Source organism: Mastigoproctus giganteus, chromosome 1 (assembly GCF_048544385.1).
Source record: "Mastigoproctus giganteus isolate SK-2022 chromosome 1, ASM4854438v1, whole genome shotgun sequence".
NCBI lineage: Eukaryota > Metazoa > Arthropoda > Arachnida > Uropygi > Thelyphonidae > Mastigoproctus > Mastigoproctus giganteus.
Window position 1 is genome coordinate 252,026,759 of NC_143575.1, and position 56,135 is coordinate 252,082,893.

At 35.9% G+C, this 56,135-nt stretch overlaps 1 protein-coding gene across 1 annotated transcript; it reads left to right on the top strand.

Moving 5' to 3' along the window:
- Nucleotides 1-356: 356 nt before the first annotated feature.
- LOC150091758 (uncharacterized) lies at nucleotides 357-50,916 on the top strand. The gene is made up of 6 exons (XM_090385591.1): nucleotides 357-676; nucleotides 15,671-15,825; nucleotides 28,518-28,656; nucleotides 32,346-32,717; nucleotides 38,679-38,735; nucleotides 50,602-50,916. Exons 1-6 carry the CDS (start codon nucleotides 643-645, stop codon nucleotides 50,808-50,810), a joined length of 966 nt encoding a protein of 321 aa, XP_090241717.1. The 5' UTR covers nucleotides 357-642; the 3' UTR covers nucleotides 50,811-50,916.
- Nucleotides 50,917-56,135: the final 5,219 nt, after the last annotated feature.

Sequence of the window (56,135 nt, forward strand, 5' to 3'; positions counted from 1 at the left end):
CTGGAAAATAAGCAAATCAACTGTAGAATACATTAAATTATTGTTATCGCATCCTGATGCCTCATTGTCTTAGTTGCCTGGGTACTTCATTTAAACAACTCAGCCAATAGTTTATTTGTTACAAGTTAAGATGGAGAATTTCAGGTTTGCAAATTTACATAATTCGAAAGTCTGCCCTTATCATCACCAAAAGTTTATACGCACGCCTCTTTGGGTACAAACCCACAGAGTACTCTGTGTACAAACCATCTCTCGATTTCTGCTGTAAAGCTGCTCACCGAACTTCGTGGTTTTAGTGAGAGCTGCAGCTGATATATGCCGAAAATGTTAACCGAAATTCCTAATTATTTTAAAGCATATTTTCTTTATTTATAAAATTTGATGACTTAACGTTGCATTTATAACTCCATCAATTCAGATGCGTACAAATTTGGGGTAATCATCTCTGTGAAATAAGCAAACTATGAACTACGTACGCTGGAACTGAAATCCATATTTCTATTTTCCAGCAGTGGACAAGAAATTCATTTTCGTAATAGTTTCTTAGTATCCGCATGTCAGGTTAATATGTCAATAGAGTAATTGTCAAATGTAGTGGATCTTTTAGCATACCAGATGTACTTTAACAAAAAAGTTTTATAAATGAAGACATTACTACTAGGGTTGATATGTATGTGTAAGTAATTCTTCAATTTTATAAATGTTCCTTCACTTGTTTTAGAGTACCTCACATTACGTCTTATGTGCTATCAACTTGTATTGATTACTCTTCAATGACACTGCTTTTTCTTGAAATTTGTGTAGAGATATCCAGTCCTTTGGATCGTTGAAAATTCGATTCTTATTGTCTACCGGCATTAAAATTGAAGCGTACAAAAAAAACTTTTTTTTCTCTCTCTCTCTCTCTCTTCCCCCCACCCTATACAAAACACATTACAGGCCGGTGATTTTGTCCGTTCATGATAAGCGTATAGTTTTCAAAAAAACAGGGTTGATAGAGTATAGTTTTTAATTCAATACTGCACCGAATCTTTTCTTTCTCTTTTATATCTTATATAAATAAGTTTTTGTTTTTTTTTTTTAACTTGGGCCTGAGTGATGTAAATACCTTGCATGCATTTATTGATGTGGATATTACTGCATAGCACATCATAATTCAGAAATGAATGTATGAAACTCCACCTGACGTATTATAATTTAGTGGGTGTTGATGCTTTTAATTTATTTTAAATTAGAGATATGTATGCAGTAATATATTCATTATGCAACGTGCTGATAAAACTGAATTGGAACTGTTATTGACGTAAAAATAAAGAAATGAAAGGTATATACATATTTGGAAATCTTATTAATTGATGGGAACATTACTGAACAGGGAAATCAGAGGTGACCCATTAACACCTCTCCAAAATCTATTTAGTAATGTACCTTGGACGTACATTAAGTAATGTAACTTAATGTACATCCAAGTGAAATTCATGTATTTATTTTTGAATTCTTATATGTTTGTTACTCCATAAATGGTATTATATCATAGAAGAAATAAATTTTCTTCTATTTATACTCTAGGACAACCACACGGTCAGAAGAGTTCACAAGAAACAGTACTGTATTTAGCAGTCATGGGCTTGAACCCTGATCACTCAAAGCACATGCATTTGACCACTTGGCTACAGCAGCTTTTGTATTTTTATGTATATTGTAACAAATGCGGAAAACTGTCTCATTCCACGGGTTGTCTGATAGGTGGGTGGGTGAGTGTGTATAATTTTTTTAAGAGGTATATGATTGAGTCGGCACCTAAAGGTAGGAAGGGTATTGAAAAAAATCTAAAATAAATGACATTGTGGAAAATTAACACAGTAGAGATGATCACTGTTCTCTTGTGCTCTGTGGAAAAGTTCTGTATTCAGTCCCTGTTTGTATGGACCAGTTTGTCAATCTCAAGCATGGGACTTTTTCTTCTGGAAACTTGTTTTATATCCAGCAAAACAGGCAAACTAACTAAGGAAAACATGCAATTTACAAACACTTTATGCTGATGCTTTGATTATTATTATTATTAGCTATATGGTACAAGGAAGCCTGAGGCATATGCTGCACCAGCCAAAAAAAAAATTCCCGAGCTACCCTCTGAGAGAGAGAGAGAGAGTGTCAAAAGTAGAAGGGAATCACCAAGAAAGAGAAGAATTATGATATCCAGCTCAGGACCCTGGGTGTTAGTTAGTTAGTTGGTTTTTAGAAGCATTAGCAACTAAGGCCATATTGCTCCGGGATATGTGGTGGTCATTCCTGACCTTTCCGCATCCTCCGTATTTGGTGGTGACGGACTCGAACCCCAGTCTAATCAAGAAGCGTGTGCTATGCACTGCTGCTCCTTCCCACCTGGCTACGGAGGTGCCCCCTGGGTGTGCCCAGCCCATACTCACCAGATGTGAGCCCCTGTGGTGAAGTTATTTCTCTCTTTGAGATATTGTTATTTATGGATTGATTTAAATGCTGCTTCATTCTTGGGGTTGAAAAATATAGTAAAGACAACGATGTTCCTTTCAAGATTTTGCTTTTATTAGATAATGCTCTTGGACATCCTACGCATCTAGATGATTTCAATTCGAATGTGAGAGTCATATTTCTGCCGCCAAACACGAATTCACTCATCCAACCTATGGATCAGGGTGTTATTTCTAATTTAAATGCATGCTATTTATGCACACCATTTGCTCAGGCATTGTCTGCAGTAAACAGTGAGAAAAATTTTACATTAAGAGACTTTTGGAAATCTTACAATATTTACCACGCCATCTTAAACATTAATAAGGCCTGGGTGGAAATTACTAAAAGTTGTTTAAATTCAAATGGAAGAAAATATTTCCACGGCACATAAAAGTCTTTAAAGAGTTTGAAAAAGATGAATCACATGAAGAGGTTACAGATGAGATTGTAAATGTTGCAGAACTATTTCGGTTGTATGTTGTTGCCAAAGATGTGGAGGAGTTAATAGAGGAAGAAGAAAAGGAATTATCTAACGAAGACCTTATTGATTTGCAGGCAGCGATAATGAAAGAAGAAAATGTTGACGAAGCTCAAGATGAACCAAATGAAGAGCCGAGATGCTTCATCACCACAGAGATGGCAGTAGCATTTCGTGAAATTGCATTGGCAATGGCTAGGTTTGAGAAGATGGATCCCGACTTTTAAGAATCGTTCACTGATGATTAAAGAATCATCAGTGAATGATTCTTAAAAGTTAACAGAGGGGTGAATGATACGCTTGCTTGCTATAAAGAAATCTACCATGAAAAGAAAAAAGTTACCGTTCAGTCATCCATTAATATGTTCTTTCGTAAGGTTGAGTGGCCAACCCCTTCTAAATCTCAACATCCGCTGTGGCTTACTTTTCAGCTGAAGACGTCAATTCTGGCAACGATGCTCGAGAGGTAAAACTTACTGACGTTATGCCTGTCTCCTCTCTTTTTTTGTAATTTTATAATTTTAAAATTTTTTAAATTGCACGCTTTTGTAATTTTTCCTGTGCATCAGCTAAAAAATTGAATAAATACAATAAATAATTCTGTTCACATGTTCGTCGAACATTTCTTTTTTGATTCAATGAATTCAGCGAGCACAGTTGCGAGTGCTGCACAAGCATGGGGGAAATTCCAACTTATGTAGAGTTCCATGGAACACAATCCTTACGTTTATCAGGGAGTGGCTGTATATATCAAAATTATTCTTTGCATCCAGTTCCTTTGTGACTACATCATAGTACCAATCAAATTGGTTAGACAAGACTTCCCCTTAACAGACCCATGCTATGTCTGAACTATAACTGGAATCTTGTCTAGATGATCCTGCAGTGCTTCTTTAACCAGTGCCTCTATTAATTTCCTTAGAACACAAGTTAAACTAACAGGTCTGTAATTACTCGTGTCACCCTTTGATCCCCCTTTGTGAATTGGGGACACATTTGCACATCTCCAGTCAATGGGGACCTCCCCTAAGTCCAAGAAAGCTTTCATAATTATGGCTAAGGGATTGCTAACTTCCTTCACTGCTTCCTTTAATATAACCGGATAGATCCCATCCACCCCAGGAGCCTTGCTTATGTTCAATTTCAACAATTTCTCCTCCACTTTGTTCTGTTATTACAAAATCATTTAGCTCCCTGGCAGAGTTTCATAAACTTCTGGCATTCACCTCCCTGATCTCGTGTGAATTTAGATGTAAAATACTCATTCAATATCAAGTGGATCAATCTGATTCATCCCCTTCATTTTAGAGTTTCTGTAAGTAAAGGAGTCTTTACTGTTTTTATTTGCATCATTTGCTGAAGATTTCTCGTAATCTGCCTTTGCTTTCCTAACGTCCTTTGTGACTTGCTTACAGACTATCTTGTATCTACCATAGGTATGTGTCTCCTGATAATTTATATGCTTCCCATGCATTTTTCTTCTCTGCCACGAGTCAGATGGTAGTTATATCTTTAAGTAAATCCCACATTAATATGCTGTGATCACTGCCACCTAGTGGTTCCTTTATCTGCAGATTCTTAATGCATGAAGAATCACTGCTGATAATTAGATCAAGAGTATTACTCCGTCTGGTTGCCTCTTGAACATGCTGACTTGGAGTGGGTATGGACATTGGACATTAAGTCACATCAGGCTTAGTGTCCAAGTTTGCAGTGATACAAAGGTAATGACAGTATGCTACTGCAACAGGATCTAGAAAAGTTAGGCAAATTGGCTGAGAAATGGCAACTGAATTTTAATATTGACAAATGCAAAGTACTGCATATGAGCAGCAGTAATCTCAGATTAACGTACCAACTGTGTTGATACTACACTCAGGGTAGTGAAAAAGTAAAATGATCTGGGGGTAATTGTGCGGTCAGATATGTAGTTTTCTGAGCACTGCAGACTGGCTGCCAGGACAGCTCATGGGGTTTAGTTGATGGGAATTTTGCTAGCATGGATAAGGAGGTGATAATACCATTGTATAATGCAATGGTCAGGCCACACCTTGAGTACTGCATACAGGTCTGGAGGCCTCATTTTAGGAAGGATGTAGAGCTGCTGGAACGAGTACAGAGAAGGGTAATGAGACTAGTGAGGGGAACAATTGGGTGCTGTTACCAAGAAAGGCTTCATTTCTGCAAATTGCAGCATCTGGAGACTAGGCACCTGCAAGGTAATCTGTTTGATGTGTTTAAGGCTTTGAATTGTTTGAGCAAGTTCAGTGCTGATGTGATTTTTCCTCTTGCTCAGATTATGCACACGAGGGGGCATAAATTCAAATTGATAATGATGGTTGCAAAATAGATGTGCAGAAGTTTGCCTTTAGCCAGCGAGTGGATGATTGCTGGAACAAACATCCATCTATTGTTGTGGAAGTTGATAGCTTAAATAAATTCAAGGAAGAACTAGACAAACTATTGGAGGGAATGGATAGATGAAATGGGAAATTTTTTTTTTTGGCTGATGTTTTATAAGCTTGCTATCTTGCATCATATGCCACTGCTGATGCTTAATGCTAATCTTGTCTGATCAATCTGATTGGAAACTACAATGTAGTAACATAGGACCTGGATTAAAAAAGTAATTTTGACATTATATACTTAGATTTCAGAAAAGATTTTGATACTGTTCCACATGAAAGATTGCATTGTAGTACAAATTGTAGCAATATGGCATTAGGGGCAAGTTACTGCAGTGGATAAAGGTATGGTCGGGTGTGAAAAGATAATGTAGCTATTAATAGGCACTACTCTTCTTATACTGATTACACAGAATAGATGGAATGCCTCAGAATTCAGAGTTGGACCTATTGTTTTTTTCCTTTATTTATTAATGATATTGAACAATTCATATTAGGTTTAATGTCTAAGTTTGCAGACGATATAAAAGTTGGCTGTGTAGTTAATAACGGTAATCAAGATATGCTACTGCAACAAGATCTGCAAAAAAATTAGAGGTAATTGTGGAGAAGTACCACTTGAAGTTTAACATTGACAAATGCAAGGTACTGCATATGGGTAATCCAAAATTAATATAATGTGTGGTACTACACTCAGGGTAGTGGAGAAGGAAAAAGAATAAGGGGTAATTCTACAGTCCCATGAAGTTCTCTGAGCAGTGCAGACAGGCTGTTAGGTCAGCTCATGGGGTTTTGTCAGTGATATACAGGAACTTTTCCAGCAGGGATAAGAAGTTAATTATTTGGATGCATAAATCAATGGTAAGTCCACATCTTTGAGTGGTGCATACAGGTCTAGAAGCCACATTTTAGGACGAATGTGGATCTGTTACAGTGGGTACAAAAAAGAGCAACAAGATTGTTGAGGAGAACGAAAGGGTGCTCTTACTAAGAAAGGCTTCAATTCTGCAAATCACAGCCTGGAAACTAGCTACAGGCAAGGAAGTCTGATTTAGGTTAAAGGTTAAAAATGGATTGAGTAAGCTAAATGCTGATGGCATCCTTACTCTTGCTCAGACAACACAAATAAGGTAACACAAATTTAAATTGAGGGATGATGATACTAACAGATTAGAAAGAATACTTGATGAGAATCAACCGAAAGAGCAAGCTGGCTTTAGGACAGGATTCTCAGCTATGGATCACCTTTATGTAATATCACAGCTAATGGAGAAAGCAAATGAATATAAAACAAACCATTGTGCCTGGCATTTGTGGATTATGAAAAGGCATTTGACTCCATACAGCATAAGACTATGTTTCGGGCACTGGAAAGACAAGTCATAGATACCCCATATATTATGATTTTGGAGAAAATATAATAGAATGCTACCTCCTTTATTAGACTAGACAAAGACAGTAGGAAATTTAAAATCAAGAAAGGAGTTCGACAAGGAGGCAATATCTCCGAAGCTGTTTACTGCTGCCCTTGAGGAAGCTTTCAGAAGATTAGACTGGTTGCAGAAAGGAGTCAATATGAATGGAGAGCACTTAAACCATTTACGATTTGCAGATGACATTGTGGTCATAAGCCACGATCCCAAAGAATTAGAGGAAAATCTTAATCAGTTATGCACAGTTAGTAAAGATTTTGGACTAAAGATGAATATGGCTAAAACAAAAGTAATGATGAACAAGTATGCCATAGAAAGGGATATAATGATTGAAGGAGCAGTAATTGAAAAGGTGGAGTCATATACTTATCTGGGACAAGTTATTAGCTGTAATAATGATAAATGGTTGGAAGTCAAGAGAAGAATAAATTTCGGATGGATAGTATTCAGGAAATATAGTCACATACTGAAGAGCAATATCCCAGTTTGTCTGAAACGTAAAATAATGAACCAATGTATACTCCCCACCATGACTTATGGAAGTGAAACTTGGGCACTCACCAAAAGAATGGAAGAGAAGCTGAGAACTACACAGCAAAGAATGGAATGAATTATATTGGGAATCAGACTTAGATAAGAAGAGAAACACATGGATTAGGCAGAAAACTCAAGTAAAGGACATTCTTATCAAAACTAAAGAACTAAAATGGTCTTGGGTTGGACAGATAGCTCGAAGACATGATGAGAGATGGACTAAGAAAATAACATAATGGTACCCAAGAGGAGCTAGAAGAAAACCTGGAAGACAATGGCAGAGATGGATGGATGAAATTTGGATGGATGGACTCGATTTGTGAGATGAGTTACATAGCATTGCCACAGTCCTTAAATCTGTACTAGTTATTAAATTTTGCTTTTTTCTCAAACTGTAGGGTTTTGTTTCTTCTAGTGTTCTAATACACCTTGGAAGGTAGTGTGCATATATGTTTGTCATGGTGAGAAAGCAAAACAAAAAATGGCGATTTTGTTTGTTTTCAGTTTTTTATTCATTTACATGCACATGATATATGAGAGCTTAAAAATCAAAATAATAAATTAAAAATCTCACGGAACTTCAATAGCTCTCACAGACCCCTAGAGTTCCTCGGAATTCAGTTTGTAAACCTATGGAATATGGTTTATAGTTATGGAATATAGTTGTAAACCTATGGAATATGGTTTACAACTATAACAATAACAAACTGAGTTGTTATTGTTATAGTAAACAGAGTTACAGAAGATTTTAATTCTGGGTAATTCCAGCTAGCTAATGATGAGACCAGGTATTTTGTTTTCTTGGGGTTGAGATGAAGTAAAATGAGGAAGTTGACAAAATTTGCAGTCATATATCTCTGGCTTGAGCTGTAGCCATGGTTATTGCATCATGGGAACTAGCAACTTGCAATAATAAGAGTGTATCATCAGTATAAGAAATAAAGCACTGAAGACTGATAACAAAGAAAATGAATATTTCTGAGAAAAATAGGGATGATCTTGTACTATCATGTAGAATTCCAACTTGCGCATTCTTGATAGTGGCTCTGTCATTGTGGGAAAAGTGAAGAAACTGTTTCCATAAGATTTTGTCAAGGATGCCTAATAGATCACTGTTGATGGGAAATGCAGAGTTGGGGGAGACCCCTGTTGCCACCAGACAAAAAACACTGGGCGGCTCCGTAGCTTGGTGGGCAGGAGCAGCAGTGCGTAGCACACGCTTCTTGATTAGACCGGGGGTCGAGCCCGTGACCATCAAATACGGAGGGTGTGGAAATGTCAGAGAATGACCACCACATATCCCTGGAGCAATATGGCCTTAGTTGCTAAAGCTGCTAAAAAAAAACAAACAAACAAAAAACACTGTTGATGGGAAGGAGGTTATGAAAAAGTGTAGAAGTAGGTGGATCCACACCGAACTGAAGGCAGCACTTAACCTATTATCTACCATTGTCACATTTTTGGAATTCATGTTATTTTTTTATTTATATATACTACGGGGGCTTTGCCCCCTGCTCGCTTTGCTCGCCAACTCCTGCACATGCTTTTCTACATAAAATGTAGAGGTATGATGGAGTAAATCAAATCTTTTCTACGTAAAAGACAACTTTGAAATGCACTGATCGATATCTAATCAGGAAATGACCTATGTAATTATTTACTTGTGCACTTGTAGTGACGTAAATTCCCGTGCACTTGTACCATGTGACCTGCATCACTCTTCTCCCATTGGCTACCCCACCATGCGGCATTCTCAAGGTTGAATAAATATCACTATATAATTATTTGCCTGTGTTCACATAGGTTACTTAGGAAAAGGTTTTTTGCTTCAGGTTCCATAATGGGAATATTGTTGCTTCCGAAAGAGCATGACTAAAATATTTACAAACTATACAAATATTTAAACTATTTACAAATATACAAACTATATTGGGAAGTCGGGTCCCTTTATCAGCTGACATTAATATACTAAAAACGTTACAATGGAACATCAAATGATGCTGGGCATGGTCATGTTTTAGACAGTAAAGCACGTGCACGAGGTTGATGAACGTTATGGAGGCAGTTGTCTTGCAGTGCGACGAACGTTGCCATGCCTCCCATGTAAGCGCTCTACATTGTCAACAGCAAGTGTCTGATTCTGCCCAGTAATCCATTTAACGTTTTTTGTATATTAATATAAGCTGATGATGGGACCCATCGTCCTGATATAGCAGAGATATGGTTGTAAATTGTTTAGTATTTTGTAAATATTTTAGTTTTTTGTAAATATTTGTATAGTTTTGTTATTATTTGTATAATAATAACATTATACTAACATTACAAGACACTGATCAAAATCTAATCAGGAAATGACCTGTGTAATTATTTACCTACACATTTGTAGTGACGTAATTTCTCTGCCCTCTACTCCCATTGGCTCGAATAAGTGACATAATTGCCCTGTTTCTCCCATTGGCCCAAATAAGTATCACTAGGAGGAAAATGTTTTTAATGTGTGTGTGTGTATATATATATATATATATATATATATATATATATTTTTTTTTTTTTTTAATTAGAATATTTTTGGTGGTCAATGTTAGCAATGTACAGGAAGACTATGGAAGCTCTGGTAGCTGTTATATATAGTTTTTAATTTCAAAATTTACCATCTCAGAAACCTGTTTCAAATAATTGTTTGGTGAGTATGACGTTAACTGTTCCCTGCAGTTGTGAGAGGGTTGGGAATGCAACAACTTTCCATTTGAAACATTTAGATGGGCATAACATCTTTTTCATCACTGTCCCTCTACTGGGACTCCAAAATAATTGTAGTTTTTTCAATGCTGCAACACATTTTGATGTTGATCAAAATACTTCACGTTATTCTAGCTTCTGAGTTTTGTGTTAGCTATATTTGTATTATTCATATAGATTATCTTCTGTTATCAATTTACATATGTGGATTATGTAGAAATAATTATTCTATCTGACATTGATAAGGTTAAACTTGAATCAAGTTTATTTACAAGGTGTAATGTCTTTGTAGGTCTTATAAATACCTATACAATTTTTTAACCTTATTCTAGGAAAACATAACAAAGAATGGCTGCTTGGACCATGAGTGATTTCAGAACTGATTTGTGTAATTCCATCATAATCACAAAATTATAAACTCTTCTTTGACATCTGTCGGTAGACATACACTATGCATAAAAAAATATATCCAAATACCCCTGTTTTTCATAACCCATTGGACTTTCAGATAAACAAGTGACCTAGACCAGTATATAAGGAAGGCGTAAGAGTCTATGATGAGAACAAGTAACCCAAGTTACTTGTTCTTGTCATAGTATATAGGTCCGAGCTGGCTAATTTTGAGAGGAGTTTTATTGTTGGATGTCACACTGCTGGCCATTCATACATTTATTGGCAGCCTACACCATCTCAAGTCAACCATTGGTGACATTATCATGATATCAAAGTGTAATGCTACTACTGTTGTTCAGCAATGTAGAGGAAGGCTATGGGAAGCTCTCACCCTGTACCCTGATGGTACGGTACTTGGAAAGATAGTATGACAGTCTTGTCAGATGTACCTGCAACTCCTCAACAGGAGTTGAGCTCTGTACGAATGTACTACACACAAAGTTCCACATCTCAGTTTTCACGGAAGAGCAGTGGCACATAAGCCAGACCTTGCCAACCACAGTTGGTGGTCTCTCACCTTATCTGAAGCAATGAACATAAGAGTAGGTAATGGAAATCAGTTTTACAGATTGTCAGATCTTGCTTTACCCTGTTTCAATCAGATGGGTAGGTGTGAAGGATGTCTAGGGAGCTTGTGCTGTTGGAGTGCATTATGCCAATTGGGCAGATGTGGGGGTGTTTTTCATGGTATTGCATTATGACCCTTGTTGGTTGTGTGGGGAACCGTGAATGCTGATGCCTGTCTTAACATTTTTACAGTTCCATTCACCTTACAGTGTGATGTTTCTTTGGTAAACAAACAGACCCATGTTTGTTTCAACCGGATAATGCCCCATGGCTTAAATATCACCACTGGCACTGTTTAAGAATGGTTCATAGACATGAATGTATAAAAGTTGGAATTGCTGGCACAGTTCCCCAATTTGAATCCTATGGAACACCTATAGAAATGAAGGACTCTACCTGTTACAGTCTATTTCTTGTTATTGGAAAGCCTACCTGTGAGGGTGAAGTGTGTCGTAACAGCCGGGATGGAGAGGGACTGACACCTATTGGAGTGGTGGTGATAGCCGTAGGAAACCAATGTGTCCAGATACTTTTATGGAGGGTATTGTACATACTATGCTGAAAAGGAGAGGTTCTTAAGACTAGGTACTGTCGGTGGGTGACTTGTACAAGACAGTGTTTTCTCACGCCTCTCATTCCAAAGATAGAGAAAAACAAAAAGAGGATTGTTGCTTTGACAAATTAATTCTGTGACTGTCATTTTGACGAATTAAATGAAATTCCTATTGTGAAATGGCAAGATAATAAAGTTGTAACTGTTGCTACCAATTTCAATACAGTTAATTCTATGTCTGAAGATGTTCTCAGAAAAACAAATTCAGATGCCAAAAGTAATTCAGGTGTGTAATTCTCATATGAGAAGCATTGATCCGTCGAATAAACAGATTTCATACTATCACATGAGAATCGGGTAAAAAAGATGGTAGTGGCTACTAGCCACTCAGATGCTGGAAGTAGCAGTTATGAATACATGACAGAATACCAAACTGCAAACAAAGAAAAGAGTGTGTCGTTACTTGATATACGAAGAAAGATAGTGTTTGTATGCTTGAGTAGAAAAACTGAGTCAACGCCTAAACATAGAGAACCCCCAAGGTAGCTGCTGGGTAGTAGCAGTAACAAGATAAAGTTTGATCCAGGAAATCATCTCATTATGCCAATCCCTACATAATGAAGATGTTCACAGTACAGGAAAGAGACGAGGATCTGCAGATTATGTGGTGTCCTGCTTGTTATTTGGTTTTTTAGGAGCATTAGCAACTAAGGCCATATTACTCAGGGGATATGCGGTGGTCATTCCCTGACCTTTCTGCATCCTCTGTATTTGGTGGTCACGGGCTAGAACCCCAGTCTAATCAAGAAGCATGTGCTATGCACGCTGCTCCTGCCCACCTGGCTACGGAGGTGCCGTGTTCTGCTTCTCGCAATACATGTGTTTTGCGAGAAGCAGGAGTGTGAAATACATTTGCTGTATTTCACACTCCATAATACTTCTGATAAGTGATAAATATTACTTCAGATAGTTATTTTGTGGTGATGATCTTGGTAAAATTATATAACTGTATTATTAAATGATAAATATGCAAAATTATTCAAGACACTATGTTTAAGTAATTCATGTACCATGTTGAATTTTTTGCAGTTATGACCTGTCAATTTTCAAAAAATGGAATGCTTTTTTATTAAAAAAACTACAAATTGAACAAAAAATTGGAAATGCTGTTTTTATAATCTAAATCATGTTAAAGCCAATTATTGTCTAAAAAAATTAGCTGTAAATAATTTTGGCAGGTAATAGATTGAGTAAAAAAAAAAATACTGCATTGGGATTTTTGTTCTCCCTGTACTGTATGCTACATACGAGGCAGTTCCGACAGCTAAAGGAGTAGTAGTAATCTTTGACTCCATTGTTGACTTCCAATTGCCGGAACTCATTTCCTGAGTTCCTGCAATTGGATGTGCCTGTGTTGTTATTGTGATCCACTTAAAATGATGAATCTTGTTTTGGACTCTGAAATGAAAATATCACTGTGAAATGGAAATATTAGAAACAACATTTAGAACTTATAGAGCTGCATAGTAAAATTCAAGTGAAAACATATCATTGCTATGCACTCAGAATATACTTAATAAATCTTTGAGGGAATCACAATTAAATTGTTTCATTTATTGAAAAAGAACAATAAAGCTTCATTGTGTCAAACTAAAGTGCCTGTTCACACCCATAACTTAAAAAATGCTGCATATACACTTATTTGTTTAATCTAAAGGCACCTTATTTAGAAAATTAGTCTTTATACTGTGGTAGGGCATTCAAATTGTGCCGAGTAGTATTTTTCAATGTATTTTTAATACAGTTACACCATTCCTGTGTACTCCAGTGACAGTATATGGTTTGTCACTTGTCACTCATTTGGAGAACTCTGGGTCACTGAAGCTAGTCTCAGGCAGATGGAGTACAGTATCAGAGTTATTCTGGGTTTTTCAGCCCACAAAACATGTAAATTGGCCTGTGCAATCTTTACACTTATACAGACATAGTATGGCATAAGATGCTGATGCATTATAAAACCAATACAACTACCACTCAAGCTGCACTACCCATATAGATTGTTTCATGAACAGACTTTTATAGATGTAATACAGCAAAACTCGAACTAGAGTTAGAGTATTGTGAGAAGTGACATACACAGGCTTGAGTAGCTAATGCAAGAGAAATTGGCACCTCCGTAGCCAGGTGGGCAGGAGCAGCAGCAGTGTGTAGCACATGCTTCTTGATTAGACCGAGGTTCGAGCCCGTGACCACCAAATACAGAGGATGCGGAAAGGTCAGGGAATGACCACCGCATATCCCCGGAGCAATATGTCCTTAGTTGCTAATGCTCCTAAAAAAAAAACCAAATAACAATAGCAAGAGAAATTTCTGCAAGTAAGCAACCATCTTTTGAGACAGTTGCTTACTTGCTTAATAATGTTTTTTTAAAAAACATGCTGAAGTAAATTTTTTTCTTTACACAACCATGCTAATTTTGTTTGATTAGAAACTACCATGTAATGAGCCCTGCATATGATAAATCTGTGAATGAAAAGTGAAAGTTTATTTTCAACTTATAAATGTTCAAAACGAGTTTCTTTAGTCATTCTGTAGCAGTCCAGTCAATATTCAGATCTCAGTTATGCTTTGTCAGAATTCCAGTATTGATCTGTTGTTAGGGCTAGTAAGAAAAGTGCAGTGTTTCAGGTTGTCTTTTAAGTTTGCCAGCAGAAGTGTAAACCAGATTTTAAAATTTTAAACTTGCAGAAGCCACTGCTTTATCATAATAAGGATAAACTTTGTATGATAATATTTCCATGCAAGTTTCACTTTCTGCTTCATTTATTTAGTTGTCATGTGGGTGAACTGAAATGTGTACTACTGTATCCACCATATTGACCACTTGCCTTTGTCAGGCCTTTAATGGTAGAAGAAAAGTATGAAATAAGTATTGCATGAAAAGATGAGGAGGCATTTTGATTGAATGAGTTTATGCTCATATTTTGTAGATATCATACGGAGAGAATAATTCTTTAAATTCTTCACCTCTAAAGAGATGATAGTAACCATTGAAATGACTGTGAGGGTGGTAGCATTATATTAAAAATAAATAATAATTATACACCCCTGAAAGGGAGTCTCTGTTTGGTTTTTTTTTGATTATGCATAACTGGAGATAACTCATAGTGATAGCATTTATGTTTGAGAGAGAAATCTGTCATATTGCACCAGTTTTATTCTTTCCTTGCCTGGCGCCTCTGTAGCCAGGTGGGTAGGAGCAGCAGTGTGTAGCACATGCTTCTTGATTAGACCGGGGTTCAAGCCCGTGACCACCAAATACGGAGGATGCGGAAAGGTCAGGGAATGACCACTGCATATCCCCGGAGCAATATGGCCTTAGTTGCTAATGCTCCTAAAAACCAAATAACAACAACAACATAACTTTCCTTTCCCTAGTTGTAAAACTTAAGTGGTAAATCTTTTCACTTAAAAAGTTTTAAGCAAGTGCTGAACTTTTTAAATTTCTTTTCTTTTGGATAGAAATATTTAACTGACATTTGGTATCCCTCATCTTGTGATTTAATTTATTGGGCTTTATGTGCTGCACCTGATGAAGTGTTTTTTATTAACTGATATGTGTAATAAATCAAGATTTCATAGTTTAACTTGCACATATTTTATATGAAAAAAAAAATTGCATTACATTGAAATTAAAAAGAACATTTGTATCCTCATAAATGTCATCCTGATATCTTTTTTGATTTCAGTGTAGTGTAATACATACGTAAAGTAGTGTAATATACATGCATTTGTAATAGTGTAATATACATGCATATTTCATCACAGTTTATCTATATAGCCGAACTGGTAATTATATCTAACTTAAAATTTCTTAAATTTTTTGTAAATAAAAAATCTTTGTCAAGTATATAAAAACTGTATAATATAAAAGTCACATATTTAAAATTTGACTGTTAATATATTATTTGGAAGTATCTTTGTATATAAATAATAACTTTCATTTTAATTTTAGGTTTCCAGGGGAATTTTATCTCTAGTGAGGGTATAGAATCTCCGGAATGTGCTACATGGTCACTTGTTGAGAGAGAATTAAGACACAGAAATGATTATGTTTCTTGTGTCAAAAATAGTCTCTGCACAGGAGTCAACTGTTCTGGTAAATTAGGAGTAAGTGTTAAAATTACCACTTTTCTTAAATAGTTAAGATATTTTATGAACATAGGCATATTTTAGAATAATTAATATTAAAAAATTGCTATCTACTACATATGAAATTGCTGAAAATTTCATTTAAATTTACATACAAGTTATAACTATAAAGTAATGAGACTGAATTTCATGTGTGGTTTTTGGAAATGGAGGCGTGATCTTAGCAGGGACATATTACCATATTTACATTTGCTGTTGTAGTACTTTCAAGAACCAGCCAGTCATATGTACTGTCAACTACCTGCACCTTTCTATATTCTAGGAGACTAACAATACTGTCCATTATATGGCTTATTTCACCTTGATAAATGATTGACAAATGCAAAGTACTTCATATGGGTAGCAGAAACCCAAGAGAAATGTACAAACTGTGTGGTACTACACTCAGGGAGGTAGAGAATGAAAAAGACCTGGTGGTAATTGTGCAGTCAGATATGAAGTTCTCTGAGCAGTGCAGACGGGCTGCCAGAGCAGGTCATGGAGTTTTGTTAGTGATATATAGCAATTTTGCTAGCAGAGACAAGGAGGTGATTATCCCTTTGTATAAGGCAATGGTCAGGTCACACCTTGAGTACTGTATACAGATCTGGAGGTCTCATTTTAGGAAGGATGTAGAGTTGCTAGAACAAGTCTGCTGAACAAGTTGCTAGAACGAGTCTGCTGACGAGGCTACTAGAGACGGTTGTGTTCCAAGCCGCTAAGTGGATTTTTCTTATTTATTGATTTGAAATTATTGTTTTTCTAAAACTTTTGATTTAAATTTAGTAGTATAACATTATTTTGTGATTTTCTGATTAACTTGGTGTATTTATTCTTTACTCGGCCTTGTAATTGCATAAAAGTATCGGTAAAGGTTTCCACGTGTTTCAACTCCGCTAGCGTTCGTAATTTTGCCGCCATTGTGATACGATAGTTGTATGCCGTACTAGATAGCTTTAGTTGAACTTCGTTAGCAGTTAAATTGTACGTTTAAATAAATACATATAACGACTTAGATTACAAACGTAATATAATTAATTATATTTAACATAATTAATAACATAACATAATTATAATTAATTAATAAATTAATAGAATCATGACTCAGACCAGAGCAGCAAAGCAAAAGGCTCAAGCTAATGGAAGCGCTGTGGCTCAGAGCAGAACTGAGGGGGGCAGTTGTCCTCTGACTCACAGCCTTATAAAATGCACTGTTTGCTTGATGTTTGCAGAGCAATCGGGTACGGGACATGATACTGCCAAGGGGGATGTCTTTGTGTGCGCGCGATGCAAGGAGTGTATCGATATCAGGCAACAACTCAGCGTTCTTGTGGGCCTATATGAGAGCTTGAAGGACAGGGTGGATGCCCTCGAAGAAACTAAATTGAGGGGCCCATCAAGCTCTCAGCTGCCCACATCAAGGCCAGAGCTTGCACTTGGGCATCGCGTGACACAGAGACAACCCCCAAGGCAGAATGCGCTGGTCCCGAAGGAACTAGTAGTTGTTGGTGACTCTATTGTCAGGGAAACGGGGAACATGCTTTGTAAAAAAGATAGGTGGAACAGGACCAGGGTATGTCTGCCAGGGGCAAAGGTTGATGACGTTGTAGAGCGAATATCATCTTTTAAGGGCACAAAAGGTGATATAGTTGTACACGTTGGCACTAATAATATTAAGAGTAGGAGACCGGCAGAATTACTTAACAAGTACAGGTCACTGTTGAACAAAAGCCGAGAATTAGGGTTGAATTTGAAAGTGTCTGCAATTCTGCCCAGACACGATAGGAGGGAGTATATGATGAGAGCCTTGTCGATCAATTCGGCCCTGGAAAGATTGTGCAAGGCTCAAGGGGTAGAATTTTTTTCAGCCTGGACTGTACTTGTTAACAGGAGAGATTGCTTCTACAGGGATGGGATACACTTAAATAGAAAGGGTGCAAGAATATTTGCTGATGCTATCGAGGCAGTGTTAGGTGGGTCGGAAAACTGCTAGCTTGGGGGGAGACAAAGACCAATAGATTGACAGTAGCCACTGGCAGAGGTGAAAGAGATTCTTGCACTGCTTCTATTAGAATGAGCAGAAGCCTGAAAAACAAGATGCATGGTATTTCAGAGACTGCTGGGAGCCATTGCGGTACAAATAAACACATGGGTTGTGTTAGGGTAGCTAAGAATAGAAACAGGTGCAGGTATACTTGCGTGTACACCAATGCTAGGAGTTTAGTAAATAAATTTGATGAATTTGAGGTATTGCTCAAAACATCAAAGGCAGATATTGTTGGGATATCAGAGACGTGGTGTCACACATATATAAGGGATGCAGAACTGCAATTTGGGGAGTACAACGTCTACAGAAAGGATAGACAGGATAGGAAGGGGAGAGGGGTTATGCTATTAGTTAAGAAACACATAAAAACCAAGGAAGTGAAGCCAGTCGACATCGCTGGACAGTGCAGTGTTGAGTCAGTTTGGTGTGACATAAGCATTGGGAGATCAAAATTGAGAGTAGGAGTGTGCTATAGGCCTAATGACTCTGATGAGTATAATAAGGAACTGTACAGGGAAATAGAGTGGGCCAGTAAATCAGAGAGTCTTATAATGGGAGATTTTAATTTCCCAGATATTGACTGGAATTTGGGGGCTGGTTACTCACACACTAGCAGGGCTTTTGTGGATTTATTGGATGATTGTTTTCTACATCAGCATGTTCAGGAGGCAACTAGAGGGAGTAATACTCTTGATTTGATTATCAGCAGTGATTCTTCATGCATTAAGAATCTGCAGATAAATGAACCACTAGGTGGCAGTGATCACAGTGTGCTGAAGTGGGATTTACTGAAAGAGGTAACTACCATTAGGGGTAAAGGGAAGGGTTATTGCTTCCGTAAAGGCGACTACGATGGACTGAGACAGTATTTAAATTCTATACAGTGGGACCAACTGATGATGTTACCAACAGCAAATTCAAAATGGGAAGCATTCAAAGAACGTATCTTGGAAGCTACTAGGCTTTACATACCAACTAAGAAATATTGTTCAAGGTATAGGCCTAAATGGATGTCAGATGAACTAATGAGGCATATAGCAGAGAAGAAAAATGCATGGGATACGTACAAATTAACACATGACACAGAAGCCTATGATAGATACAAGTTGATATGCAACCAAGTTACAAAGGAGGTTAGGCAGGCGAAGGCAGATTACGAGAAATCCTTGGCAAGGGATGCAAAGAAAAACAGCAAAGAGTTCTTTACTTATGTAAACTCTAGAAGGAAGGGGATGAATCAGATTGGTCCACTTGATATTGATGGGTCAACTGTTGATGATCCTGCTCAGGTAGCTAACAAACTAAATGAATATTTTGCATCGACATTCACACATGAGAAGTTATTCAGCAAGGGGAATGCCAGAGGTGCATTCAACTCTAGCAGTAAGCTACAGAATCTTGAAATAACTGGGAGTAAAGTGGAGGAGAAACTGTTGAAGATAAACACAAGAAAGGCACCTGGGGTGGATGGGATCTGTCCAGTTATATTAAAGGAGGTAGCAAAGGAAGTAAGCAAACCCTTAGCCATAATTATGAGAGCTTCCTTGGACTCAGGGGAGGTACCCATAGACTGGAAATGTGCAAATGTGACCCCAATTCACAAAGGAGGATCAAAGGCTGACACAAGTAACTATAGACCTGTGAGCTTAACTTTTGTTCCAGGAAAATTAATGGAGGCACTGGTTAAAGAAGCACTGCAGGATCATTTAGACAAGACTTCAGTTATAGCTCAGACACAGCATGGTTTTGTTAAGGGGAAGTCTTGCCTGACCAACTTGATTGGATACTATGATGCAGTCACAAAAGAACTGGATGCAGGGAATAACTTTGATATTATATACTTGGATCTTAGAAAGGCTTTTGATACTGTTGCACATGGAAGACTGCTACACAAATTGGAGCAGTGTGACATTGGAGGCAAATTGCTGCTATGGATAAAGGGGTGGTTGAGGGGGAGAAGACAGAGAGTGGTAATCAATGGACACTGCTCATCGTGGACTAATGTTATTAGTGGAGTCCCTCAGGGCTCAGTGTTGGGTCCATTATTGTTTTCTGTATTTATAAATGATATTGATGATGGTATATCAAGCTTAATGTCCAAGTTTGCAGATGATACAAAGGTTGGCAGGGTTGTCAAGGACACTACTGACACTATGCTGCTGCAACAGGATCTGGAAAGGATGGGCTGAGAGGTGGCAAATGAAGTTTAACATTGACAAATGTAAAGTACTACACATGGGAAACAGCAACCCCAGAGCAACGTATCAACTCTGTGGTACTACACTGACAGTGGTAGAGAATGAAAGGGACTTGGGGGTGATTGTGCAGGCAGATATGAAGTTCTCTGAGCAGTGCAGACAGGCTGCAAGAGTAGCTCATGGAGTATTGTCAATGATATACAGGAATTTTTCCAGCAGGGATAAGGAGGTGATTATTCCATTGTATAAGGCAATGGTCAGGCCACACCTAGAGTACTGTATACAGGTCTGGGATCTGTATACAGTACTGTATACAGGAAGGATGTAGAGCTGCTGGAACGAGTACAGAGAAGGGCAACAAGATTAGTGAATGGAACAAAGGGGTGCTCTTACGAAGAAAGGCTTAAGTTTTGCAAATTACAGTGTCTGGAGACGAGGCACCAGCGAGGTGATCTGATAGAGGTGTATAAAGCCTTGAATGGTTTAAGCATGCTCAATGCTGATGGGATTCTTCCTCTAGCTCAGAAAAATCACCTGAGAGGGCATAAATTCAAATTGAGGAAAGACAGATGTAGGATAGACGTGCGGAAATTTGCCTTTAGCCAGCGGGTGGTTGGTTGGTGGAACAGACTGCCATCCCTTGTGGTGGAGGTTGATAGCCTAAATAAGTTTAAGGCTCAGCTGGACAGGTATTTTGAACGAACAGAGGGGTGAAGTGGAAGTGGGTTTTTTTTTTTTTTTTTGGCTGATGCTGCATAAGCTTGCTTTCTTGCATCAAATGCCTCTACTAATGCTAATGCTAAAGTACAGAGAAAGGCAACGAGATTGGTGAGAGGAACAAAGGGGGTGCACCTACAAAGAAAGGCTTAATTTCTGCAATTTGCAGAATCTGGAGACTAGGCACCTGATTGAGTTGTATAAGGCCTTGAATGGTTTGAGCAGGCTCAATTGCTGACAGGATACTTCAGCTTGCTCAGATTAAGAACGTGAGGGGGCATAGATTCAAATTGAGGAAAGACAGTTGTAGAATAGATGTGCAGAAGTTTGCCTTTAGCCAGCAAATGGCTGTTTGCTCAAAAAAAAACTTCCATCTGTTGTTATGGAAATTGATAGCATAAATAAATTTAAGGCTGAACTAGACAAACATTTGGAGTGACCGGATGGGTAAAATGGGAAGGTTTTTTTATTTGGCTGATGCTGTATAATCTTGTTTCTTACATCATATGCTTCAACTAATTCTAATGCTAAATTAATAATGAGGCCAACTAAAGACTTCTGGATAAATAAAATTTTATACTTCTCATTATTGGAGTCTCTACCTGTGTGTACCTCCCATAGAAATAAGCTTAGCAGTTGAACTTGCCATATCCTTTCTGATTTGTATCATGCCAAGACTTTCTTGTGGCCAAATGATTTCCATGAAAAAAAGATTTTTTTTACTTAGAAATTAGTAAGTAAAAGCACAGAAAGGAAAAAGCCTTTCTTTTCCTTTTTTTTTTTTTTTTTTTTTTGTGCTGCTACCCCAATTAACTTTAACTTCTATTTGATTATTGACATTGCTCCTGCCACCATGTGAGAAGATTGATTACGTGGAAGATAAAACCAGAAGAGGACAGAAGTTCATTAAAACCAGCCACACTAAAGAATGTCTAATGCCATCACCACCCAAAAACATTAATTTGCAGTAATCCAAACATACTACAGTTCCTCCAAAACATATCAGTGATTGAATAGGCCTTAACTTTGGTGCAAAATTTAATTGAAGCCAACAACATATGAATTACTAACCCACCTAGTGCATCTTCTATTCCTCAGAAGAGGAATAGAAGATGCACCAGTCAGAAAGAAATGAACTAAGACCTCCATGGATGTCAGAAGAAGCCTGTGGCAAAGAAGCCTATGGTAGGTGTACACTAACATAGGTCAATCAAGTCACAAAAGAGATTAGGCAAGCTAAGACAGATTACAAAACATCTCTGGCAAAGAAAAACAGCAGAGACTTCTTTATTTATACTAATAGTAGAAGGAAGGGGTTGAATCACTTGTTTAACTTGATGTTGATGGTTTAACTGTTGATAATCCTGCTCAGGTTGCTGACAAACTGAATAAATATTTTGCATTTACATTCACGCATGGGGAATTCTTTAGGGGACTGGATGCCAAAAATTTATCAAATTCTCGAAGCCTGTTCAAGTCATTATGAAGAATCATTGCTTGGCACCGATCACTAAAGATTCTCCCAATCTTTGTCATCTTAAAATTTTGACACTATCTTGTATCCCTTCGTTGATGTCATTTATGAAAATCAGAAACAACAGTGGTCCAAGACCAGATCCTTGGCAAACCCCACTTCTGACTTTACACCAATCTGAAGAATATCCATTAATCACAACACTCTGCCTTCTGACTTGCAGCCACTCTGCAATTCATCTTAGAATCTTTCCAGCAATCGCAACCTGTTCCAGCTTATACAGTAACACCTCATGAGGGATCGAGTCAAATCCTTTGCTAAAATCCAAATAAACTATGTTGAAAATGTTCCATACATCCAGCTCATGAGTAACTGTGTCAAAATAACTTACTAGATTACGGTAGTTAAACACGATTTTCCCCTTAACAAAACCATGTTATGTTCTTAAAAATGGTATTTCTATTTAAATGTCCCTGAATTGCACTTTTAATTATTGTCTCTAAGGTTTTCCCGACCACTAAAGTCAAATTAACCGGTCTGTAGTTACCGACCACTCTTAGAACCATCTTTATGTATTGGCGATATACTGGCACCTTTCCAATCCAAAGGAATCTCTCCCAAGTCCAACGATGCCCTCATAATTAAACTCAGTGGTCCAACACACACTCTGGCCACCTCCCTCAAAATTGCTGGCATATGCCATTAACTCCAGGAGCTTTACTTGCCTTTAGGCATGAAAGTTTTTCTAATAAACAGTTGATGGTTTAACTGTTGAAAGCCATATAAAATTAGTAATTTTGAAAACTAATTTTATATGGCCCAACCTCACTTGCACAGCCTCTCCTCAGCATGGAGGGTCTTTCGTTAGTAGAGACCAATAGGAAATACCCATTCAATTCATCAGCAACATCAGCTGGGTTATCTAAGACTTTCCACACACACAGTACTCAAGGATTCAATCTGGTTTGTTTTCTTCTTTGTATTTGCATATATGAAAAACTCCTCATTCCCATTCTTTGCTCTCTTAGCCAGTGCTTTCTCATACTCATCCTTGGCCTCCCTAACCTTATATGTGGTACTATTACAAATCAATTTGTACCTGTTGAGGCTTCAGTACTCTTCCTCACTCTGTAACTTTCCCATGTTACCCTTTTTTTTTGCTCAATTAGACTGGCCAGCTCCACATTCATCTACCTCCGCATCCTACTGTGCTATGTTTTCTTAATGGTATTTATGTATTCATGGCTTCTGTGATTATTGCTTTAAAGGTATTCTATAATTCTAATGTAAGCTCTGTAATCTCTCTGCAGTTTGCCCAAATGGAAGATGCCATGTAAAGCTTTAAATTGTTATAGTCCACTTTTTTGAAATTTCTGAAGTAATCTAAGCTGTTATTTTTATTTTATGTATTAAATGTTGTAATTAGCAAGTAAATTAATTTAATTTGCCATTAGCCACTAACGAAAGCTCCAAGATAGGAGCCAGATTGCTTAGTATGCTTTAATATGTATGAGTATATATCAATTTTCTATTAAATGCTTTCAAAATACCTTACTTGTGCAGTGAAGTATATCTTAACTGTTATCTTTTCCTGGATATGTATAATAACAACATAGAAAATATAGCATATAGTTGTTACCAACTAATAACACTACATATACAGTAGACTCAATTTTCCGGGATAGATGGTAAAAAAAAAAAAAAAAAAAAATTCATGGATAATTGATTTCCTGGTTAATCCAAAAATACAGCAAGTTCCTGACATACATAAGAGATACATTCCAGGACTTCTTGCATAAGACGAGTTTTATTTAACTCAGGAATGACTAATAAAATACTGCTACTATATATTTTTTTTTGGCTGATGCTGCGCAAGCTTGCTTTCTTGCATTATATGCCTCTACTAATGCTAATATCCCTGATATGCCAAAATTACAAAAACCACATAATATCCTCAGAAGAATGAAGAAAAATAGTTATATATTTTTAATTAGTTCAATTAAAAACTTTATCTGGGGACAGCAGTGAAGTAGCCAAAGTGGCACATAAGAAAAGAAAACATAAAAGGAAGGAAAACTGCATGTTAGTACTGTAAAAACTGATATGTATTTTGTAGCCTTGGTTATTATAGTTGACTTCATTGGTGTTGATCCCTTCAATGCTTCTCGTATTCTGTCTTTCTCTTTTATTATCGTGTTCACCGTTGCCACTGACAAATTTCAATTCCGCACGATACTTGTTAATGTTTCTGCGACAGGTTTGACAGATCAGCAGCTTAAATTTATTGCCTTTAATAGAAAAAGAAGCCTCAAAACTAATTAGCCTGGACATGGTGGTATCTGAAACCAACAAGATCAGCTGATGACAACATATATTAAACTAGCCACACTTAATATTATGATATTGTCAGGAAAAATTGAGGAGTGTGTGGACATCCTAAAGGAAAGAAAAATAAGCATACTTGGATTGAGTGAATCAAAATGGAAAGGAAATGGGTGTAGAGAGTTACGAGGAGGCTATTACCTATATTGGTTTGGGGGTGATGTAGCGAGGAAGGGTGTAGTCATCATTATAGGTCACAGGATTAAAGAAAGGCTAATGGGGGTGAACAATATTAGCGACAGACTCGTGTCAATTAAACTGCAAATGAACATCAGCGAAACATTGAAGATAGTACAATATTACGCACTGCAAACCGGTTGCGAATAAATGGACAAGCTCGAAGAGAACATCACAGGTGGAGATATAGTCATCATGGGTGACCTGAAAGCAAAAGTTGGAGTGGAGAGACAAGGACGAGAATACGTTATGGGTCCACATGGCTGGGGATCTAGGAATGACGATGGTGACAGGCTGTTGGATTTCTGTTCAAAGGAAACACCTGGTTCAAGAAGAGAAAGAGTCACAAAGTGACAAGATATGGTTGGGACAGTCAACAGGAATCCCTCCTTGACTATATACTCGTGGATAAAGAGCGACACAGAAGATTAGTGGACATCAAGGTCTTCTTGATGTCCACTAGTCTTCTTGGGTAGTGATCACAGGTTAGTTGTTGGAGTTGTAAGATTCCCTAAATTGAAGAGGATCAAAATAACAAGAGAGAGAGAGAGAAAACTATGGGTGTGGAAGTTGAAAGAAGAGGGAAAAGGGGCAATGTTCAGAGAAGAGTTCAGGAAGGTTGTACCTAAGACAGTGGTGAATGTGGAATCAGAATGGAAAGCATTCAAAGACTGTACAGTAGAACTGACAGAACAGATTTGTGGAAGGACAAGCAATAGAAGGAGATGGAAAGCAACCCCATGGTGGAATGATAGGACGAGAGAGAGAGAGGCTGTGAAAATCGAGAATAATGCATTCAGGATCTACTTTCAGAACAGAAATGACGAGAATAAAGAGAGATATGAAACCATGAAGAGAGAGGCCAAAAGGATAGTTAACGAGGAAAGAAGACTGGTTGGAAGAATGGAGTGAAACTCTACGACAAGATATCGACTGTAATAAAAAGACGCTGTATGGTATGGTGAGGAAAAGGAGAAGAGATGGTGAACAGAGCAAATTCTTGATGGATGAGAATGAGAACCTAATAACCAAGGACGAAGAGATAAGAGGAACATGGAAGAAGTATTTTGAAAATCTGTTGAACATGCAGGACAGCCAGCGAAAGGGACAAAGGCAGGTTGATCATAAAAGAGAGGATGAAAGCAAAGATATGGAGAGAGAGCAGACAGACTTGACTTGGAATGAAGTAGTGCAGGCATCAAGACAGGTAAGTCTGCTGGTATGGATGAGATAAATGGAGAAATGCTAAAGGCTACAGGCGAATCAGGGATAGCATGGACATACAGACTGTTCCGTAAGATCTGGAATGAGAGACAGATGCCAAAGGACTGGAAAGAAGGTTTGATCATCCTGTTGTTCAAGAAGGGGAACAGGAAAAAGGATGGCCTGGCAGATCAACGGTGGATCTAATTTTCTGCATCAGGCAACTGATGGAAAAGTGTTATGAACACAAAGAATTATGGATGGCATTTTTAGATATAAAGAAAGTGTTTGATGCCGTAAGAGAGAGAAAGTGTGGGAGATTTTGAGAAACTTGGGGATAGAGGAACATCTTGTGGAAAGAATTGAGAATATGTGCACCAATACAGTGAGCAAAGTAAGAATAGTGGTGGAGTTGATGGAGAGCTTTGAAATAACATCAGGTTTGAGGCAAGGAGGCGTCCTGTCACCACTGCTGTTCATAGCTGTCATGAATGATATGCAATGTAGAGTAGTGGAACAATTTGGACAGGACCAGATGAAAGTCATGCTCTTCGCAGATGACCTCTGCATATGGGGAGAGAGCAGGGAACAAGTGCAATGGCAAGTCGATATAGGGGCTAGTATGGCCAATGAATTTGGACTGGTTTTCAGTCAGGAGAAGAGTGAAGCAATGGTTCTAAAGAGAAGTGGCGAGCTTGACAGATACATTACAATGGAAGGGAAATAGCTAAAAATGATTAACAACTTCTTCAAGTATCTAGGAAACACCATTACAAGGATTGGAGTAATAGACGAAGAAATAAGTAGAAGGATACAAGCGGGTGGGAATTTCTATAGGCAGACAAGAGATCTGATCTGGAACAAGAACATACCACTGAAGTGTAAGAAGGCTATATATCAGACCTATTACATACCAATTCTGACATATGCATCTGAAACTTGGACCATGAGGAAAAAGGATGAAAGCAGAATTCAGGGGGCAGAAATGAGATTTGTGAGGAGCATAGCTGGAAAGACAAGACGTGACAAAATCAGGAATGATGTGATTAGGAAAGAATTCAGGTTGAAAAACTCCAGAATAGATTGAAAGGTTCTGTTTGAAATGGTTTGGACATGTCAAGAGGATGAATGAGAGGCATTTGCCAAGAAGAATGTTTGATTTACAGTCAAGGGACAAAAGACCAAGGGGGAGACTAAGAATGAGATGGCAGGACATGATAAAGACCAATGTCATTAAGAGAGGAGGAAATTAGGGTGAAATTAACGATGGAGAGAAGTACATGGACAGGGCATGGTGGCGAGGCTTCATATGTCAATCCGTGGAATAGCATAACGATGATAGATGATGATGATGACTTGTTAATGTTTGGCCATTTTCATATATCCTTATTATTTTAATTTTCTGATCCAACTCGATCGCTTTCCTTTTCTTGATAGATTTACTAGTACCGCTGTCACTTATTCTCTTAGTCGGCACCATGATAACAGTTAAAATTAAATTTTCTGAAAAGAACTTCATAGGATTAAGGCAAAAACTAACTATTATCACCCCATGCGAGCTCATATTTTACTAAAGCACATTTCTGGAGGTCACTACCATAAAACAAAAAAAACAATTTGCACTGTCCAGGTTACTGAGCTTTTCTGTTACTGCAATTCATTATACACGGGTAGTAAACTCGATCTTATTGCATTTGCGATAATACTGATAGCTGGAATTCTGTGGGTTTTTAAGTTACAGTATTATAGTGAAATGTGTGTCCCCTTCACTGAAATCTTCAGTCATATAAAAAAAATATAATGTTACATATGTCGGGGACTTACTGTATAGAAAAATGTTCAGCAACCTACATAAAAAGTATGGCGATAGATAAAAAAATGAAAAAACTTACCACGTACTACTCCTGTGTCCAATACGATGCTTCTCTTTATTTTTTACAATGCCGATTTTAAATCTAATAGCTTCCCTTTATTTTTTACAGTGTCACGTATGGTGTGGTCACCAACATTATAATGGTTCTTTAGAGATTTAACGGATGTACCGTTTTCAAACTTTTGATTAATTTCAAGTTTTTGTTTAATTGAAAGAAAAACTTGGATTTGCCCATCATTTTCGCGATTTCTAAAAAAAAATAATAATAATAAAAATTCCGATATCCCTGAGATAAATAACGAAACAAATTTGCCTTTTGTTGTGCTGACTGAACACAACAATCGAAGCGATGCACTAAAACAAACATTTGATCTCTCTCTCTTTTTTTTTTTTTTTTGAGCTGCAGATGTGAAGACAGCGGGGGGTTGCAAGGTAATAGGTACGCTAATCTCCCAATGATGACTTATAATGCTGTTTCTTGTTGCTTATTTACGACTTTCAAAACATCTGTTTATATCTATTCTAGTTATTACTTGAATTTTATGATTTCTGGTTGATTTTTAGAGTTTTAAGTTATGCTTTTTTTTCTCTATATCCCAGATATATAGTTTTCATACTGGAATGCAAGTAAATCCATGTTCAGATCCATTATCAGTTGAGTTATTTGCTAATATCCCACAACTTGGTATACAGAACTGGAGACAGTCATTTATTCATGGCAGCAAATTTGATATTCCAGGTAAGTGAATCAGATACATGAAAATTACAGAATGAATCTGAAAATTTTTAAAGCATCTACTAGAAGTAAATGTGATTGGGAATAATATTACATAGATTCCTGATTGGAAAAAAATTGATTTTTATGATTTAAATGTAAATAGACAAAAGCAGAATCAGATTTGTGTAGTATCCAATTTTTACGTAAGGAGAAAATAATTTGTTCCTTTGTTATGAAGTTTTAATCTCAGAAATAAACTTGTTGCATTTTGGTTTATGATTTCAGAAATATACAGAGTGGCTCAATAACAAAAACCACATTATGTACAGAAAAAATTCTTATAAATAATGTGTGCATGTTATTTTTTATATGTATTATATTCATTTTGTTAGGGGAATTTCAATAAAATCAAATATTTGTTAGCACATAGCAGTTGCTCATTTGTTAGATAATATAATTATTTTCAAGAGAAGCCTTTGTCTGACATCATTATCTGTCATCGTTCTGCTATTCCACTGGTCGATGTATGAAGCCTTGCCACCATGCCCTGGCCTTGTACTTCTCTTTGTCATTGATTTCACTCCAGTTTCCTCTCTTAATGACATCAGTCTTTATCATGTCCTGCCACCTCATTCTTGGTCTCCCCCTTGATCTTTTGTCCCTTAATTGTAAATCAAACATTCTTCTTGGCAAAGGCTTTTGTTCATCCTCTTGACATGTCCAAACCATTTCAAACGGGACCTTTCAGTCCTATTCTCGAGTTCTTCAACCTGAATTATCTCCCTAATCACATCATTCCTGATTTTGTTGCATCTTGTCTTTCTGGCTATGCTCCTCACAAATCTCATTTCTGCCCCCTGCATTCTGCTTTCTTCCTTTTTCCTCATAGTCCAAGTTTCAGATGCATACGTCAGAATTGGTCTGACAGTTTTATACTATATGTATATATAGTACATATAATGCATAGGCCAGAGAATCAAATCCCAGTGTTGTGGAATACCTTAATTAAAGAAGTTTTGTCATGATTGCCATTCTGATTGGCAGATTGAGTGCAAAAACTACTCAGGAGGTCTTTTGACCACATATGTGTCCTTGAGTCATACCCCCCCCACTATCTACACTGTTTTTGAAAATTTGTGATTACCTGATAGTAGAAAAATAAATATTTTATATCTAATGTGGTTATTTATACAGCCTAATAACATTTAATATAGATTAACTGCAAAAAAAACCACTTTGCTTAATTATTTATTATAGAATATTAAATAATAAGAGCTAAGTTTAATTTCAAATTACTACAGAAAATTAAAATCTCAACTGTGCTTAGATTAATGCTCAGATAAGTTGATGCAAAAGGAAAATGAACTTCACAATGTAATTTTTAGCTTTCCAATTAATTTTTAGCAGCTGGGTAATAATGATTTAAATGTTAGCAAAAGTGATGGAAGAGAGCAAACGGACCTGAGTGAATAGGATTTTCAATGAGACCTGCCCTATTCTGGAGAGGATGAGCCATCATATGTAAGGAATATCTTATAAATTAATCACCAGTCATTCAAGTTCAGTCTATTGTGTGGAACCTACTACTCCATTTAAAAAATAATCATTTATGCAGATCTCAATTGAAAACTTATTGTGGAGGAATACTAAAATATAACTTAAATAAGTGTGATAGACATTTTGATTTTTAAGTTTATTTTTATTTTATTTTATTTATTTATTTATTATTTTTTTCTTTTGTTGCACAGGGTCAACTAGTGTGCCCACTAAGGGATTAAATTTTGCCTGAGACATGTTAAAATTTCCCAAAAATGATTGTTTTTTGTTGTTGTTTTGTTATTTGGTTTTTAGGAGCATTAGCAACTAAGGCCATGTTGCTCCGGGGATATGCAGTAGTCATTCTCTGACCTTTCCGCATCCTCCGTATTTGGTAGTCAAGGGCTCGAACCCCAGTCTAATCAAGAAGCGTGTGCTATTCACTGCTTGCGTAGCACACGCTCCTTGATTAGACTGGGGTTCGAGCCCGTCACCACAAAATACGGTGGATGCGGAAAGGTCAGGGAATGACCACTGCATATTCCCGGAGCAATATGGCCTTAGTTGCTAATGCTCTTAAAAACCAAAACCAACCAACCAACCAACCAGCTACGCACTGCTGCTCCTGCCCACCTGGCTACGAAGGCACCTACCCAAAAATGATGAGTTGCTCAAGAATGATACACTTCCAGTTTATAACACTGTCTATGAAAAAATTCAGTTTGATTAGCATTGCATTTTTTAGGAATTAATTTGTAACATTAATTGAAGCCACCTGTATATATAATTATATATTAATGTTCAATTATAATTCATTTTAATTTATTTTTGTTTTAGTGTGTTTTGTAATAATTTGCAATAATTTTATACTGAGAGGTCTAAGAGAAAGGCAGTACAGTCAGTCCTCGTATAACACGTGTTTACATTACACGAATTCAATCATACACGATTTATAAATAGGGGAACGATATCTTATATAACACGAACCGAATTCGCTTATGCACGATTCGCCTTTGTGTTTACAAGAAATGGCAGTCGAACGCGGAATCACCCCAAACCGAATGCAACACGATAGGAATGAAGAGAAGATTCTGAAAATGTATTTATGTGTTTTATATCAGTGAAGGGGAAACACATTTCACCATAATAACGTAAAAACCAACACAATTCCAACTATCGGTATAATTGCAAATGCAATTAGATCGAGTTTACTACCAGTTTATAACTGATTCCACTAGCAGAAACGCAACTGGAAATTGTTTTTATTGTTTTATGGTAGTAACCCTTAGAAATGTGCTTTAGTAAAATGTGAGGTGTTAATAGTTGCCTTTACGGTGTTGTTTATTCAGTTGCTACACGTGCGCAGCTTTGTTTATGTGTATCAAGCGTGCCTCCTCGTTTTGTAATTGTGCTTTATTCCATAAAAATGAATAAAATACTTAAAAGGTGTGAAAAGGAAGCGTCCTGGTGAAGACACTGCAGATTCAGAGAGAAAAAGAAAAGCAATATCGATAAACAGAGGCGGACTGGGTCAAAAATTCTTACCCGGGAAAATTTGTAGTGGCCTCATATACTAGTGTTTATGGCCAAAATCACACTGGCCACCGGGGTTTCCCCTGTAAGGCTTATGGCCAGTCCGCCACTGTCGATAGCGAAAAAATATGAACTGTGAAACGCTTTGAGCGAAATGAAAGACCATGTGATATTGCACGTGCTACAGACCTAAATGAGGCAACGCCGAGAATTACAAAGAATGCAGAGAAAATAAAAACAACTTTCGTAGCAGTAACAACTCAAAGTGTAATTAAAATCCATTAGATTAAGACACAAAGAATTGGAAGAGATGGAATGGCTGTCATCTGTTTGGATAGAAAATCAAACAAAAAACAAGTTTGCTTACGATAGAAGCAAAAGCATTAGCAATATTTTATTACGTAATAGTCGTAATAAAATACGTAAGTATTTTATTATGATTATTTATTGTGTTTGGTAATGTATTGGTTACAAATGTGTGTTCATTTGTGGGTGGTCGGCACCTAACCCCATTTTTCCCATAGGGCCTGTTGTTCATATTGCACGAGGGTTTCTAGGAACACAACTATCGTGCTATATGAGGACTGACTGTATTGTAATTTCTCCAAAATGATGTTTCATTATTTATTATTTATTTATAGGATCTCAGTTTAATGTTTCTCACAGTCCCTTACAAGGGGAACTTCATCTAGAACAGAAGAAAAATGCCATTACTCTAGGATTGAGAGTCAGAATCCAAATTAATGGAGGTGATAAAATTCATTCTCTGTTTAGTCCTCTTCAGTGGCCCTTAATACATGATGTCACTATCCCTGTTCCATTTTGTGACACAAACGTGTCTGTTACTACTGAAGAGTCTCATGTGATTACTACAGAAGATACTGAGACCACAACAGCAATTCCTTCCACCACTCTCACTGTATCTACAACTGTGGTTTCTCTTGTAATGATAAACCCTACAGACTTTGGGACTGTTGCTTCTTCAGAAAGTGTTTCCAACAAATCTGTGATAGGTAAGTTTATGAAGGATAAAATTCCAGTTTCTTAAAAATCTTTTTCCATCAAAGAACCTATAACTGTTATAATTATTAAAATAATTTTTATTTTAATAATTACACTTTTTTTATCTCTAAAAAATAAGAGGGATCAATTTTGAACATTAGGTTTATCAGTTGCGTAACCAATTTATTGATGAACTGAAAGTTGAAGTTAGTTTAGTCTCGCTTATACGACTTGTACATGAGCTATAAAAGGTGTCCCACAAATTTAGATAATTATCGTTATATCTCAAACAGTTTTACATTTTATTTACTAATTGGGACCTTGATTTGGAGTGATGACGTAGTGTTTTAGTATCAGACCATATAAAAATCCAGTACTCCACAATGCAATAAAGGTCTGTCCTTGCCTCTACTTATCCTACTAGACTAAAAGGTTTTAGTCTAGTAGGATAAGTAGAGGTAAGGTTGAAGCACAATAAGAAGTTGTGGTATGATGAAAAGATTATTTCTTGTCACTTTAGGGTCAGAAACATAGCAGGGTTTCATATTCCCAAAAGATCTCAGTACCTTTAGTTGCATATAGTGAACAATGAATGGAAAGTTAATTTTCAACCAGGGAGAACTCTGAGGAATTGAAAAGAATTAATAATGTGAGAAAACAGTATATTTTATTTCCTAAATGTTTAAAGATAGACCAAATTGTTTGATATATTTGGTAAAGTAAGCTAAAAAATTTTTTAAATTGTAATGGAATACTGAGAGAAATTCAGCTCATGAAGTATATTTTATTTCCTAAATGTTACAGGGGGCTAAATTATTTTGTAATAACTGAGAACAAATGTGCAGGAGAAATTGCTGAAGTTAAACATAAGAAAGGCACCTGGGGTGGATGGGACCTATCCAGTTATATTAACGGAGGTGGCAAGGGAAGTATGCAAACCTTTAGCCATAATTATGAGAGCATCCTTGAACTCAGAGGAGGTCCCCACAGACTGCAGATGTGCAAATGTATTCCCAATTCACAAAGGAGAATCAAAGGGTGACACAAGTAATTACAGACCTGTTAGTTTAACTTTTGTTCTGGGAAAAATAATGGAGTCACTGGTTAAAGAAGTAATGCTGGATCATCTAGACAAGGCTGTAGTTATAGTTCAGACACAGCATGGGTTTGTTAAGGGGAAGTCTTGTCTGACAAATTCGATTGGATACTATGATATAATCACAAAGGAACTGGATGTAAAAAATAATTTTGATATCATATACAGTAGGCCCACAATTTAACAGACTTCAGATTTAAGGGACAAAAAATTTCTCTCCTAAAGGAAAAATTAAAGTACCTATTTATGTCTGATAGCGTCGCACATCTGTCTGATGTTCGATGCTATCAGACAGATGTGCTGAAAATTTCTTCTCATGAAATAAAGACTGTTTTACTGCTAGATAATGCACCTTCTCACCTACTGCTGAGAGGTTAGTTAGCAGGGATGGGAGAATTAAATGTGTTTTTTTGCCTCTTAACACTACTTCACTGATACAGCCGATGGATCAGGGTGTAATTGTTGCATGTAAGAGGTTGTATAAGAAGAAGTTTTTGGAAAAGGTGATGGAGTGTTTTAGAAGATGCAGAAGAAGATACAAGAGGCACCAGGACGCTGCAAAATTTACATGCATACAACATCAGATCTGCTATCTTCAACTTAGCAGCTGCATAGAAAGATATGCACCCCACAACAACAACAACAATAGAAAGATATGAAAATTACTACCTTGGCCAATGCTTGGAAGAAGTTGTATGATGTGGACCCTGAAGTGGACTTTGAGGGAGTTGAGGCATCTAATTTTCAGGACACTCTTCTGAGGGCCGGCAACAAAAATGAAACTGAGAATGATGTGGAACAGTGGCTCAAAAATGATGAAGGTGATCCAGGCTATCAAATTTTTTCTGAGGGAGAGATTGCGAAAAATGTTCTTCATGGAGAACAAGAGGATAATGGTGATGACAAAGACGAAGAATCAGTTGCACCTCATCCTAAATTGTCTGTTATAAGACAACATATGGATGACACCATATATTATATTGAATCATTGTCAGACCCTGATTTGCTTCCTTATTATGTACATTTTAGAGAATTTCAATCTACAGTGATAAGGAAGCAGCACCAAGGTGTAAAGCAACTGAAGTTTGATGATTTCTTCAAGACCATTTCATCAACTGGACCTGTTTCACCAGAACTCTCTACCAGCAAGGAATTAACACCTCTCCCTCCATATGACAGTTGTTTCTGACTGAAAATTGTGATTCTTTCAATTAAGTTAATATTGAATATTATGTATCTTTTTTTGATGTTTTTTTGTGCGTTTTTTATTCAACAGAGTTTAAGAATTTTAAAGTATTTTCCTCTTTAAAATGGATTTAAATAAAAAAAACTGATGTTCACATTGAAAACAACTTTGTGTGAGCTCTACGAAAAAAAAAAAAAAAAAAAGGGTGAAAACACTCCATTAGTTACATTGCATAGTTTTTGACATGTTTAATTAAAATAAAGTTTGCTTCCTGTCGTAAATTTATTTTTATATTTTTAACAGATGTTTTAGAGGCATGTATAAATTACATAATGTACATTGTAATAATATTTTATTCACACTTATACATTGTAATAATATTTCATTCACACTTATACATTGTAATAACATTTTAATACATCCTATACATTGTAAGCTTGTTATTAATATATGTTTTTGAAATACATTCAATTTAATGGACTTTCGGCAATAGCAGACACCCCTTTCCCCAATTAGTCCATTAAATTAAGGCCCACTGTACTTGGATTTCAGGAAAGCTTTTGATACTGTTGCACATGGAAGACTACTGTACAAATTGGAGCAGTATGGCATTAAGGGCAAGTTGCTACAATGAATAAAAGGATGGTTGATTGGAAGAAGACAGAGTGGTAATCAATGGACACTGCTCTTTGTGGACTAATGTTATTGGTGGAGTCACCTAGGGTTCAGTGTTGGGCCCATTATTGTTTTGTATATTTATCAGTGATATTGATGAAGGTATATCTGGCTTAATGACAAAGGTTGGCAGGGTTGTTAATGATCGTAATGACAGTATGCTACTGCAACAGGATCTAGAAAAGTTGGGCTGAGAAGTGGCAATTGAAGTTTAGCATTGACAAATACAAAGTACTGCATATGGGTATCGGTAACTGCTGAGAAATATGCCAATTGTTTGGTATTACACTCAGGGTGGTAGAGAATGAAAAAGGCCTGGGGGTAATTGTGCAGTCAGATATGAAGTTTTCTGACAGTGCAGACAGGCTGCCAGAGCAGGCCATGGGGTCTTGTCAATGATATACAGGAATTTTGCTAATAGGGATAAGGAGGTGATTATCCTTTTGTATAAGGCAATGGTCAGGCCAAACCTTGAGTACATCATACAGATCTGGAGGCTTCATTTTAAGAAAGATGTAGAGTTGCTAGAACGAGTACAGAGAAAGGCAACAAGATTTTTGAGGGGACCAAGAGGGTGATCCTCTTACTAAGAAAAGCTTAGGTTCTGCAAATTACAGTGTCTGGAGAATAGGCACCTGCACAGTGATCTGATTGAGGTGTATAAGGCCTTGCATGTGCAGGCTCAATGCTGATGGGATTCTTCCTCTTGCTCAGATTACGAACTTGAAGCAGCATAAATTTAAATTGAGGAAAGACTGTTGTAGAAAAAGATCTGCAGAAATTTGCCTTTAGCCAGCTGGTAGTTGATTGCTGGAACAAACTTCCATCTGTTGTTGTGGAAGATGGTAGCTTAACTAAATTCAAGGAAGAACTAGACAGTTTTGGAGTGAATGGTGGGTGAAATGGGAATGGTTTTTTTTTTTTTTTTGGTTGATGCTGTATAAGCTTGCTTTCTTGCATCTCATATGCATCTACTAATGCTAATGTTTGTGTCATCAGTATCAGAAAAAAAATAGAATTTTGTTCAAAGAAAACAACAAGTAGAATAAAAAAATCAAATGCAGCGTAGAGTCCATACTCTTGTAGGATACCAGGTGTAGAGGACCTAGTAGAAGAAAAATTGATTAAAAAATAATAATAACAATATACCTTTATTTGAAAATATGATCAACATTTTATAAAATATACAGAAAGAATATTTGTACTTCAAGACGGCCAAGGCAAGATGGATTTACAAGGGAAAAAAATTGCAGTTAGCCAATGTACCATATATTGCAGGGTTTTTTTTTTTTTTTTAATTTACACTCTAAAATGTTTACCTTATGAGTATAATTTACACAGTAACATTTACATGGTATTAAGGGTAAGTTGCTACAATGGATAAAAGGATGGTTAAGTGGGAGAAGACAGAGGGTGGTAATCAATGGGTGCTGCTCTTCGTGGACTAATGTTATTAGTGGAGTCCCACAGGGTTCGGTGTTGGGTCCACTGTTGTTTTGTATATTTATCAATGATATTGATGAAGGTTTATCAGGCTTAATGTCGAAGTTTGCAGATGATACAAAGGTCGGCAGGGTTGTTAATGACAGTAATGGCAGTGTGCTACTGCAACAGGATCTAGATAATTTGGATAGATGGGCTAAGAAGTGGCAACTGAAGTTTAACCTTGACAAATGCAAAGTACTGCATATGGGTAGAAGTAACCCCAGAAAAACGTACCAACTGTGTGGTACTACACTTAAGGTGGTAGAAAATGAAAAAGACCTGGGAGTAATTGTGCAAACAGATATGAAGTTTTCTGAGCAATGCAGACGAGCGGCCAGGGCAGGTCATGGGGTTTTGTCAATGATATATAGGAATTTTGCTAGCAGGGAAAAGGAGGTGATTATCTCTCTGTATAAGGCAATGGTCAGGCCACGCCTTGAGTACTGCGTACAGGTCTGGAGGCCTCATTTTAGGAAGGATGTAGATTTACTTGAGCGTGTACAGAGAAGGGCAACAAGATTGGTGAGGGGAATGAAGGGATCCTCTTACCAAGAGAGGCTTAAGTTCTGCAAATTGCAGTGGCTGGAGACTAGGCACCTGCGCGGTGAACTGATTGAGGTGTATAAGGCCTTGAATGGGCTGAGCACGCTGAATTCTGATGGGATCCTTCCACTTGTTCAGATTACGAACCTAAGGGGGCATAACTTCAGATTAAGAAAAGACAGATGTAGAATAGATGTGCGGAAATTTGCCTTTAGCCAGCGGGTGGTTAATTGCTGGAACAAACTTCCATCTGTTGTTGTGGAAGTTGATAGGTTGAATAAATTTAAGGAGGAACTGGACAGGCATTTGGAGGGAATGGTGTGATTTTTTTTTTTTTTTTTTTTTTTGTTGGCTGATGCTGCATAAGCTCATACACATGCTTTCTTGCATCACATGCCACTACTACTACAAACACAACGATTAATAACTGAATTCATTTGTAAAACCAGTGAAACATCAGCACCAGAGGAGACTCGTTCTGATTTTGCTCAAGAGATCACAGAAAGAATTTGATTAATAGAGGAAGAAGACGATGTCCACAACATTTCTAGTGATATCAGTGATATTCCAGTCATACGCAAACGTATGCACTGTTTATTATCAGAAAGTGAAAATGAATAAAATCTTGTTATGTGTAAAACAGATTTTTTTTGTTCATGAAGAATTTTTTTTCATTTCATATGCATACAAATTTACTTTAATGCATTTTAATTACATATTATTACATGTGTATTTTGTTGAAATAAAATAATAAGCTTAAAATGAATATTTTTATGTGGTGGAGTCACCTAGGGTTCAGTGTTGGGCCCATTATTGTTTTCACCAGATCCGGAACCAATCTTCTTTTCTTCCATAAATACAATGTCTTTTTTTTACACGTATTTTTCAGGAACGTATCTATTGTGTAAAAACAGAATTAGGTGTATATTAGCTTTTTGTCTTTGGCATCTCTTTAATATTAATAATTTTTTTCTCCTCATCTAATAGAAAATTCTTCAGATAATTCTGTATTTTCTTCTGCAGTTAAAGAACATGGCACTTCTGGTAAGTTTTATGTATTATTTTGTTCAAAAATAAATGTGCTGTGTTATTTATAATGAAAAATCTGACTTTCAGAAATTAAAAGAAATGTGTAATTTTATAGTAGGTTTATTTACAATTTACATTTTTAAATTAAAGACTGCAGTTGGTGTTATTTATATTAGGTATTAACTATGCAATATAGCTTTTGCATATAGCTCAATATAGCTCAGAATGTCAAAATTTAAATATGTAATTTGTCAGAAACAGTTGTGTTTTCACTTGGAGAGTGAAAACAAAAGTGTGTCCTTGGATTTTGACTTGTGCACACTCTAATTTACTGCTAACAGATTTATCTGAATGATTTCTTATGTGACACTGTGCACAATATAAATTACCACAAAGTATTTATTTAAGCAGAATGCTAAAGGGAAGTATATATATTAAACCTGTTTGTTAAATTTGGCCTCTTATGATATAAATTAGAATCCTGCCAAATTTGTTAACAAATTTGGCAGGATACTAATTTATATCGTAACATGGGTGTATACTTATAAAATCATCATAAATTGTATTAATTAGTGAATGTTTTAATCAATATGTTGTCTATACATGTAATTTAATTTTAAAAAAAAGTGTGTAAAGCTGGTGCACACTGTCAATATCAATTAAAGGAAAAGTAGAATTGCTTAACCTGTATTGTAGTTTTGGAAACATTCCCAAAAGTCACTTAAACATTCTTGTAGGTTTTATATATCAGTCACTTGATTAACATAATGGTAAATTACAAAATCTAATACAAGCCTAATTAAAACTGGGCTAGTGGTTTTATGCATTGCAAAATGTACTTGATTGATGAATTTTAAATCCATTTGTATGGTACATTATTTTCAAATCATGAAAATAACAGATAAAAAAAAAACTGGGTGCCACTTAGCCAACCATGCAGAAGAACTCCACTGCTTGCTGTCAAATTGACATTGACAGTGCATCAACTTTATTAACTTTTTTCAACAAATTTCAATGATAGCAACATCACATTACTTCCTGTATCACTTGCCTGAAAAAATCAAACATACATTACACTTCAACACCGAATTATGGATGCCCATACAAATTTCAATAATAGAACTGATCACTTGTGAAAATTTTGATATATGAAATATGCAACATGATTACCAGTTTCTGTGAGAAGAATTCACTATTATTTCTTGTGTATCCATAATCTAATCAATAATTTGAAAGTTCAAATTTAATAATGAAATAAATCCATTGGTCTAAAACATGAGTATCAAACTAGGAAGTTTTCATAGACATAACACATCTGTGAATTACTGAGAAATGTATTAAATATTTTAAATATGTTTCAATATTTCCACTTATACAAAAATTCATGAACTTATGTCGTTTATGGAGGTTTTCAATTTCATATTATTATATCTCCTTTAAGAGGGAAGGATAGACAGGACAGGAAGGGAGGAGGGGTTATGCTGTTAGTTAAGAAACACGTAAAATCTAAGGAAGTGCATCCAATTGATGTTGGTGGACAATGCAGTGTTGTCTTTTTGGTGTGAAATAAGCACTGGGCGCACTGGGAAATTTAAAATGAGAGTAGGTGTGTGTTATAGGCCTAATGAATCTGATGACTATAATGAGCAATTGTGCAGAGAAACATACAGGGCCAGTAAATCAGAATATCTTATAATGGAGGATTTTAACTTTCCATATATTGACTGGAACTTGTGGATTAGTCACTCGCACACTAGCAAGACTTTTCTGGATTTATTGGATGACTGTTTTCTACAGCAACATGTTCGAGAGGCAACCAGAGGGAATAATACTCTTGATCTGATTATCAGCAGTGATTATTCATGCATTAAGAATTTGCAGATAAAGGAACCACTGGGTGATAGTGATCACAATGTATGATGTGGGAATTAAAGTTGTAACTACCGGCAAGGCTAAAGGGAAGGGCTTTTGCTTTCATAAAGGTGACTATAGAGGTCTCAGACAGTTTTAAATTTTGTACAGTGGGATCAACTGATGATGTTACCGTCTAAATGGGAAGCCTTCCAGGACTTAATTTTGGAGGTTACTAGGCTTTTCATTACAACTAAGAAATATTGTTCAAGGTTTAGGCCTAAATGGATGTCAGTGAATTAATGAGGCTCGTGGCAGAGAAGAAGAATGTATGGGATGCATATAAAGTATCAGGTGACACAGAAGCCTATGGCAGGTATAAACTAGTCTGTAATCAAGTCACAAAGGAGGTTAGGCAGATTACGAGAAATCTTTGGCAAAGAATGCAAAGAAAAACAGCAGAGTTCTTTACTTATGTGAACTCTAGAAGGAAAGAGATGAATCAGATTGGACCACTTAGCATAGATGGGTTGACTATTCATAATCATGCTCAGGTAACTGATAAACTGAAGGAGTATTTTGCACCTACATTCACACATGAGGAGTTATTCAATGAGGGGAGTGCCAGATGTTTATCAAACGCTAACAGGGAGCTAAGTGATTTTGTAATAACTGAGAGCAAAGTGGAGGAGAAATTGGTGAAGTTAAACATAAGGAAGGCACCTGGGGTGGATGGGATCTATTCAGTTATATTAAAGGGGGCAGCAAAGGAAGTAAGCAAACTCTTAGCTATAATTATGAGAGCTTCCTTGGACTCAGGGGAGGTTCCCATGTAAGGGAGGTGTGCAAATATATCACCAATTTACAAAGGGTTGGCACAATTAACTACAGACTTGTTAGTTTAACTCGTGTTCTGGGGAAAATAATGGAATCGCTGGTTAAAGAAGCATTGCAGGATCATCTAGACAAGACTGCAGTAATAGTTAAGACACAGCATGGGTTTGTTAAAGGGAGGTCTTGTCTGATCAATTTGATTGAATACTATGATTTGGTCACAAAGGAACTGAATGCCAAAAATAATTTTGATATCATATACTTGGATTTCAGGAAAGCTTTTGATACTGTTGCATGGAAGACTGCTGTACAAATTGGAGAGGTATTGTATTAAGGGTAAGTTGCTAGAATGGGGGATGGTTGAGTGGGAGACGACAGAGAGTGGTAATCAATGGACAGTGCTCTTCATGGACAAATGTTATTAATAGAGTGCCCCAGGGTTTAGCGTTGGGCCCATTGTTGTTTTGTATATTTATCAATGATATTGATGAAGGTATATCAGGTTTAATGTCCAAGTTTGTAGATGATACAAAGGTTGGCAGGGTTGTTAACGACAGTATGCTACTCCAGCTGGATCTATCCAGCTGAGGCGTGGCAACTGAAATTTAACATTGACAAATGCAAGTACTACATATGGGTAGCAGTAACCGAAGAGAAGTGTACCAACTGTGTGGCACTACACTCAGGGAAGTGGAGAGTGAAAAAGACTTGGGAGTAATTGTGCAGTCAAATATGAAGTTCACTGAGCAGTGCAGACAGGCTACCAGGGCAGGTCCTGGAGTCTTGTCAATGATATATAGGAATTTTGCTAGCAGGTACAGAGAGGTAATTATCCCATTATACAAGGCAGTGGTTAGGCCACACCTTGAGTACTGTGTACAGGTCTGGAGTCCTCATTATAGGAAGGATGTAGAGTTGCTAGAACCAGTATAAAGAAGGGCAACAAGATTGGTGATGGGAACAAAGGGGTGCTCTTACCAAGAAAGGCTTAAGTTCTGCAAATTGCAGCACCTGGAGAGAGCACCTGTGAGGTAATCTGATTTGAGGTGTATAAGGCCTTGAATGGGTTGAGCAAGCTGAATGCTGATGGGATTCTTCCTCTTGCTCAGACTAAGAACCTGAGGGGGCACAGTTTCCAATTGAGGAAAGATAGTTGTAGAATAGATGTGTGGAAATTTGCCTTTAGCAGCTGGTAGTTGATTGGTGGAACAGGCTTCCATCTTTTGTTGTGGAAGCTAATAGCCTAAATAAATTTAAGCGTGAGCTGGACATGCATTTGGAACAAATGGGAGTGGGTTTTTTTTTTTTTTTTTTTTGGCTGATGCTGCATAAGCTTGTTTTCTTGCATTGTATGCCACTGCTAATGCTAAGAATGGCCATTTATTGTTATTTCGTTTAGGTTTAATCCTTTTAAACTGAGAAAGTTGGCAACACATGGGACCACGAGTTTTGTGTTTAAAATATAGTAAATAAATAATTTTCTGTTTACATTAGTAATAGTAGTGGCAAATGATTCAAGAAAGCAAGCTTATACAGCATCAGCCAAAAAATCCCCCTTCCACTTCACCTTCCCATCCCCTCAATCAGATCATCTTTCAGATGCCTTGTCTCCAGATTCTGCAATTTGCAGAACTGAAGCCTTTCTTGGTAAGAACATCCCTTTGTTCTCCTTGCCAGCTCATTGTCCTCTGTACTTTCTCTAGCAGCTCTATATTCTTCCTAAAATGAGGCCTCCAGACATGTATGTAGTATTCAAGATGTGGCCTGACCATTGTCTTATCTCCTTATCCCGAAATTCCTGCTAGTGAAATTCCTGTATATCATTGACAAAATCCCATCAACTTTCCTGACGCCTGTCTGCACTGCTCAGAGAACTTCATGCATGACTGCACAATTACTTCCAGGTCATTTTCATTTACCACTACCCTGAGTGTAGTACCACAGTTCATACATTAATCTGGGATTACTGCTACCCATATGCAGCACTTTTCATTTGTCATTTCTTAGCCCAGCTGCCTAATTTTTCTTGACCTTGTTGCAATAGCATACTGTCATTAACCACCCTGCCAACCTTCATATCATATGCAAACTTAGACAGACTGATATTCTTTGCCAAGGATTTCTCATAATCTGCCTTTGCTTGCCTATATACCTTCATCAGTGACATTAATAAATACAGAAAACAACAATGGGTTCAGTACCGACCCCTGGGAACTCCAGTGATCACATTAGTCTGTGAAGAGCAGTGTCCATTGATCTCCATCTTCCACTCACACATTCCTTTATCAGTAGCAGTAGTAACTTGCCCTTAATGTCTGGGAGGCATATAAATTATCAGGTGATACAGAAGCCTATAGACATAAACTAGTCTAGCAGATATAAACTAGTCTACAATCAAGTAGTAAAGGATGTTAGACAAGCTAAGGCAGATTATGAGAAATTTTTGGCAAAGGATGCAAAGAAAAATAGCAAAGACTTCTTTTCTTATTTAAACACTAGAAGGAAGGGGAGCATATTTATGGATGACTGTATAGAGTTAGGGAAGTTTACAAGGACTTTGCCTTAGTGATCATGTGGACCACATACAGCATATTAATTAGAAATTTCATTAATTAATGCCGACCGGGCTAGCCAGGTGGGTAAAGTGCCTGCCTGGAAACCCAAAGGTCACGGCTTCGAATCCTGCCTCGGGCTTGGATCAGAGTAAAATGCTGAAAACCTTGGGAGGTGCATTATGGCCACAGAAGCCGATGCGCCAACAACTAACAAAAAAAAAAAAAAAAAAAAAATCACTAATTAATTTTGTTATTCAATAGTTAAATTATGACGATATAGATCATCATAATTTAAATCCATCTCATATTGTGAATGCCTTCACGAGTTGCCTGTTATTGCATTACCTCAAATAAGCAATGCTCCCAAGTAGAGAAGATTAGTATTACTTATTCTCGGCAGATACCGCCACCCAGATGATACATTATGAAGCTTGTTGGCCTCTCATCGATGGGTGGGTAGGTACTCCACTGATACAATGAGTGACAGTGCAGTTATGAAGTTTAACTCCACAATATGAGAGATGTCAGACAGTGTGTGATAGTAAATTACTAAAAAGAGTTTGGGGCTGAAAGCCTCAGACTACAGGAAATTTACTACAGGAACAAGTTATTTATTGCAAAGCATCATTTTTGTTTATAATAAATTACCGAAGTAGATGAAATGTGAGATGTAACAAAAACAATGCCATTTCACCTACTTCGGTGATTTACTATAAACTAAAATGATGCTTTACACTAACTTGTTCATCTAGTATATTTCCCGTAGTCTGAGGCTTTTGGCTCTAAACTGTTTTTAGTACTCTACTATTGCAGTCTGGCATCTGTTATATTGTGGAGTTAAACTTCATAAATGGGTTGTTACTCTTTGTATCACCAGGGTGCTGTCTGGCGGTGGTATTCCCAGAGAAAAGTAACATTAGTCTTCTCTACTGGGAAAGCATTACTTATTCGCGGTAGTGCAATAATAGGAAACTCGTGAAGGCGTTCACAATATAATGCCATTTCACTTACTTCGGTGATTTACTAAGCTTGTTCATCTAGTAAATTTCCCATAGTATTGAGGCTTTTAGCCCTAAACCCTTTTTAGTATTGTAATGATTTTTATTATTGATGTATGTCCATAATCTCAAATATATTATAATAGGCCCAAATTTAAGAATGTAATTGAAAATAAAAAAAATAGTAAAAGTCCTCTTATGTGATGAAATTGGGATAAGTAGTTGGGCCGGTTAATTAAAAAGTCAGTAAAAGCAGGGAACCATAAAGTTACATATGTACCTTAAGAATTTTATTTTCACTTAACACATACACATGTACATTCATTTACATAAAATCAGTAATTTTCATTTGTTTTGGTGATGAAATGTGATGGTTTACAACATAGTCCCTCTCCACTTTTCTTTTTAGAAGTGCCACATTAACTGTTGAATCAGGCTATTGTTCTATATAATCTGCTGATAAAAGAACTAAGTGGCAGTGATCACAGTGTATTGATATGGGATTTACTTAAAAGATGTAGCTACCATCGAGGGTAGAGGAAAGGGTTTGCTTTAATAAAGGTGGCTAGTGGTCTCAGACAGTTTTTCAGTTCTATACAGTGATGATGTTACCATCAGCCAGCTCTAATGGGAAGCATTCAAGGAATTAATCAGAGAAGCTGATACCAACTAAGAAATACTGTTCAAGATTTAGGCCTAAACGGATGTCGAACTGATGAGACTCATGGCAGAGAAGAAAAATGCATGGGATACACGTAAATTATCAGACAACACAGAAGTCTGTGGTAGATATAAACTAATCTATAATCAAGTCACAAAGGAGCTTATTAAATGATTCTGTAATAATTAAGAGGAAAGTGGAAGAGAAATTGTTCAAATTAAACTTAAGAAAGACACCTGGGATGCATCCAATTATATTAAGGGAAGCAGCAAAGGAAGTAAGTGAACCTTTGGCCTTTAGTTATCAGAGCATCCTTGGATTCAGGAGAGGTTCCTGAGGACTGAAGATATGCAAATGTATCCCCAATTTGCAAAGGGAGATCAAAGGGTGACATGAGTAATTACAGACCTGTTAGTTTAAGTTGTTCCAGGGAAAATATTGGAATCACTGGTAAAAGAAGTAATGCAGGATCATCTAGACAAGGCTGCAATTATACTTCAGCCACAGCATGGGCTTGTTGAGAGGAAATCTTGTCTGACCAGTTGGATTGTATATTATGATGTCGTCACAAAGGAACTGGATGCAAAAAATAATATTGATATCATATACTGTACTTGGATTTCAGGAACGCTTTGCACATGGAAGACTGCTGTACAAATTGGAGCAATGTGGCATTAAGGGCAAGTTGCTACTATGGATAGAGGGAATGGTGAGTGGGAGAATATAGAGAGTGGTAGTCAATGGGCACTGCCTTCACAGACTAATGTTATTAGTGACGTCCCACAGGGTTTTTGGTGGTGAATTCATTGTTGTTTTCTATACTTATCAGTGATATTGAAGGCATATCAGTCTTAATGTCCAAGTTTGCAGATGATACAAGGGTTGTCAGGGCGGTTAATGACAGTAATGATGATATGCTACTGCCAGAGATCTAGAAAGGTTAGGCAGATGAGCTGAGAAATGGTAACTTGAAGTTTAACATTGATAAATGCAAAGTACAGCATATGGGTAGCAGTAACCCCCAGAGTAACATGGCAACTGTGTGGTACTACACTTAGGGTAGTGGCAAGTGAAAAAGACCTGGTGGTAATTGTGCAGGCTGTCGGAACAGCTCATAAGGTTTTGTCCATGAAATGAATGACAAGACAAGAATAACAGGAATTTTGTTGGCATGGATAGGAATATGATTATACCATTGTGTAAGGCAGTGGTCAGGCCATATCTTGAGTTCTGTATACAGGTGTGGAGGCCTCATTTTAGGAAGAATGTAGAGTTGCTAGAATGACTACAGAGAAGGACAACAAGATTGGTGAGGGGAACAAAGGAATTTGCAGATAAAGGAACCCCACCAGGTGACAGTGATCACAGTGTACTGATGTGGGATTTACTTAAAGAGGTGACTACAAAAGACAGTTTTTAAATTCTATACAGTGGGATCAACTGATGATGTTACCAACAGTGAATTCTAAATAGGAAGCCTTCAGGGACTTAATCTTGGAGGCTACTAGTCTTTTCATACCAACTAAGAAATACTGTTCAAGGTTCAGGCCTAATTGGATGTCAGATGAATTGATGAGGCTAATGGCAGAGAAGAAAAATGCATGGGATGTATATAAATTATCAGGCAACACAGAAGCCTACAGCAGATATAAGCTAGTCTGTAATCAAGTCACAAAGGAGTTTAGGCAGGCCATGGCAGATTACAGGAAATCTTTGGCAAAGGATGCAAAGAAAAACATCAAAGAGTTCTTATGTAAACTCTAGAAGGAAGGGGATGAATCAGATTGGTTCACTTAACATAGATGGTTCGACTATTGATGATCTTGCTCAAGTAGCTGATATACTGAATGAGTATTTTCATCTACATTCACACGAGGAGTTATTCAAAGAGGGAATGCCAGAAGTTTATAGAACAAGGGAGCTAAGTGATTTTGTAATGATTGAGAGCAAAGTGGAGCAGAAATTGTAGTTAAACATAAAAAAGGCACCTGGGATGGATGGAATCTATCCAGTTATATTGAAGGAGGCAACGAAGAAAAACTTCAGTTCTGCAAACTGCAGCATCTGGAGACTTGGTGCCTGTGAGGTGATCTGATTGTGGTGTTTAAGGCTTTGAATGGAATGAGCAAGCTCAGTGCTGATTGGATTCTTCCTCTTGCTCAGACTGTGCACATGAGGGGGCATAAATTCAAATTGAGGAAGAATGGTTACAGAATAGATGTGCAGAAATTTGCCTTTAGCCAGTGAGTGGTTGATTGCTGGAACAAACTTCCATCTGTCGGCGTGGAAGTTGATAGCTTAAATAAATTCAAGGAGGAATTGGACAAACATTTATAGGGAATGGTTGTGTGAATTTCTCCCCCCCCCCAGGCTGATGCTACATAAGCTCATATGCTTCCTTTCTTACATTACATGCCTCTATTACTACTACTATAATGGGAAAAGTGTTTTTTTTTTTTTTTTTTTTTTTTTGGTTGATGCTGTATAAGCTTGCTTTCTTGCACCATATGCCAATGCTAGTAACATAAATCTAGGGTGACGTAAATAATCTAGGGTGTTTGTTTGTGGTGACTGTATGGAAAATTTTTTGCCCTGATTTCATTCAAGCTATTCTTCATATTTAGATCCATTTACCTCATTCATAATTTCATTCTCCAGCTAATCAAGTGATTTGCTGGATAACATTGTTGTACATGCGTTGCTCTAAATCTTTGGGTATCTTCAATTTGTCTGAAATCAGTTAATAAACTATTTTCTTCATTATCTTTATTATATATGTATATAAAATGCATTATATGTACATAAAATCAAAATGATATATTTAAAACTGAACAATGTATAAAATCATAGATAAAGAAATTTAAATTTTAACAGTAGTAAGTGAAAGGTATAGGTCATCTTGCCTATGTCATCTCTTTTGATAGTGTAGAACCCTTTGATTCACAGGCTCAATTAAGGGTGTTACATTTGGCCGTAAAAATATGTCCCCTTTCCATTTCTCACTTGAGATGTGAATGAGTGTTATCTAAAAAGAGAATAAATAGCCTTTTCAGATAAGTGTATTTTTTTCTCTGAATAATGCAGAAGCCATCCATGCTGATTTTTGTTACTGATGGTAAAGATAAACAGTTTATAATTTTAAAAGTTCTAGGATTAGTTGATTTACTGACAACAAAAATCAGTAATTTGTATAGCCTTTTTATTTCTTACAAGAATGCTTTTCTGTGCATGTTCACACAACTTATAACTTTATTATTTTCTTGAGATCAACACCCTTTCAAATGCTTTTCTTAAGTGTTCAAAAATCTGAACTAACTAGATCAAGCTACAAGGGGTCTGGGATTTCAAATTTAAGTTTTACAGTGCATACATGTCCTAGTTATCATTAATGCAGCAATAAAACTTTTACTCAGCATGCCCTTTTGTTTAGTTCTAGTAAATATTTGCAATTTTTCTTTAGCCAGTATGTTTTACCTTACTGCTTCTTCACTCTGTATTTAGAAAACTCGATTATTGAGCACTGCCCAATTTCAACAAGGGAGATGTTTCAAAATTGCCCAATGTGGTAAACATTTAGGGATCTAAAGTTCCATTGTGGTACAATTAGTTCATTTATAAGGGCAGTTTGAAATCAGTTATAAATTGTTGCTAGATATTTAATTATAGAAATGAAATCATTTTTAATTAATGATCATAAATTTTAATAATAATATATTTTCATTACTTTTTGAATTGTCTTTATTTTCTTATCTTGTGTAGTCACAATCATCATTATGACTACACAACAGAGAAAAAGTGTGCTTACAAGAGAAATCAATAACATGCCATGAACCCTGAAGTATTGATTAATGTGCAATAAATAGTTATTTCTCTTAGGAGCTTTTCAAACCAGGCACTAGGACTGTCTTGGTTTACTGAAACGTGAAGAAAAAAATAGGAACACCAAATGGCACCTAGCCTGTCAGACCTTTTCATGTATTATTCTGAGAAAACGATAACGTATCACTTCCAAAATTACTCAGGTAAGATGGTGTAGACCGAGAAGCAGCCACTAATCTTGAATCATCGACTAAAAGGGCAATACATATTTTGCTAAGGAGTCTGTCAGACCTGGTGCCAGTACTTCTATGTTAAATTATTTAAAAAAACATCACATTATGAAAGTTTAATTAGCTAAATTAATGTGGAAACAAAAAATAATAATAATAAAATAACAGGTTTGAACCAGTTCAGTGGCTAGAGAAAAAACTGAAACCAAACCAAAACTTTGAGTTTTGCAAGAGTTAGAGTAAAAAAATTTTAAGTTTAATGCTCTAATTTGAGTCTCAATTTGTTTAAGCAGCCAGTAGTGGAAATAACAGATATATGCCAACAATTCAATTTATCAAGAAGAAAATTCCACTTGTAGAATTTTTCTTATTGATAAACTCTAAACGAATGTTGCAGTTTTTGGTATTTCATGAATCTCAGTTTGCATAGTGTCATTGATAAAGTGTTTATTTATTTTTATGTATCGTAGGATATACTTTTGCATATCCTTTTGACCTATGCTAATTCATTATGTACAGGACAAAAATGGAAACATGTAAGTTGGATTGTTTTTTGCACATGAAAAAGAACACTAATTGAAATAATTCTACCACATATTGTAGGGATCAGAAGTTGCATTTGTAGGCAAAATTCATATATGAATATCAAATTCATATAATATGAATCAAAGTTTGAAAAGTGCTATATAATATATATTTATTGTGAAAAGTCTTTAGTTTATTAATATTTAAATTTATTAATGTTAAATTTTAAATTTATTATTATAAATTGTTATATTAATGTATATTTAAGTGTTAATATAAAATTAAATTATATTTTACAGTTACAATAAGTAATAATTCAATAATTCTTTTGACCACAAACTCTTAAAAAGACTGATTATTTAAGTTTGAATTTTGTGTTCTTATTACATTCTTTATCCTGTTTTCTAGTGTACCTGGTACTCATTGCAGTTCTAGCTTGTTTAGCAGTTGCAGTTGTAATTTGCAGTCTTGTATATATTGTAATGCGACTGCGGGTGGTCCAAGCACTGAGAAGACGACTGCATGTTCAGGTGGATGATGAAGTTCTGCTTGGTCAGGAAGAAGAGGAGGAAGATTATGAAGGAGAAGACAGAAGGCTTGCTGACCCAATAGCTTAGCATCTAAGATATGCTCTTGAAGGTGGCTTACTTGTGATATTTTTTCCACACACATTACAAAACCCTGCACTGCCATACTTGCACTTGTAGGGAGTTTTAATAGAAAAAGAAAGGTGGTAAATTTGCAGTAATGATACAATAATTAACTGTGACAGCAGTTTATTTGTATATATGTATAAGAGGAAGAAATTAAGTAATCTGGCACCTGTGGTAACAGATTAATTTTTCTTTAATGATGTCAGTAAGACCTTACCAGCTTTTAATTGATAAATATGAACCTAAAATTATTTTTATGACATTTTTTATATTTTTTAGTTTATTTTTTGCATTTCTGTGTTTCATTATGTTTTTTTTATAAAATATAGTGTTGGCAGCTGATTTTAAAAAAATTAAGTGAGAGATTATATTTATGCAGTTTCACTGAAAAAGAAATTTGAAACTGGCTGTAGTTGCTGTCCAATGATTTTTTTTTTTTTAATGAAAACCCAAACACAAAAAGTATCAAAACCTATAGTACTTAGTACTATGCATGGGTTGAAGGACATGAGGAGGGAGATGGTGCATGCATGTACAAACAGATTTGAGTACCAACAGGTTTGTTGTCAGAATAATACTTCAGAGTGCTATTTTTTGTACAAATGTACAAATTGGAGAAAAATGATGCTTGTTTATATTATTGCATGGCCACTATCAGTGATATTTCACACAATTTTAAACAAGTGGTTAAACATTGGTCAGCATAAAAAAAAAAAAAAGTATGGCATTGCTGTGGTATTGTTAACTATATTTTGTGCCTTGGTAGAATCTTGTATGTATGCATATACAAGTGCACATGCACACTCATTGTCCTGCAACTTTATTAAAAAATCTACTTTCTGGTGTAATAATGTTATGTAATTAATGTATAATCTTCCCCATATCATGCTAGATGCTAATACTTCCTATGTCATGCACCCTCTTAATAAAAAGGTGAGGAAATTTATATTTATATATACATACATAGAGCAGTATTTTTGAAAAACTACTTATCCAGCAGAAGGCTAGTCTTAGATGTAATCATAACATACTACATATCTATTGTACAACAATTTCTGTAACTAGCTTTCTTTTCTTAATTGTGTTGTGTTTCAGTTATTACAGTTTTTCATTGATTTTGTGTTGATTTTATTTAGTAAGAACACAATAGTACAGTTAATAATATTATATGATATTAATTTTTAATGTATATAATTACATTTTTGTGAAAAAATATACATACTGGCCCACCTCCCATATCTTTTGTGCTATCATCACTATCCCATTGTAACTCTACCCCCCAAGAATCGCAAGTGTTTTCTTGAGGATAGAGTTACTTTCTCACTTCAATCATTTTTATTCAAGTACTGACAGGTAGTGTGTTTTATCAGTGTATAACTTTGCTGTTCCCAGCAACTGATCTTTATTTTGGTGCTTTGCAATTGCACGAACTGTGTTTGCTATATATGTTTTAATAAAATTCTGTTGATTTTTTTCCATTTTATCAGATTGATGAGTGAAAAAAAGAAAAAAGCTGGTTCTAATTACATTTTTATCATGCAAATACTAGATGTGGATTTGGACATCCACTAGGTTTGGTTTGCTTTGGTGATCCAGTGTATTGCAGGTACTGTTTGGTATAATGAAATCATCACTGAGTATTAAAAGACATTGTTTATTTTTAATTTTTTTTTTTTATTTCCTAATTGATTTCTCATACCAATATAGAAACATCCATATAAAATGAAGTCACATTACTATTAATATTATACAGTGTTACAGCCAAGGTTCTGCTGTACTTTTCTAACATAAAGTAGTAGTCATATTTTACTTAAGTATCTACTTTAAAATTAGTAATGAAGAAATAAAGTGGCAATGTAAAAAGAAATATATATATATCTCATTTAAAAGCAAATATATTTGTAAAGAGATTATTATTTTGAAAGCATATTTTATTTATAAGTAATACAGTAGCTTATAAAATTTTAATAAATGTTTGGAAATACAATTCAGTAGATACAATACAGTTTACTGTTAATTTTCCAGTTTGTTCTGGTGATCCATTTGTGTTAAGTACTGTCCAGTATAAAAAAATAGGTTGTTTATTTTTTATTGCCTAATTAATTAAAGTTTAATTTTTGTTTTGTTTTTAATGTTTAACATCATTTTTGTATTAATACAAAAATATTTTATTTTAGTACAACAAAATGTGGAATTTCAGATTACGCTAAAGCTTACTGTATTACTTAATGCTTTTTTGCTAAATGAGTGGACCACCACCACTTACAGGAAGTAAGTGGTGGTGGTGGTCTGTTTCTAAAGCAGATGACTTCAAAAATGAAAACACTAGACCTTATCATAAACAGGTTACAGTAAGGTCTTTTTCATTGTAGTCCCCGGTGTTATGTTTGATTCAGTTTGAGCAGGATTACTTCCATCCCTCCCACACTATCTCTGATTTTTTAAATTCAGTTTAATGTTTTGTTAATTTTAATGGATGGTGCAGTGATAATACTAATAAAGGTCATAATACTATTTTTTTTTTTTTTTTTTCCCCTCACATCTTTCATGATTTTCCATTTTTAGTTCATGCAACTATTGTTTGTATTTCTTCATTCCTTATTTAGCCATATTTACAATACAGGATGCACTCAGTATTGTACTAGATGATGAGTTTTGTATACAGCTGATGAAACTGAACTAGTCATTTTTGTACTTAACCATTCATAATAATTGCAGTTTTTCTTGCTTTGTAGCCCAATATTTTATGCAAGGTGGACTTTGAAAATAATTCTGAATTTTTCATTAGAGCTAATTTCAATATGAAGAGACTTACAAGCATTAAGGGAAATATCTGATAAAATAGTATAGTGTTTATTATAATTGAATTTTACTGTATTGCATATATGGTGACTACAATAAGTTTTATTAATGTGATAAAATATTTTTTGTTCGGAGTTTAACATCAAGAAGAAAATATATTCAGTAAATGGGTATTTGCTGTTAATTATCATTAGTCCAATAGGCTAGTTTAGGATTAAAGTTTAGAGGTTCATTTAATTTATTAGGACAAGAAATGAATGATGATTGAGATGAATGATAATGCTTCACATACATTAGTGAAGGAAAGGCTACTTTCTGGAAAAGAGCCTTTGTATTTTGAACAGTTTTCTTTTCACTTGCAGTGGGTCTTTATGTTCTGTATTTCTTTATTTTGTTAGTTTTTATACTCTCATTTCTGAATGGAGCTTGAGCAGACATAGAACTAATAGAAAACATTTATTTTTATGAACTAACTTATGATGTACTTAAAAAAAATAAAGTCGAAGTACATCTCAGAAGTCTCTGATATTATTTTATTGATATCTTTATGTATATATTATTTATTTAAGTTTAATGTTTAAAATGTTCAACTCTCTCATATTAACATGTACTGACGAGATATTTTAACTCTTTTGCAAGTACATACATAGGATTTTCACCTGAAGACTCTGTATGGCATATCTATTGATGTACATTTTCCACTTTGTGTCAAGTCAAGAGAGCATGCCCATTTATTTATGGATTTCTTGAAACTTGTCAAGTATGTGCTTCCATGTGTGTTTTCATTTAAAATTAGTTTTTGGTTTTTGTTTCATAATCAGTAACTTTCAACTTGTAAACTACAGTATATGTGCAGTCACCTTCAACCTCAGTTTGCTCACAGCAACATTGAGATAACATGGACTTAGTCAAACTGAAGTTGAAGAAATTCTGATTTAGAACTTGATGAGATTGAATAAAATAATAGTGAAATAATGTAGTGTATTGTAGTATCAGAAATAAAAAATGAAGAAGAGTTAGCAGATAAACAAGAGAGAAAGACCTGAAAGCAAGCCACAACTTCCAATTTTAAGTGGAAATGAGAAGATAATTTAAATCCAGTTGTTTTTGATTTTGATAGTAATCTTATTGGTGCGATAACTAAGGTGGGGGCTCTCAACTTGATAGCTAAAGAAACCAATCAGTATTTTCAACAGTATTCAAGTGGAGGCCAACATTCAGGAAAAATCAAAACTCCAAAAATGATATGACATCATGGTTAGCAAATTGTATACAATTTTTGCAGTAATGCTAATGAGGAATGTATTATTGGTCAGCAGATCCAATGATAATAATGTAATTTTTTTGAAAATTATTTTCACAGGATTAACTTCTATTGCTGCTCCACTTCTCTGACAGTAATGAACAAGGTAAATAAATTGCCGTTTATATCATGGATGGCTGAGACTAGAAGAGTTTACAATTTTTTTGTTGCAGCTGATTTACTAGTACAACAGCTAACAATGGGCTGTGCACTTTTTTTCTGGCGACATAGAGGTTTAATATTGTGGTGTGAAAAGGAAGGTTGACCCTACTAATATCATCAACAAAATCAGAGCAGAAACAGTATGGAGGTAAAATGACAGCCTGATAAACTAGGTCTTGCCATGTATCAGTCTCATTTTTCTGAGAAATACCAATAGGATAGTTTTCAGTTACATGAAAAAGTAAAAGAGGTTAAAAACGTAGTAATATTTTTAATCTCTGAGGTATGTTATTTGATAATTTAACTTGTTTGAAATATAATACAGTATATACATTACTGAACTTGATATTTCTTCATTTCCAGCAGTTTTACAGCATTTTTCTTAACTTAGCTAAGCAAACATGAGTCATTTTGTTTCAGGATTGTACTCTTCATGTAATTTTTTGTTATGTTTTTCAAAATGTTTTATATTCATACATATTTCAAAAGAAATCAAGCAGTGGTATTCCAGCAACTTTTCCAAATTCTGATTATCAATCACACTACAAAAATACGTTTTCTGTAGTGATTGACAAATTAGAATTTGGTAAGTTGCTTATCTGGTTTGTAATATTTCATTAATTAAATAAACTAATTTACATGTCTTTTTTGCTTTCGCTGATAGACATAGTAATACCTGGAATTCTTGATCTTTATTTATCCATTTTGTTCCTTAATTTTTGGAAACACTTCCATACCTTATAGCTTTTCTTTGTTTTCTTTTTGTCTCCACCTTTTAATTCAGTATTTACCACTTATGTTTTTGCCATTTTAGTTTTTGTATAGTCGAGTTCTCAGTCTTTTAAGTTTTAATATGTTTTTATTTCCTGGCAGAGTATTTAATTTATAAAGATCAAGAAATAAAGCCTGTTTCACTATTTCTTTTTGCAAACTTTATTGGATTGTTCTGCTACTTTTTGAGTTTTTAAAATCTGCTAGGAAATTTTCCTGCTGAAAACTAATGTTTATTAAATTGTGTAATT

Bases quoted from the DNA above. Each gene is read 5' to 3' on its own strand.
- LOC150091758 (XM_090385591.1), top strand. From the start codon at position 643: ATGAAGACATTACTACTAGGGTTGATATGTATGT. The intron at 677-15,670 runs GTAAGTAATTCT...TTTTAATTTTAG, and splicing joins ACTAGGGTTGATATGTATGT to GTTTCCAGGGGAATTTTATC. The intron at 32,718-38,678 runs GTAAGTTTATGA...CTCATCTAATAG, and splicing joins TTCCAACAAATCTGTGATAG to AAAATTCTTCAGATAATTCT.